This window comes from Oncorhynchus mykiss, chromosome 30 (assembly GCF_057628025.1).
Source record: "Oncorhynchus mykiss isolate SJ-2025 chromosome 30, ASM5762802v1, whole genome shotgun sequence".
In the NCBI taxonomy this organism is placed as follows: domain Eukaryota; kingdom Metazoa; phylum Chordata; class Actinopteri; order Salmoniformes; family Salmonidae; genus Oncorhynchus; species Oncorhynchus mykiss.
In genome coordinates this window covers 35,190,488-35,255,563 of record NC_143051.1, presented here as the reverse complement: position 1 = coordinate 35,255,563, position 65,076 = coordinate 35,190,488, and the positions used below count along the sequence as shown (strand labels likewise).

At 43.0% G+C, this 65,076-nt stretch overlaps 2 protein-coding genes across 10 annotated transcripts in view; both read left to right on the top strand.

Moving 5' to 3' along the window:
- The first annotated feature begins 5,382 nt into the window (after nucleotides 1-5,382).
- On the top strand, nucleotides 5,383-31,439 carry LOC110489271 (splicing factor, proline- and glutamine-rich). Of its 5 annotated transcripts, none has more exons than XR_002468544.3 (12): nucleotides 5,383-7,470; nucleotides 8,105-8,293; nucleotides 8,415-8,716; nucleotides 8,828-8,923; nucleotides 10,767-10,963; nucleotides 11,052-11,136; nucleotides 11,219-11,333; nucleotides 11,421-11,463; nucleotides 11,669-11,763; nucleotides 26,794-26,845; nucleotides 27,776-27,854; nucleotides 27,983-28,092. XR_002468544.3 is itself a non-coding variant. In XM_090228146.1 (10 exons), the coding sequence occupies exons 1-10, from the start codon at nucleotides 6,709-6,711 to the stop codon at nucleotides 30,614-30,616; spliced, it is 1,998 nt and encodes a 665-aa protein (XP_090084272.1). In that variant the 5' UTR covers nucleotides 5,383-6,708; the 3' UTR covers nucleotides 30,617-31,439. The 5 variants fall into 5 exon arrangements, 2 of the variants coding, with proteins under 2 accessions (XP_090084272.1, XP_021417622.2); XR_016493629.1 differs by having other exon boundaries at nucleotides 27,776-27,878; XR_002468545.3 differs by having other exon boundaries at nucleotides 27,776-27,891.
- Nucleotides 31,440-38,970: 7,531 nt separating this feature from the next.
- Nucleotides 38,971-65,076, top strand: part of LOC110489255 (zinc finger MYM-type protein 4) — a 33,367-nt gene continuing 7,261 nt past the window's right edge. The window contains exons 1-21 of one of the 5 annotated variants that reach the window (XM_090228143.1): nucleotides 38,971-39,413; nucleotides 43,677-45,354; nucleotides 45,609-45,755; nucleotides 45,964-46,025; nucleotides 46,274-46,426; nucleotides 46,595-46,646; nucleotides 50,537-50,807; nucleotides 51,073-51,262; nucleotides 51,505-51,708; nucleotides 51,984-52,134; nucleotides 52,239-52,354; nucleotides 52,586-52,762; nucleotides 52,943-53,093; nucleotides 53,208-53,380; nucleotides 56,671-56,821; nucleotides 59,911-60,042; nucleotides 61,336-61,373; nucleotides 62,003-62,138; nucleotides 62,951-63,063; nucleotides 63,294-63,492; nucleotides 63,852-63,911. In XM_090228143.1, coding sequence (XP_090084269.1) covers nucleotides 39,030-39,413; nucleotides 43,677-45,354; nucleotides 45,609-45,755; nucleotides 45,964-46,025; nucleotides 46,274-46,426; nucleotides 46,595-46,646; nucleotides 50,537-50,807; nucleotides 51,073-51,262; nucleotides 51,505-51,708; nucleotides 51,984-52,134; nucleotides 52,239-52,354; nucleotides 52,586-52,762; nucleotides 52,943-53,093; nucleotides 53,208-53,380; nucleotides 56,671-56,821; nucleotides 59,911-60,042; nucleotides 61,336-61,373; nucleotides 62,003-62,138; nucleotides 62,951-63,063; nucleotides 63,294-63,492; nucleotides 63,852-63,911 — 4,738 coding nt within the window. In that variant the 5' untranslated portion in view covers nucleotides 38,971-39,029. Of the gene's footprint in view, nucleotides 39,414-39,719; nucleotides 39,854-42,483; nucleotides 43,353-43,676; nucleotides 45,355-45,608; nucleotides 45,756-45,963; nucleotides 46,026-46,273; nucleotides 46,427-46,594; nucleotides 46,647-50,536; nucleotides 50,808-51,072; nucleotides 51,263-51,504; nucleotides 51,709-51,983; nucleotides 52,135-52,238; nucleotides 52,355-52,585; nucleotides 52,763-52,942; nucleotides 53,094-53,207; nucleotides 53,381-56,670; nucleotides 56,822-59,910; nucleotides 60,043-61,335; nucleotides 61,374-62,002; nucleotides 62,139-62,950; nucleotides 63,064-63,293; nucleotides 63,493-63,851; nucleotides 63,912-65,076 lie in introns of those variants that run through there. The other 4 variants (XM_090228145.1, XM_036971110.2, XM_090228144.1 and 1 more) reach the window with 4 other exon arrangements.

The window sequence follows — 65,076 nt, the reverse complement described above, 5'->3', positions numbered from 1 at the left end:
GGTGAAAGTGTTGTGGTCAGATGACACCAAAATGGAGCTCTTTGGCATCAACTCAACTCGCCGTGTTTGGAGGAGGAGGAATGCTGCCTATGACCCCAAGAACACCATCAAACATGGAGGTGGAAACATTATGCTTTGGGGGTGTTTTTCTGCTAAGGGGACAGGACAACTTCACCGCATCAAAGGGACGATGGACGAGGCCATGTAGCGTCAAATCCTGGGTGAGAACCTCCTTCCCTCAGCCAGGGCATTGAAAATGGGTTGTGGATGGGTATTCCAGCATGACAATGACCCAAAACACACGGTCAATGCAATAAAGGAGTGGCTCAAGAAGAAACACATTAAGGTCCTGGAGTGGCCTAGCCAATCTCCAGACCTTAATCCCATAGAAAATCTGTGGAGGGAGATGAACGTCCGAGTTGCCAAACGTCAGCCTCGAAACCTTAATGACTTGGAGAAGATCTGCAAAGAGGAGTGGGACAAAATCCCTCCTGAGATGTGTGCAAACCTGGTGGCCAACTACAAGAAACGTCTGACCTCTGTGATTGCCAACAAGGGTTTTGCCACCAAGTACTAAGTCATGTTTTGCAGAGGGGTCAAATACTTATTTCCCTCATTAAAATGAAAAATCAATTTATAACATTTTTGACATGCGTTTTTCTGGATTTTTGTTGTTGTTATTCTGTCTCTCACTGTTCAAATAAACCTACCATTAAAATTATAGACTGATCATTTTTTTGTCAGTGGGCAAACGTACAAAATCAGCAGGGGATCAAATACTTTTTTCCCTCACTGTACTTCCAAAGTTGTGGCAAAATGGCTTAAGGACAACAAAGTCAAGGTATTGAAGTGGCCATCACAAAGCCCTGACCTCAATTCCATAGAAAATTTGTGGGCAGAACTGAAAAAGCATGTACGAGCGAGGAGGCCTATAAACTGGACTCAGTTACACCAGCTCAGTCATGTGGGATGGGCCAAAATTCACCCAACTTATCATGGGAAGCTTGTGGAAGGCTACCTGAAACATTTGACCCAAGTGAAACATGCATGATTGAGGCTACTGTAGACCTTCTTTGCAAAATAGTGTGTTTTAATCAGCTATTTGGTGACATGATTATATTTAGTGTAGTTTTATCTAAAAAGGATAACTTTTTTTACGTTTTACAATTTGTATTTTTATGAAATTCACTGAGGAGGATGGTCCTCCCTTCCTCCTCTGAGGAACCTACACGGATTTTACATATTCTTACCTCTTTGTTGATTTAAATCCATTAAATTGTGTAAATTTTCTGTTTTAGAAATAGAAAAGTGAGAAAGAGCCAAACAAACAACAGCCATTTGCACAGCTATGAAACAATATAAATTTAGATCATAAAGGGAGAAACCTTACCTTAAATTGAGATCTTAACATTTTTCAGTTAAGTATCTTCACCTGCTGCAAATTCAAATAAAAAAATGTCAGTGCCAAGAACTCCAGGACCTACCGTACTATTTGTGACGTGAATTGAGTATATCGTATACTTATTGGTCATTCACCAATCCTGGAAGGATATTGACCTCACCCCGTCAGTAGAGGATACTTTGTTGCTCTTTAAAAATGCTTTCCTCGCCATCTTAAATAAGCATGCCCCATTCAAAAAATGTAGAACTTAGAACAGATATAGCCCTTGATTCACCCCAGACTTGACTGTCCTTGACCAACACAAAAACATCCTGTGGCGCGTTCTACATTATGTAATAGCCCCCGCGGTATGCAACTTTTCAAGGAAGTCAGGAACAAATATACTCAGTCAGTTAAGAAAGCTAAGACTAGCTTTTTCAAACAGAAATGTGTTTCCTGTAGCACACTGTAAAGTCCATGGAGAATAAGAGCACCTCCTCCCAGCTGCTCACTGCACTGAGGATAGGAAACATTGTCACCACCGATAAATCTACGATAATCGATTATTCCAATAAGCATTTTTCTATGGCTGCCCATGCTTTCCACCTGGCTACCCCTACCCGGCCAATATCTCAGCACCCCCCCGCAGCAACTTGCCCAAGCCCCCCCTCCCCCGCTTCTCCTTCACCCAAATCCAGACAGCTGATGTTCTGAAAGAGCTGCAAAATCTGGATCCCTACAAATCAGCCTGGCTAGACAATCTGGACCCTCTCTTTCTAAAATTATCCGCCGAAATTGTTGTAACCCATATTACTAGCCTATTCAACCTCTCTTTCGTATCGTCTGAGATCCCCAAAGATTAGAAAACTGCCGCGGTCATCCCCCTCTTCAAGGGGAGAGACACTCTAGACCCAAACTCTTACAGACCTATATCCATCTTGCCCTGCCTTTCTAAAATCTTTGAAATCCAAGTCAACAAAGAGATCACCGACCATTTAGAATCCCACCGTACCTTCTCCACTATGGAATCTGGTTTCCGAGCTGGTCATGGGTGCACCTCAGCCACGCTCATAGGTCCTGAAAGATATCATAACCGCCATCGATAAAAGACAATACTGTGCAGCCGTCTTCATCGACCTGGCAAAGGCTTTCGACTCTGTCAATCACCGCATTCTTATCAGCAGACTCAATAGCCTTGGCTTCTCAAATGACTGCCTCGCCTGGTTCACCAACCACTTCTCAGATAGAGTTCAGTGTGTCAAATCGGAGGGCCTGTTGTCTGGACCTCTGGCAGTCTCTATGGGGGTGCCACAGGGTTAAATTCTCGGGCCGACTCTTTTCTCTGTATATATCAATGATGTCGCTCTTGCTGCTGGTGATTCTCTGATCCACCTCTACGCAGACAACATTATTCTGTATACATATGGCCCTTCTTTGGACACTGTGCTAACAAACCTCCAAACAAGCTTTAACACCATATAACACTCCTTCCATGGCCTCCAACTTCGCTTAAATGCTATTAAAACTAAGTGCATGCTCTTCAACCAATTGCTGCCCGCACCCTCCCGCCCGACTAGCATCACTACTCTGGACGGTTCTGACCTAGAATATGTGGACAACTACAAATACCTAGGTGTCTGGTTAGACTGTAAACTCTCATTCCAGACTCACATCAAGCATCTCCAATCCAAAATGAAATCTAGAATTGGCTTCCTATTTTGCAACAAAGCCTACTTCACTCATGCTGCCAGACATACCCTCGTAAAACTGACTATCCTACCCATCCTTGACTTCGGCGATGTCGTTTACAAAATAGCCTCCAACACTCTACTTAGCAAACTGGATGTAGTCTATCACAGTGCCATCCGTTTTGTCACCAAAGCCATATACCATATACTACCCACCACTGCGACCTGTATGCTCTCGTTGGCTGGCCCTCACTACATATTCGTCGCCAAACCCACTGGCTCAAGGACATCTATAAGTCTTTGCTAGGTAAAGCCACGCCTTATCTTAGCTCACTGGTCACCATAGCAACACCCACCCGTAGCACGCGCTCCAGCAGGTATATTTCACTGGTCATCCCCAAAGCCAACACTTCCTTTGGCCGCATTTCCTTCCAGTTCTCTGCTGCCAATGACTGGAACGAATTGCAAAAATCACTGAACCTGGAGTCTTATATGTCCTTCTCTAACATTAAGCATCAGCTGTCAGAGCAGCTTACTGATCACTGTACCTGTACTCAGCCAATCTGTAAATAGCACCCCCAACTATCTCATCCTGTCACCTTTATATCCTTTGTTTTGTCTTTATTAAGTATGCTCAGGGCGTGAGTTGGGGTGGGCAGTCTATGTTTGTGTTTCTATGTTTTTTCTATTTCTGTGTTTGGCCTGATATGGTTCTCAATCATTGGCAGCTGTTTATTGTTGTCCCTGATTGAGAACCATATTTAGGTAGCCTGGGTTTCACTGTTGGTTTGTGGGTGTTTGTTTCCGTGTGTGTGTTTGTCGCCACACGGTATTGTTTCGGTTTGGTTAATGGTCACATTTATTGTTTTGTGTCTCATAGTGTTCAGTGCTTTTTTAAATAAAATTCGTCATGAACACTTACCACGCTGCATCTTGGTCAGATCCTTACTCCTCTTCAGACGAAGAGGAGGAAATCTGCCGTTACACATTCCCATATTATTACTTACCCTCTTGCTCTTTTGCACCCCAGTATCTCTACTTGCACATCATCATCTGCACATCTATCACTCCAGTGTTAATGTTAAATTGTCATTATTTCGGCTCTATGGCCTATTTATTGCCTACCTCCCTACTCTTCTAAATTTGCACACACTGTACATAGATTTTTATATTGTGTTATTGACTGTACATTTGTTTATGTGTAACTCTGTTGATGTTTTTGTTACACTGCTTTGCTTTATCTTGGCCAGGTTGCAGTTGTAAATGAGAACTTGTTCTCAACTGGCCTACCTGGTTAAATAAAGGTGAAATAAAAAAAATATATATAAAAAATAAAATTGTATGGATATAGTTGCCAAAAGTTCCCAGATGTCATACTAAATTCGCAAAAATATGAAGTATACACGCACCGGACACTATTTCAGTACTTTAGGGCCCATAATGCAATTCTTCAGGAAATGTACGTGGCTTCACATCGTTTCTAGATTTGAAGAAAATGGCGGAAAATATGCAGCCGAAGTACAACGAGAGCGGATACAAACTAATTATGACAAACGTTAAGAAAATGTTGAGCAATGTAAAAAAGTAATGACTTTTCAAATAAGTTATCTTACACGCTATGTTGGAATGGTATAGTCGTTCTGCGTTCTCAATGGACATTTGGGTGCTTTCGTAAATTCGCTCTGGCTATCTACTCCGATTTCATATCACTCTCGTCTGAGTGTGTTGAATATGGCCAGTGTCATTAAACGTCGCAAAAAAGCATCCTTAAATTGTTGCCATCAGCACAGTTACAGTCACCAACGCTCTGGATAACATGAAAACTGCCTAACCAGCTCTGCTAGGGCGAGTAAAATGGTCAGAGTGGTCTCGTTTGTGTCTGGAAGAGGCTAGCCAACGTTACAATGGCAGTCAAGCACCCAAGCTAAGGTCAGAACGCTCAAATCAACCCTACTCCTCGGGGTGAGAGTCCAGAGTGCGCTCTGAATTTACAAACGGACAACGCGCTGAATTTACGAGCTCACTCTGGCACACCAGATTGAATGTCTAAAATAAATGTCATAAAATGTCTTACTAGTCATTTGTTACGCTAACTAGATAGCAAGAGGTTGCATAGCAACAGCATCAACTTCCGGTAGACAGATGAAGAGCTTGTACGCTCAACTGAAAGGATGCTGTTCCTTTACAGTATGCTAAAATGCACTAATAGTATATAGTATGTAGTATATACTCATTAAGTATGTAGTATTGTTAGAGTTGCGTCAATTCGAATCTGGTATCAGGATAAATATGACATTGAGTCACCGATTGTATACTATGTATTTTTTATTAGCTAAGCAATAAGTGGTAAATGCAATTTTCGTATATATGGGCTCTCTGTCCCACCTCGCAGGGCAAAACAGAGAACTGACTTGTTCCTGACAAAGATATTATAAATATACTCTGACAGAGGTAGTTCCTGCTTCCGAGCCGGCCTGTCAGAGTAGAGACTGGGCGTGGTTTAGACTCACCCAGCCTATCGTTGATTGTTGGCGCAGAGGCTGGTCCCAGCCCCCTGAGCGCTTCAGCGGTCAGTCATTGTAGCTGTGTAGAACATACTGTTATCAGGCACCTGGCTACTGTTATCTAACAAAATACCGTTTGTTCTCGCAACACTACGTTCTGAATGTGCCCCCCCAACTCATTGCACAGTCCCTGTCTTCATGTTATTCTGTATTTTTCCATCATGAGAAAGGCCCATGGCCCTGAAACTGTTAACAATGTCTCAAATCAGCTATGTTGCATAACACATACATCCACACAAGCCAACAGCAGATAATATTCAATCACATATATGGTAACGGGCTATATTGCATAACACAGAATCCTCATAGTATACAGTATGTTAGTATGGGTATTCGAACACAGCTCATGTCTTCGCAGTGACCGTACCAAAATAGTTAACGCCATTCAGTTAGACTGGTATAAAATTGCTTTTGGGATATCTGGTGTGTGTGTGACTTAGCCTCCAAGGACAACATTCATTTTCCACATTATTTATAGGCTAATCCCCCTGCACTGAAGTGGTAGCTTCCACTTGAGCCACATACTAGAAATCACCCAGTTTTCAAAGCCACACCAATATTTCAACTTTAATTTTCAAACAAATAAAGGACATTTGATACATGTGAAAAACTATATAGAAATCTAAATTGTACAGTGCAGAAAAATGAGAAATGTAAAAACATTTTCAATTTAAACAGACAATTGAGAACTTGAGAAATTCATACGAATATTATATTATTCCATTTGAACAAGTGTATTAGATTATTAGACTGATAATCGTTACATGGACCGTGAACTTATTATGATTTCCATCAAAAAAAAGTATTTTATATATATAAAGAAACAGGCTTGTTTCCCCCCAAAAAAATATCACATCAGATGGAGACGCCCGGTATGTAGATACATCTGGGCGGAGATACGCAGGCGCATGTGGGATTCCTTTCAAAATCACTACGACGATGTTTTTGAATCGCCATTTTAGAAAAGAAGGAGAGCTGTTCGGAACAAAAGCAGTTAGTTAGCTACATACTTAAACGCTTTGTTTACGCTTAACGATATATTACATATTTTATCCAGTGATCCTACAACGTTGAAATGTCTCGGGACAGATTTAACATTAACGTTAGAGGAAATAACCGTGGAGCTGGATTTCAACGCCGGGGAGCTGGGCCTGGTGGTCCGATGCGAGGTGGAATGGGTAACCTGAATAATTTCAGACAAAACCAACACCCCTTTCAACGAGGGCCTCATCCCGGTAACTTTGGAAAACCACCCAACCAGATACGTCCGATGACCCCTCAGAAGCCTATGCCACCTACTATTTCCCAGCCAGGCGCTCAACCGATTCGGCCACCACCTACTCCTGGCCCTGCGCTAACCATGAAGGGCCCCGTACAGCAACAGCAGGCCGCGGCCGCAGCAGCACCTCCGGCGACCGTAGCAGCACCTCCGGCGCCTACAGCAACAACTCCAGCGACTGCAGCACCTGTAGCCGCACCTCCGGCTGTTGCAACAGCACCTCCGAAAGCCGCAGCAGCACCCCCGAAAGCCGCAGCAGCACCCCCGAAAGCCGCAGCTACACCTCCAGCAGCCGCAGCAGCAGCGCCGATAGGTCAACCAAAAATGCAGTCCCCACCTCCGAAGCCTGTTCCTCCGAAACCCGCAATCTCATCTCCCCCACCAAACCAAATGAAGAAACCAGCACTTTCATCTCCCCCACCAAACCAAATGAATAGGAACCAGCAAAGACCAGGCAACGCCAATGGAAATGGGCATAAATCTGCACCCTTTAACAAAAAACCTGAACCTCAAACTCAGAATACTCAAATGGAGGCCGAGGAAGCCCAGCACCCCAAGGTTAGTAAGGACGTCAGTCAGTCAAACTAACATTCCGTAATTGGTATGTTAATTAACTACTGTATTTTAGCTAATGTTAGCTGTGGAGCTGTGTTATGTTAAATACAAGTGGACCCACTGAGCTAGTAAAGCTTTCCGTTCAAAAACGTTGCGGAGTTAGCCAGCGAACGTTAGCTAATTAAGCTAGGTGGCTAACTGTTACATGGGAGACACGTCGGCCATTTTGTGTGAATCTAGCGACGACGGTGTAAATATTTTTTAAATTGAAAAAAAATTAAACCACGGGTACATTTCGACAATGTTACTGAAAGCTAATTTATATATATGCATCCACACGACGCGGTTAACAAGCGCATGGAATAGGCGACTGAGAAGACGTAAACTAAAAGTTGGGCCTTTATCTTCAACTGGGGGGGGGGGGGTGTAAAACCGGTTGAGTAACATGCATATACCCCAGCTAGCTAGTACTAACTGGATCCTTTGTCCCCATGATAATTTCATACAATCCTAATAGTTAATCTTATCCCAAATACTTTTACATTTTGGTTTAGTTTAATTACGATTAAGGTTAATTTCAAGTAACACTATCATTGACATTTTAGTATTTGAAACTGAACGTTGTCTCTGTCTGTAGGAGTTGAGAGCGACGTTGTCATCGCTGCGCAGACCTGGCGAGAAGACATACACTCAACGATGCCGCCTTTTCATTGGCAACCTTCCCAATGATATCTCAGATGACACGTTCAAGAAGCTGTTTGCGAAGTATGGCGAGCCCAGTGAGATTTTCATCAACAAAAACAAAGGCTTTGGCTTCATACGCCTGGTAAGTGCACCACACTGGTTGCATAACCATTGTCATTTTGGTAGTTGGCTCTACCATAAAGTAATTTTTGGTGTTTAGTGCCCCCTCTAGTTACAGTTTAAAAGCATTTCTACCATTCCAGGAATCCCGTGCATTGGCTGAGATAGCTAAAGCTGAACTGGATGATGTGCCCATGAAAGGCAGACCTCTTCGGGTGCGCTTCGCAACTCACTCTGCTGCACTGTCTGTGAAGAACTTGTCACCTTTCGTTTCCAATGAGCTACTGGAGGAGGCCTTCTCCCAGTTTGGAGTGGTAGAGAGAGCTGTGGTAATTGTAGATGATCGCGGGCGTTCCACTGGCAAGGGCATTGTTGAATTTGCCTCTAAGCCTGCTGCACGAAAGGCCCTGGATCGTTGCAACGATGGCGTCTTCTTGCTCACCACGTAAGTTGTATACATCTATTTGGCAACTTTAAGTAGAACATGAAATGCATATGAAGCTTTCTCCTAATGGCTCATGCTGTTACGCTGTAATTGATACTCTTAATGTCTTAGGTCACCTCGTCCAATTGTCGTTGAGCCTCTTGAACAATATGATGATGAGGATGGTCTACCAGAGAAACTGGCACAGAAGAACCACAACTATCATAAGTAACCCTCACTTCATATAACTAAATGGCTTTAATTCAATAGCATATGGGATTTTGTGCTTGATAGGTGTGCATGTTTTGTTTTCTTATTACCACAACCACAGTATACCTTTGGATGTTATGCTCATTTTGAGTTAAGGTGAGAATTGGAAACATGGCTATTGTGGCCAGGTGCTGCCCGGGCAGATCTTTTCATGCAAACTGCGCTGCTAGCCCTATCATTACAGAGATTCCAGCAATCTGCTTTTCATGTCTCTGCATGTCCATATTTGCCTTAACGATGAAGTGTAATACCATTTTATTTTCAGGACAACAAGGGCTTCAAGTAGAAAAAAACATTTAGACAAACTGTTGCATTCCTGAGTTTTATTGACAAATGTCAATAAAAATAGGCACTGCCAAAGCAAAAACCCGCCACAAATGAATTTGTATGAACCGTAGAGCAAAACATGTAACGTGTTCGTGAGTCTCTGCTTTTAATAGTTTGTATTAAAAATCTGGACCCAGCCTCCTGGGTGTTGCGGGCCTGGCGCAGTGCATGCGGGCCAGGTGTACGGTGTTTCCTCCAACACATTGGCTTCCGGGTTGGATGTGCATTCTCACCAACACAGCTCTAGCTCAGCCCCCGTTAATCACACAGACAATTGGTTGCTATCTATGGGTGCAGAAATAGAAAAATCCAGTGCCACAACCCACAACTCTGTAGCTCAAACACAATGTTTAAGAAGGATTATAAATCCAAAACGGGCATTCGTTAAGGTGGTATTTGTTGATCTAAAGTGCTTACCAGATGTTGGGTTGGTAGATGAGACAGCTGTTAACTTCTTGATGCACCCATCCCGTTAGCGGGATCATTTTCGTCAACCACCGCTGAATTGTAGAGCGCCAAATTAAATTACTACAAATATTTAGTTTTCATGAAATCACAAGTGCATTATAGCAAAACACAGCTTAGCTTGTTAATCCACCTGGCGTGTCAGATTTCAATAAAGCTTTTCTGCGAAAGCATACCAAGCGTTTATGTAAGCACATCTCTCTCAGTAGACAATATTACAAACAGCTAGCAGCCAAGTAGATTGGTCAGAAAAGCAATAAATTAAATCGCTTACCTTTGATCTTCGGATGTTTGCACGCACGAGACTCCCAGTTACACAATAAATGTTCCTTTTGTTCCATAAAGATTCATTTTATATTCAAAATACCTCCATTTTGTTGGTGTGTTATGTTCAGAAATCCACAGGCTCAAGCTGTCACGACATCGCAGATGAAAATTCCAAATAGTATCCGTAATGTTCATAGAAACATTTCAAACGTTTTTATAATCAATCCTCGGGTTGTTTTTACAATATATAATCGATAATATATCAACCGGGAATGTAGCTTCATTAGTAGAGAGAGAAAATGGATGTGATTTTTCAAAATAAAAGCCTGAAACTGTCTAAAGACTGTTCGCACCATGGGGAAGCCATAGGAAAAGGAATCTGGTTGATATCCCTTTAAATGGATTGAAGGCAGGCTATGTAACATGGCGTTTTCAAAATAGAGGCCACTTCCGGGTTTGATTTTCCTCAGTTTTTCACCTGCAATATCAGTTCTGTTATACTCATAGACAATATTTTGACAGTTTTGGAAACTTTTGACAATTATATGCATATTCTGGGCCTGAGAAATAGGCAGTTTAATATGAGTACGTTTTTCATCCAAACATCAAAATACTGCCCCCTACACTCAAGAGATTAAAAATCCATTCCAGTTGATTTTCTGATAAAATTATTACCCATGTTGAGTACCCCTCTATGCACGTCTTGGTTACAACTTTCTATTCTAACAACTTGTGGCTGCAGGGAGCGGGAGGAACCGCCCAGGTTTGCCCGTCCTGGCACATTTGAGTTTGAATACTCTAAGCGCTGGAAGTCCCTGGATGACATGGAGAAGCAGCAGCGGCAGCAGGTGGAGAAGAACATTCGCGAAGCCCGTGAGAAACTGGAGGGAGAGATGGACGATGCGTTCCATGTGCACCAGGCCAACATGATCCGCCAAGGCAAGTTTAGCTTGGGACAAACGACCACTTTTCAAAATAGAAAAGCTTTTAGCATTGTCTTAGATGTATGTTCTTGCACTCTGTTTAGATCTGCTGAGGCGGGAGGAGGAACTACGGCGCATGGAAGAGATGCACAGTGCAGAGATGCAGAAGAGGAAAGAGATGCAGCTCAGGTATTGAAACTGGTTTGAGTTACTGTTTGTTCCACAATTTATTCATTGGAATGTTACTGAAACTTGGCAGTGTGCATAACAGGCAGGAGGAGGAGCGTCGCATACGCGAGGAAGAGATGCTTCGCCAGAGGGAGATTGAGGAGCAAATGCGCCGCAAGCGTGAGGAGGCCTACAGGAGTGGCAACTTCATGGACAATGTAAGTTAACCTGAGCAGAGTATCATACAACCATTCAGACCTTGACATTTGTAACTGAGCTGCGTCTTCTTACTGTCTTGATTTCAGAGGGATATGAGAATGACTCAGGGTGGCACCATGGGCATGGCTGGTGAGTAAATCTTATAACAATTTGTTTTCATGAATTGTAACGAGTTCTTGCAACCCATATCTTGATTTTCAGCTTGACCCAGAAATGTGTTTTGGAACGAGAGTACCTAGTTTGACTGCTTTAAAAAAGCATATGATGACATTGCCCTTAAGCTGCCCTGACTCTCATTTTAATGTATGACGTTTAGTCCTGTTGTCCCTACTAGACAATCAATTTGGCTCACCCAACCAGAAGTTCCCCATGGGACACCAAGGCATGGGGGGACCCAGCACTGGGGGAGCCATGATGCCCAACGAAATGGTAATGTATTCCAAATGGATTCCAAAACTAATAGGGCCCAGTTGAGTGTGGGTTTTTCCACTGGTTGCTGTAGTTGTCATCAGGGAGAGTGAAGTAGATGGGTTTTGCTCCGGTCGGCCAAGTTTGGAAGCGTGTGGAAGAAATGAAGCTTGTTTGCATCTTCTGCGGCATCTCTGCCATGTTGAGATTAAATTTGTGCTCAACGGCTGTTTTCAGCAACAGCATGTTCCCTCAGTTCCTCTACTCTTACAGCCTGTAATTCAGCTGAAAATAATCAACCTGTACTAAACCCGGTGAATTGTGTTCCAGTGCTTTCTCAAAGCTCCTTCGTGTAATGGACCAGTTGCAAGCCCTGTCTTGTGTGAGCCAGACAGGCACTTTTTCTTGGCAAGTGGAAAGATGTCACCCGGCAGCATTTTTTTGTGGCAATTTGTGGATTTAGTACTTTCCCCATACAATCATTGAACTTCATGCTATCACATGAAATGGTACAGATGCTGTTTTGGTGAAACCTGGAAATATTTTTAGGGGCCTCAGTGTGAAGTGAACTTCCTGCAATGTTCTATTGTGGCATGGATTGACTACCTAGTTGTTGTAATGTTTCCCCAGCCACCACCTTGTCGAAGCAATTCAAATGAGGGGTTTTAGTACAGGTTGCATTATGAAGCAAATGTCTCTTGACATACCATTGAGCTAATGGGTAAGCTCCTTAGTGCAACTTGCATAACAGAATATGAAGAACTGAGGATGACAGGCATTGCATTGACTGCTTGGAAACGTGTGCTATTTGTACCCTGTGGGTGAAACCCTCTAAAGCCCAGAATGTGATGAAGGCATCCGCATTAGGCCTATGGCAGGCAGGTGTATTAATGTCCTTTTTTTTTATGCTATAGGCTAAATGCAATTAATAAGTTGACCAGTTAAATATCTGGTAACTTCCTTAAATGTTCTGACGCAAAGCTGTTAAGTCCGTTTTAAGTGATACAGCTTGCGTTTTGTATGAGTTAAGTTTTTATACTGTCAAGGATCTATCAATTAGTGTAATGGCACACGGCCGCTTTGACTCAAGGGTGGCAAAACAATCTGGCAGGAAAAACGGCACAACAGGTCGGCTGCTTTTGCAATAGGTGAGCAGATGTTGCTTTTCGATACTGGATTGTGCAGTTCGACAACATGTCTTACTGATATCTCCACGTGTCAGTTTTTCTGTTCTTTGGTGCAAGCAATGCAAAATGACCCCACCTTTTTATAGTGCAGGGATCGCATGGGGAAGGTAAGATTGCTCTGAAGGGAAGATGGCTAGTAGATATGTTACTGTCTGGTCTTGCCGCTACACACACGGACGCAATGACAAATTGGGATGCCATTTATTGTTGACATTAGAACTACAATTAATTGGCCAAGCATTTATTTGTTTGAAGAAAATGGCTATGGCTAAGCCTTCCTTAACTAAGCCTGCTTTTGTTAGGCATATTGTGTCCAAGTAGAATCAACGATTAATACAGTTTTTACACAGTGCCTACATCAACATACCAATAGGTGTAATTTCATTTTTAGAGTTTAGGCATTTTAAAGTGTGAAACATGGCCTAATTCAAACCAAAGTATTCTGAATATGACTGGGGTAAAAGGTCAACAAATGTTTAGGACACCTTAAAATACATCATTCCTATATCTGAAGTAAATCTCTATCTTTGATGTAAAACTGAAATGTTCTAGAAGGGTCCAGAGGTCAACTGATTAATTGACATGGCCGCTCAATTAGGGCCGATTTTTCAAGTTTTCATAAGAATCGGTAAGCGGTCTTTTTGGATGCCGAATACATTGTAATCCACAAGGAAACTGCGTGGCAGGCTGACCACCTGTTACGTGAGTGCAGCTCCAAAAGGACCTTGTTGCTGCAAGGAGCCAGGTAAGTTGCTAGCTAGCATTAAACTTAACTTGTAAAAAAAAAAAAAAAAGGAATTTTAACATACTCACTAGTTAACTACACACGGTTGATATTACTATTATACTACTATTACTACTATTAGCTTGTCCTGTGTTGCATGTAATCAATGAGGTGCCTGTTAATTTATCATTGAATCGCAGCCTACTTCAACTTCTCCAAATGTGTGATTTAGCAAAAGCGCATTTGCAAAAAAGCACAATCGTTGCACAAATGTACCTAACATGAGCATCAATGCCTTAAGATCAATACACAAGTGTTTTATTTTTAAACCTGCATATTTAGTTAAAATAAATTAATGTTTGCCGGCAATATTAACTAGGGAAATTATCACATCTCTTGCATATACCCTGACTCTGCTTGCACTGAAAGCAACAGTTTGTGCCGCCAGGCTCGTTGCAAACTGAACTAATTTGCCAGAATTCTACATAATTAAGACATAACATTGAAGGCTGTGCAATGTAATAGCAATATTTAGAGTTGGTTGCCACCTGTTCGATAAAATACGGAGCGGTTCCGAGAGAATAGACGTTTTGTTTTCTAAATTATAGTTTCTGGATTTTACCATATTAATGTCCAAAGGCTTTTATTTCTGTGTTGTATTATAACTAAGTCTATAATTTGATAGAGCAGTCTGACTGAGCAGTGGTAGGCAGCAGCAGGCTTGTAAGCATCCATTTAAACAGCACACTACTGCGTTTGCCAGCAGTTCTTAGCCATGCTTGAAGCACAGCGCTGTTTTTATGACTTCAAGCCTATCAACTCCCGAGATTAGGCTGGCAGTACTAAAGTGCCTATAAGAACATCCAATAGTCAAAAATATATTAAATTCAAATGGTATAGAGAAATGGTCGACGAGTCATAACTTAACCGGGAATATTGAACCACCAGCTTTCCTATGTTCTCATGTTCTGAGCATTGCACGTTTATTTCTCCAACACTGTTTTTGCATTATTTAAACCAAACGGAACATATTTCATTATTTGAGGCTAAATAGATTTTTATTTATATATTAAGTAAAAATACGTTTTCTTTGTTCATTCAGTATTGTTCTTGTCATGATTAAAAAAAAATGTTTAAAAATGTAGTCGGCCGATTTTAATCGGTAACGTTTTTGGTCCTTCAATCGGTGTCGGCGTTGAACAATCAGAATCGGTTGACCTCTAGTCCAGACACCCAATGTGATGTGGCTTATTTTGAGAAATTTACCCCAGCCGCGATACGACACAAGGAGCGCTGAGGAATTGTATCAGGGCACGCCAAAGACATGAACAAAAGCACCCAAACACATCCATTTAGTGTAGTTACGTAGGTCTTTAATGTTGTACACAATTTGTTTCCCCTAACTTTCTTCGCAACGTTGTGATCCATTTTGTTTGAGTCGTGCTGTTTACCTCACACAGCTTTGCAGGCTGAGCCTGTCCCTATAGTACATGGACACAGACTGCGCAACACAGCTGGTAGAAGAAATGGCTTGTCAAATAAATGGAACATAACGTTGTGAATAAAGTTCGGAATGTCATGTGTACAACATCTAAAGACCTACGTTACTATACTGACAGTGTGTCTGTTTCTAAAAGGACATGTTTTTTGGTATGCTCTGATGCTGCACAACGAACAATGAGGAAGTGAATCGTGGCTGGGGCGAGTTTCTCAATCAAGCCAAATCACTAAAATGGTTTAAGGACCCTAAAACATTCCATTTGCATAACATTGAGATTTACTTCAAATGGGAAATTTCACCTTTGGAAAAAAATGTTTTATTTTGCCACCGGAATTGTACAGCAGCAGGGTGGCAATTTGTGTGTATGCAAAATGGAACATGGTCTTTTCGTCCAGGAACTTCAGTAGATAATCTGGATTTGCCACAACTGCTGTGAAACTTCAGTTTTGAGTCTTAACCAATATGGACCTATTTTGCGTCAACTACTGGCATATTTCCAAATATGTGATGCTTATTAAATTGTAGAAGGTTTGGTTGGTGAAATGGCACTCTATAAAGCGTAGACCCTGCAAGTAACATGTCAGGATTAGGCTAATGAACATCTACTTTAATTAGTTCTAGCCTATTGGCAATCCTGTAGACTCGCTTAAACTTGTAGTTTGTAATGTGAAATTTACCCCCCCTCGGTCCAGTGTTTTACTAAAGCCATGAAAGCTTCAAGTTTAACAAATGAGTAGGACTTTGTGGGCTCATTGATTAAAATCATATTTTTCCCATTTTTATTTTATTGCCATTTGAAAGGTCAGCAATACTGTAGTCGTGCAGTGATATCCTACTAGTGTGTTTTAAGCAATAGAGGCAGCGCGAGCAACAGATTTACAGCTATATTGTTAAATAGGCCTGATATAGTTCTACACAAAGAATTTGTGGTGGAATTGTAGCGCTGAAGTGCATTTATTGTCTGGCCTACCTGTAGGTTTTTGGCATTAAATATAACCGTTGGGCCATAGCAAACCGGCTGTCTTCCCCAAAATGCTCCACTTGATGCCAGTAGTGAATGATGTAGCCCAGCCTTTGGCATGCACAGCAGACTATGGTAGGACCTAACTAACGAAAACATTACCCTTTCTTCCTTCTCTGTATGTTACCTGTGGCACCTGTGGATCTGCGTATTGGAACTATTTCAACGAACGTTTCCCTTGGACATGTCTCCTGCTGTTTATTTTGTCATGGCTCTCAAACAAAACCAACTCTCTCTACCCCCTCCCCTCAATATGGACTTGAACTGTGTGCACCGCACTGCCCTCCCCACCCCTCCAATCTGGCTCCTTGGTATGGTTGTTAATCCCAATAGCGAAATGAGCGAAACTTCCCTCAGGGAGGCCGGGGGGGACTGGGTCCTAACAACCAAGGGTTTGGCAGGGTCCGTGAGGAGTTTGATGGGCCTGCCAAGAAGCCCCGCTTTTAAATCTGTTCAGTGTCATTCATAGCAGCGTTTTTGTGTAGATTCTCTGAACATCTTCACATTGAGTCATAATTGTTGTATTTAAGTTGAAAGTGTTCTTGCATTTTAGCCTGAAGACTCATTCATTTTTATGGCAAGTTAGGTTTTTTCTTTTTTTGATTTTGTATTTGGAGTAGTGTGAAATTAATACTTTGGTCACCCTCAGTGATCATAGCGCTATCTCACCTATGTATAACTTTCTTTCCAGTTGTATCATGCTCTGTGACTCGTGTCGTAAATGGTGATAAATGTCAACTTTTCTCACCTTTCAATGGCTGTGTTTTGTGCCATTTAAGATTTGAAGTAAAAACATGTAACTTTACAATAAAGACTTCAGTTGGTTCTCTCCAAACCCTCTTAAAGTTTATTTTAGCCCAATTTCGAGTTACCCTAAATAAGCCCAGCAGGAGTTTTCAAGCCTTTTGCTCTAGCCGCCATCTAATAAGTGGGTCAATTATTGACTAATATATTGCCTAGCTTACCCTGGATTTAGTATGTTGGAATGCCTGGGGGTGACTTTTTAATGTTATTAATCACCATGTTCCCATGTGAATGAAATTGAACAAATATGCATACTGAGACAGTATTGCTAAAGCCAAGAAAGTTGACATTTTAGAGCACAGTTGGGCCAAGTAGAAATTGTACTTGTGGGGCCCAATGTTGACAACGGAAATAAGCAGTCCTGGTGTCAAACGTGACTAATGCTTCTAGCAGTATAAAACACTTTCTTTTTTTAATCTGGATTTAGTAATGCCCTTGGAAAGTCTGCTAAAATGACAGTTTCGGTTCAGTTTTTCAACTTTCATTAACAATGTTTTAAACGTATGACTTTGTCTAGCCCTAATTGAAGTGATATGGTCTTTGACAACTGCTGTTTCTTTGGCGTTGATAACAGAGTTATGTTGGACTGTTCCGAAGTTGGCTACATATTGAACCAAGGTCCACCTTGACCATCTCTAATGTTTTTAAAAGCAGCACTTCATTCATAAGTCTCTTGGCATTGCATTATGTAATCTGTTACATTCCAATGAATGTATCATACAACAGAATGTATGAAAAGGATCTACAAATCTTAACCTAAATTCTAGTTCCAGCCACTGTCTAACGTGTGCAAGTCATTAGTCAAATGGTCATGTTATTACGAGAAACTGTGAGGGGGACCGGTAGCGTGTGGTTTTGCCCTCAATGCTAACCTAGAACTTTTCAGCCTCCTTTTTATTTATGGCTCTTTCCCTGGATTTCTTTAGTAGCTCTCCTAGCCTAAGCGCTGTTGATAAACCAAGAGTGGTGTGAACTGATTCATTCCAGCGAGTACCACTGTCACTGAATTTTCACATGCAGATTAGACAAGTCTGAAACCATCATGGAAGCGGTAAAGGGGTAGTTTCGCGATCCAATGCTAGCGTTTGTGCTAGCTTAGCGCAAAGACCAGAAGTCTTGAGGGTGTTGCCTGAACGTCCCATCTTTGTGCTAAGCTATTTAGCATTGTCTTGCTAAACTACCTTTCTTCAATCTGGATGCATAGACCAATGGTAGCCAGAAGTTCACCTGACTCTGGGGAATTAAATAATGGGCTCAAACTTCCCCTAGTATTAGGGCAGATATCTTTCACGCATTTATGAAGATGTGTTATGAAAGTGCCAGCACTTTGCAACTTTTTTTTTTTTAAGTCTTTGATTACACCTCTAAATCTATTTTCCAACTGAGACTTAAGGTGACACACACCAAAGGGTAGATATCTCAGCAATTAAAATAGATTTCTTTTTGGTAAAAAAAATATTTTAACATTTTCTGTGTAGGAACATTTCTTTACTGAAGATAGGAAATTCTCACCCTTTTTAAATATATATATTTTTTTTTACATCGGTATGGAAATAGCACCAGTCACTATGTAGTTGAACTCAATAGGCTCTTACAATTTCGGCAAAATTGAGCTCAAGAATTACAGCAAAAAGATCGATCATGGTTGTGGAGCATGTTAATCAAATGACTAAACATTCAGTTTATCTAACCCGTTGTCTACTCAAATATCTGAGTACCTTGACAAAAGTAATGTAAACCATTAAATGTTTGTTTTCTGTACATTTCTTCTTTGACAGGTTTGGCCACCTTATTAAAGGTTGCCGTGTGTAAGGAGACCTTTCTAAACCAAGAAATCATAGGCCTAACTGAGTAGCACTTAATACAGTTTACTCCTATGACTTGTCTTAAACAGACCAACCAACCTGATGAAGACAGTCTTGCCTTAGTGAAGAGTTGGCAGTTAAGGTTCAAGTCGGTGTTCAGTATTGTAACAGGGTACCAGTTGGTGAAATAGTTTTGATTTTAACGACTGATTGGAACAGACACCCCATCTAATATTCTTACTGGGTGTTATTGCCAATGGATCTAGATGATTTGGGAGACTATGGGATCCAGTTTGCCTGAATGGCTGAATAACAAGACCAATGATTGGATCTGGCACTGCTTGTTAGGGTGTATGTTTCTAGGTGTACTCGGTCAGCTCTTGCTGGACTACTCACCAAGTTGGTCAACTGGCATACTAATGTAGGCCTACAGGCAACTCAGTTGGATATAGGCCCAGTAGTAGCAATATACTGAGAATGATCTGACTTCATTTTAAATGGAATTTAGACTTGATCTGTGGAGATCTGATGTTAACAAAGAATTACCATGGGTTGCTTTATTTTAGCTTCTTGGGCTGTGTTTACAGACAGGCCGATTCTGTTATTTGTCCCACTAATTGTTATTTTGACATCAGATCTTTTCAGAGCTGGTCTGATTCGTCAAAAGAATAATTAGTGAGAAAATAATCAGAATTGGGTTGCCTGCCTAAACACAGCCATAGTATCATACTCTTACATTTGCAGATGGAATCACAGATCAGGGGACAAACTAATGATTAAAATGTTGCTAGCTTTGTTTATATGCACCTGTAGTGGGGATGTAGACCACCCCTTAGTTTTTTATATATATGCTGAACAAAAATATTAACTCAACATGCAACAATTTCAAAGATTTTACAGAATTAGTTCGCATAAGAAAATTGGACAACAGAAATAAATCCATTAGGCCCTAATCTATGGATTTCACATGATTGGGCAGGGGCAAAGCCATGGGAGGGCATAGGCCAACCCATTTGGGAGCCAGGCCAAGCATAGTTAGTTTTTCCCTGCAAAGGGGCTTTATTACAGACATACCCGTCAGTTTCATTAGCTGTCCGGGTGGCTGGTCTCTGATCCCGCGGGTGAAGAAGCCGGATGTGAAGGTCCTGGGCTGGCGTGGTTACACGTGGTTGTGAGGCCGGTGTGACAACCGCATATTTTATTTGCCCTTTATCGTCCCCAGTACAAGGTGCACCTGTGTAATGATCATGCTGTTTAATCAGCTACTTGATATGGTATACCTGGTGGATGGATTGTTTTGGCAATGGAGGAATGCTCATTAACAGGGATGTAACCAAATTGGTGCACAAAATTTGATGTGCCTTTTGTGCGTGTGGATTTTTTATTTTAGCTCATGGGACCAACACTTTACATGTTGCGTTTTTATATTTTTGTTCAGTGTATATATATTTTTAGAATAGTGTTGTCCTGGCTTTGTATGGATTATAGAAGGACTCCACTCTGATAGTTTTGTATCAAAGACCTTGTATAACCAATGGAAGTCTTTGGTAGAACTTCCCCTTATTCCCCGTCACCCTTCAGCAGACTCAGGAGACCTGCGTACCTATAAGGAGCGAGAGGCTTGTCTTATTCAAGTGTCGTGAGTGCATGGGGGTGCAGTAGCTGTGCAATAAAGTCCAACAGCCAGCCTGCCCCATTCCACAGTAGAGGCTCCGGCAGTTGATTACGTTGCGGATCAGTAGTTCTGCAGAAGTCAGTGGACAGTAGAGCCTGGACTTGTGTGCAGCGAGAGGTATGCTTACAGAGCCACTGAAGGTAAGTGTTCCTGTTTTATGATTTGTTTATATGCCAAACTTAACTGCTCTACCTTCCTCTCACGTAATGTGACGATACAGGGGTTCTGGCATCACACTTCTGAAAAATGGAATCACAGTGCAGTACTTGTTCCTCCCTCCTGTATGTGAACTTGTGGCAATGTTTGTTTTTTTAGCCTGTGCAGTATCTGATATTTTCCCTTTCATTTTTTGACCAAAGCTGGTCTCTATGAAACGAGCTGTATATGGATGGCTGTGTCACTGGCTCAACAATGAATAGTGTATGATGGTGAATACCCTCAACTCTACTTTAGGCCAGTGTAGTCAACACAACTCCTTTTGCAGATCCTTCTCTTTCAAGCTGTAATGACCTTTTGAAACCAAGTGCAAAGTTCTCACAAACGTGTGGGGGGGTGGTGTTGGATTTAGCTGGCATTAGGATTTTGACATTGAATTCATGGCTTCCTTGGCACTGTAGAAGGGACTTGTAACCGATTGGTAGTCACAATAAATCGTTGGTGGGCGGCGCTTTGTTGATATCCTATTTATGACATCCTATTTATGACATCCTATTTCATCAAGTAATAGAAGTGATTTGTGAAGCTTGTCTTTTGTCCAGTGTTTCCCTAGTATTACAACAGCATTTACTTTGCCTATATTGCAAACCTTGATACAGTAGCCTACATTTTAGACCTAGGCCAAAATGTTGCAAGTAAGGTGTATCGTAGTACTTGAGCACAGGACTCTGACTCAAGTCGAACTAGTTATTTGCAATAGAGATAGTGTTGTGTAAACAAACAATATTCAGGGCTTGACATTTGTTCTGGGGGGAATGGGGTTTGTCTGGGGAAATGAGACTCATCCTGTTGACCTTTTCTTTTTTACTTGACGTGTGCGCTACATGGACTGGCTTGTTTTGGGAGTCTGCAATGAAACACTGGCTGGCGATATTTTCCCTGTCCATTTCAATATTAAGGCAAAACTCAGAAGAACCTCTAACGAGTCAGTATTATCAGATTTCAGACTGTCTGAATACCCATATTAGCGTACTACATACTTTACTCATAGTCACATACCGTGATGCATGCGGCTCCTGAGTAGGCGGGGCGGGGCCAAGTGTGGGTGATTGTTTTTCCTAATTCAACAGACAGGCATTGAATTAACCAGCCTGATAATGGATAATTTCCAATTCAATATAGTTATCTTAATTGGGGCTGTCCCCGACTTTAAAAAAAATCTTGGTTGACTGAGTCGTCTATTCTTTTGACCTTTAAAAAAATCAATGTTTTTACGTTCTTCCGTATGTAGACAACCAGAAGAAAAAGACCTTAACAATTCTCCTGCTGGCTTTTGCAGATTCTGCCCTTACTCTCCTGAAGTTGCCAGTGATGGGCTACACGGAGTTAGCCACCTTTTTTTTTTTCCTTATGTGGAATGCCTATATATTTCTACCGATCTGTGTGCCAGTTATGGTTTTCATGTGCATATTTTCCTGTAACAGTTTCATTAATAATAATCTCTTCATATTTCCAAATCATTGTCATGGTCTACTCAACATTCTATGTAAATGACACAAACTGAAAGGGAACTTCCATTGCCAACTGTGAAATTAGTCTACGTAAAGCCAACAAAAACATTGCAACTTGCAGGTAGTATATATTTTAAATCATATAAAGCACATTGGCTATGCATGGGCCTGTCTGCAATGAACTTGAAACATTGTATCAACTTAACTTGGGTCAGGCCCAGAGACTTGCACTAGCGAATGTTGCAATATTGTGCAAAATATTCTGGGCCCTCAGTTTCCTGTGCCAGTGAGCTCGGGACAGACACGGCTGAAGGCTATTTGCGCAAGAGATAAGAAGCAGTGCTTCTTTTTGAGTTGAAGGAATTGGTTACTTTGAGTAGCTCCACAGCTCATTGGTGGTGCGTTAAGCCAATTATAAATACTATCAGATCTCCAAATGGACACTTCATATGGGCTGCATTTTGAGAGGCTGGTAACTCTAATGAACTTATCCTCTGCAGCAGAGGTAACTCTGGGTCTTTCCTGTGGCTGTCCTCATGAGAGCCAGTTTTATTATAGAGCTTGATGGTTTTTGCAACTGCACTTAAACTTTCAAAGTTTTTTAAATTTTTCCGTAATGACTGACCTTCATGTCTTAATCTTGGAACTACCCATCCTGGATCTGGGAGAATTGTCATCAACTACACTAATTAGCATAGCGGTCCAAAAATATTACTAGAAAATATTCATGACATCACAAGTGAAATATAGTGAAACACAGTTTAGCCTTTTGTTAATCACCCTGTCATCTCAGATTTTGAAATTATGCTTTACAGCCAAAGCAAGACGAGCATTTGTCAGTTTATCGATAGCATAGCATTATGTCCAGCTAGCAGCAGGAAGCTTGGTCACAAATCAGAAAAGCAATCAAATGAACCGTTTACCTTTGATCTTCGGATGTCTTCACTGACGAGACTCCCAGTTAGACAGCAAATGTTCCTTTTGTTCCATAAAGATTATTTTTACACCCAAAATACCTCCGTTTGTTGGTTGTTGAGAAATCCACCGGAAATAGCGGTCATGACAACGCTGAAAAAAAATGCAATTATATCCATAATATCGACAAACATGGCAAACTTTTTTTAATAATCAATCCTCAAGGTGTTTTTCAACAATCTATTCGATAATATATCAACCGGGACAATTGGCTTTTCAGTAGGAGCGAGAGGAAAAATCACTACCTCTGTCTTTTACGCAAGAATCGCTCAGAGCCCTCAGCTGGCCGTTTACGCTCATTCTTCACCATAAAGGCTTGAAACTACGTCTAAAGGCTCTAGACACCTTAGGGAATACTTAGAAAAAAGGAATCTGGTTGATATCCCTTTCAATGGCCAAAAGGGATGCATAGGAAATCAACCGTTTCAAAATAAGAGGCACTTCCTGATTTGGATTTTCCTCAGGGTTTCGCCTGCAATATCAGTTCTGTTATACTCAGACAATATTTTGACCGTTTTGGAAACTTTAGAGGGTTTTCTATCCCAATCTGACAATTATGTGCATATTCTAGCATCTGGTCCTGAGAAATAGGCTGTTTACTTTGGGAACGTTATTTTTCCAAAAATAAAAATAGTGCCCCCTAGTTTCAAGAGGTTATGGTAATGATGGACTGTCGTTTCTCTTTGCTTATTTGAGCTGTTCTTGCCAAAATATGGATTTGGTCATTTACCAAATAGGGATTTGGTCATTTACCAAATAGGGATATCTTCTGTAGACCACCCCTGCCTTGTCACAACACATGATTTGCTCAAACACATTAAGAATTTAAAGAAATTCAATGCACACCTGTGAATTGAAATGCATTCCAGGTGACTACCTCATGAAACTGGTTGAGAGAATGCCAAATGTGCAAATCTGTCATCAAGGCAAAGGGTGGATACTTTGAACAATCTTATTTTGATTTAACACTTTGGTTACTAAACAATTCCATATGTTTAATAGTTTTGAGGTCTTCACTATTCTACAATGTAGACAATAGTCAAAGGAAACCCCCTGGAATGAGTAGGCGTTAACTTTTTGCTACTGAGCGACTAAATAAAAAAATCTTGGCGTTTCCACAACTCTGTCCTTGGGACCCCAAAGAGGGAGAAAAACAAACGTGCCCCAACACTACACAGCTGAATTAAATTTTTATTTTATTTATTAAATTATCAAAGCTTGATTAGTTGACTATTTCAATCAGCTGTGTAATGCTGGGGCAAAAACCAGACCGTGCACACCTTGGTGTTTGGGAAACTCTGGTGTATGTGTCTAGTGACTGTAGGGTCAGTGCAGATAGTTTGGGTACCATTTGACTATTTAGTGGTCTTATGAAGCTGTCTGAGCCTGTTGGTCCGAGAGCCGATGCTTTGGTACCGTTTGCCGGACAGTAGCAGAGTGAAGTCGGTCTTGGGTGGCAGCAGTCTTTGGCAATTTTTGGGCCACCTTCTGACACCGCTGGTCAGCAACATAATACACTAAAGCACTTCATTGGGAGCGAGATGATGACTGCAACAGCTTGATCATAAATGTTTAAATAATGTTAAACAGGAGGACTGAATTAAAAAATATATATAAATCTACATGACATCAACCCAGACACATCCAGAGTCCCCGGTGCCGACACATTCAGTAATCAAAAGATGGTTTAGTATTTAGTAAGAACAAAACACACTTCCATGAGAACAGATCACCTTTAGGTTTCAAAGATTTAGCCTACGGTGCAACACTATCATTTTAAGTTGAACTTAGCCTACATTTGAACACCGCCGCAGAAGCTTTGCTATTCGACGTCGTCCGAATGAAGGGGGTTAGTTTTGTTTGACTACTTGAAGAGAGCCTATATCTTTCGCAGTCCACCTGTTCCATTGAAGTATGGGAAAGTGCATTGAATTCTACTAAATGAAGAGCCAAAATTAGTCTAACATTCTGGCATATAAACCATACTATTTACAAAAAATTAACATTTTATGACGTTCTATTTTCTCACACTGAGAATGAGTCATGCGAGATTGTATTCTTTCCCACTATTTGATTTTGGTAGCGCATCCCCATATCTAATTGGTCAGCTGAAATGAGTGCCATCAGGGCATTTTAAAGTATACTCTATCAGTATGTTGCATATTATTGATTTTTTTTTTTTGTTGCATACTCAGCCTATTTAGAACGCAAGTATGGGTATTCGGGCATGTCCACAGCATTCTCAATGTAGAAATACTAGAGCAGTGAATTGTACTAATATTTGAGGTCTTTGTCATAGGCAGAAATGCTGTCTTGTCACATACCAGTAGCCCGTTTTTGTTTTGGACATGCATTATCGGCAACCTTCAATTTTCATGGTTTACGGCTCATTACTCATTACTTTCATTTGTTCCCCTAGGTAAATTAGGAAGGTTTTAGTTTAATGTGACTTTTGTTAGACCCAGCTTTAATTTATTTACTGTGAGGTAATAATAATCACCTTGCTGATTTAGGGAACAGCCTAACTTATGTAGAATGTAACTTTGGAGTATTGCTAAGCTCAACTAGAATGTGTTGATCCACTGGGCTGTTCTTGGGCGGGGTGGACAGTCAAGATACTGGGTTTGGGTCTATCTGTGTCATTCACAACCTAGATATGCATAAAGAGCACTTCACTTTAGTGTGGCAGCTGCCATAAAGGCACTTTCTCTTTCTCTCTCCTGTGTTTTGAAATGATCTGTGGCACTGTCAAAAAATGGCAGCCTGTTTCCCCCCTTGTGCATTTCATGCGTCAAAGTATTGTCAATTGTCCTTATTATAGTGACATTCTCAAGCCAGTGGCCAGCCAGCCAATCAATTGTAAAGGGTTTTTCTGTACAGTTCACAAGGACTGTGCCAACCTTGATGTAGCAGCTTGTATGTAAACGGTGTCTCATGCAGCAAACTTAGTGTTGGTAATCTTGGACTAAGCGTCTTGTGTAGAGAACTACCATGAGCAGTGAAATCAGCCCCAGGGCTGTCGTGTGTCTGTCTGCACTGTGATCCATTTACCCTCGGAGGTCTCCTCTTTGAGTGGTCAGTCTGCTTCTCCGTATCCCCTTCAGAGTGTGATGCCAGAACTACCCTCCAGGGCCTTAGGGCTGCTACTGGAAGGGCTATGCCCTTTCCAAACTCGCTCTGCAAGACCGACGTCGCAAATACCCATCATGAGGTATAAGGTGAAAGCGTCTTCATAGGTCCTGACGTTTTGGGGATTTGCTATAACAATACTTTTCCAGTGTCAACCAAGTCAAGCTTACCTTGCTTTGTAACCGTTTCCAGTTCTCACGTATTTGCATGATTGGTGTTATGGCTCTTACGCATTTGCCTGTTACCACAGAAGTTACAAAAAACATTAGCTATAAAGTGACCTAGGATATATATACTTACTACTTGTCAAAATGCACCCGTATTATTGGGTTTGCTCTATTTTTTTATGTATGTCTTTTTGGCACAAGTTCTTTACTTTCACATTTTACAGTATGTCAGTCAATTAAATCTAGTGCATGCCTGTACTATAGTTTTTGTAATTTAAAATTCCCATAAACATCCTCTACATCCATGTAGTTTAGCACTCAATTCCACAGCTATTTGTATAGGAATGTCTTTCCCAAGTTCCTAGCTTCGAACTCATTGTTTCTCTCTCACTGCAGGGGCCTCGGGTGATTGTAGGAGGCTGATGAGCTGCTCCTGGTCTAACATATGGTAAGCTACCTCCCCGAGTGGCTAGGTGGAAGACTGTCATTGCACCAAAGGGCAAATACTAGTCTGAATTGATGTAGTGTTGCAGAGGCATTGTCTACCTTTTTGAAGCATTTGTCTCTTAACCCATAAATCTAAGCCCTTGCTATGCTGGGTAGGGGTGTCTACTAAGTTATATGGAATTTAAGGTCTTAAGGATCATTCAGCTATTTTTAAGACTTGAAGTATGAAGTTATTAGAAAGTATTTTTAGCCATACTGCTATTAGCCCATACACATCTAAGAGATGTTTGTTCTGAAGTCTGTTCTATATCTGAGATATTAAAGTCTCCATATGTACTTTGTTCAACTGGTACCGGGGGAACCAGTTGAGGCCTGTGGGCGTCCTAGGGCAAAAACAAACATGTTCTTGAGTCTCACCTTTTCCACAGCAGTGTCAAATTAGTGTATAGCCCAAACTATTTGCACGCTACAGACAGAAGTTGGTAGATCAGCTGTACCAACTTTACACAAGTCCCAAGACTCTTGTGGGGGTCGTAGAGAAAAACGTAGAACACCATTGTGTTTGTGAGTCATCTTTCCATAGAGGGGTCATAATAGTTTATAGGGTCAAACCGTTTGGACGCGACAGATTTTGTGAATACAGATTTTCAGGATGTCTGTCTGACAAACACCGCTCTAGCTCTCTCAACTTCCACTGCAGATGCGCAAGTGTGACATAAGTGGATGCGGTAGATTGAGACCCAACCAATCTCTAGCTTAAACTGACACATTTTGATTATGATTTTTGTATCATGTTAATTAGATTTCCGAGAGGCATGGACATCAACCTTACGGGGTTACGTGCTTTATACTAAACGAATGGAAATCCTTGTTTTTGGCAATGTTGCTTTGTTATTAGTGGAAGTTGACTTATGTACCTTTTTTTTTGCAGGTTAACTGAAGAGACTGTCTGTACAAACCGGAGCAGGGGCCTTTCTGGTCTCTCCTAAAGCACGGAAATGGTTCTGCGGGTTGGTTGAACTGTTCTTCAACATGTTAGTCTAAATGGTGTGGTTGCGTTGTTATTCCTTGATTCACATTTCCAATGGATGACAGTTTGTAGCGACTGATTCCATTTTTCTTTTCTCACTCCCTTAAGGGAAGAGTTCTGATGCCGCACCAGGCTCCAACCAGCAGAGAAGCTAGAAGTTCAACGGGAGATTATTTAATTTTTTCTACAAGCTATTGTAATAAAAGGTTCAACTTTGAGACTTGTGTTTTTGTTTTTTTAATACATCTGTAATTGTTATAGTGCATCTCTAGAGACGACTACTATCCACAGGGATGTTTTGGCCATTTTAATAGAACTGGTAGCACTTTACACTACTGTTTCCACTGGAATTTACCAGGCAAAATAGTAAGTTAACACAATTGGTACTAAATTGTGCCTAGTGAAGCTTGTCAAATGACCATAATTACAATGCCATTTAAAGTGTAAAATAAAGTACTGCCTCTTTACTTATTCAACAATTGAATAGAACTGATTGAACTTATGTGCATGTTTACATGCGTCACCAAGTATGTTTATAGATCTGCCATGAGTAGATTTTGGTTGACCTATTTATCTTGTTCTGACTGAGGCCTTGTGACTTCCATTCTACCAGTATATCAAAGCGTTTAAACTCGCAACCACACAAAATGCTTATTCTCACCTGTCTGGGAAGCCTCTGATTGTCCAGTTACAATTAAGGGGAAGGTGCTGTGTTTCCCTGTGCTGGATCACTCTTGTATCCTGTGGGTTGGCTGTCAATGCTGGAGATGGTTCAGCTGAAGGTACACCAGGCTGGAACAAGGAATGGAGAATGTGTTTTTTTTTTTTTTTGACTTGGATCCTGGCACTAGTCTAAGGCAATAGTTATTTGGGCAGAAACACTGCCCCCAATGCCCTTGCTTTAGTCACTTAGAGTAGACATTTCATGACTTTTTTAAAAATCCATATATTTTATTGTATTACTGTTCTGATGTAATCATTGGGTTCACACAGGGCAGCCGAAGACTAAGCTGGAAATACTAATGGTAACTTGGTGTATATATGACCATTTTAAAGAACCTGAAAGCAGTGGTTTTGACTTGTTCATATTCAACATGAAGCAGACTTAAGTAGTCCATGCTCTGACTTGAATGCTTCCAAATGTCTCAACTCCAAACATCTGCCCTGCAATATTTGATTACTTCTGAAGTTTGTAAAATAAATAGGTGAATCATGGCCCACAATAGCCACTTGCACCTACCTGTGTAAGTTGACCCCTGGAAGAAGGGTAGAGGGAATAAAGTAGTTGGCATCCACCTGGCCTGCCTCGTCGATGCATCTTTAATGGGCATGAATCATTGATCAGCCTCACCTGGCTGCATGCACCCCCAGGGGTGCCAGTGCACACACCGAGACGGGCCTGTGCAGTCCGCTGGAGACATGAGCACCACCGGAGCCCGTCCTGGCCTTAGCCTGGATGCCGGTGGGCTATGGAACCAGAGAGCCATGCAGAGGAGCAGAGCTCTAGTTCGAACCTACCTCCAGTCCAACTCTGTGCCCCCTCTGCCTCGGCCCAATGGGACCCGGCAAAGTGACACTGTCCGACTGCCTTCCCTAGCTGCCGTTAAAGCCCCGCAAAGGCAGCCCACCATGACTCCGCTCAGGTAAGCTGATACCCGTACTTCTAGGTACCAGACTGGGGCCCATGCAACCACTATAGCCTTGGATGCTGAATGCATTGTTCTTATTGGAGGACTTAATTGCGGACCAGATATAATGGAGGAACTTTTTATACGTGGGTTTTGTGCTGTATTTTCATTGGTGCAACGTTCAAAAGATACATTGTGTAAGAATCCTTCGCAATTGCCTATCCAAACTGTTCTCTTTGTATCTGAAAAATATTGTGATATTGATTCATAATACGTTATCATACATTGAATTGAGTGGATAATGAGGAGAGGAAGGATGGGGATTATTTCCTAATTTGTCTGGAAATTGCGTTTAATTGCCCCAACTTCTGTTGGAAAGAAGCAAAGCAAGTTGTGCAGTTCCCAGCAATTAAGAATCAAATTAGGTACTTTACACACTTCGCTTTGCTTTGACAACAGACGCCTTCCTCCATAAATCTCAGGTGTAAGAGGATATGTCTCTCTTTGGGACACATTGCTGTGTTTGTGTGTCTTGGGGGATAGGAGGTGAAACCTGAGTGAGGCACTTAAATACCTCACGAATGGAAACACTCCCCAGCAGGACACATCCCCTGACACCACATGTTCTGCTGCAGTCAGTTAATGTCCTCATCTCAGGTTTTGAATAACTAATTAACTTAATTCACACAGTCTATCTCAACAAGACTCAATACTGTATTTCCTCAATGAAGACAAATGTACAATATGAATGTTTCACTGGTCAACCGGTTCCTTTGGCAGAGTAGGACTTAAATGCTTGTTTGAATGTAATTGGTTTGTTTCTGTTCAGGCTCCTGAAACACAAATGATTAAAGGATGTTTAAAGTGTGTCAACATTTCACCTTTTATGGCGTCATGTCTAGTTTTACAGTATGTTTTATGTTATTTTCCCGTAGTTGCTGATCAGTGTTTCTCTTTGCCTCTGTCCCATCTTTATCTGTCTGACTTGCTCTTCTCACAGCATCAGCAAGCCCTCCCTCTTCACCCCGGGAGAACGAGCCTTGTTCGAGGGGTTTTCCCGCAACCGCCGTCACCCTCTGCGAAAACGACCTCTGCCTCTCTGCATGTCCTGTGACACAGTAGTAGGAAATAACCTAAGCCAGAGCAGCAGACCAGTGTACACCCACTTCTCCTACCCCATCAGACCCAACCCAAAGCTGGTGAAGCCCAGATCACAAAGCCTGACCCTGGCCACGGAGCAAGGCGAGCTCCGTCCTCTGGTGATACAGTACCGCCAGTCGTCACAAGGGGAGGGTCTAACAGTGAGAGGAACGCCCTGCCTGAGCCTCCCCAGCCAACCGTGGCCTCCCGCCGCTCCTATGCCAGCACGCACACAGCTTCACATATTCTTGCCCACGGAAGGATTTGGAAAGGGGGAGGAGGGGGACAGTGAATCTGTGGATGAAGGGTTTATGGACGAGCTGGATAGTAAGATCACTTCCCTAAAACTCCAGTAGGGGAAGGCCAAGATTCACAAACACCCTGATTAGGCCCCTGGAAAAATAAAGTGACTTCCCACGACCCACTAAGGAAGGGTTCTGGGTTTCATGTTTCGGAACAACAGGTCTTAATTGAGGACTGCTCAGTTATGCAAGCCACTTTGTATGCTGGTCTTTCAGTTGATCCCAGGCATTTAGCCTGAAAAGAGCCTTGGATGGTACTACATTTTCAAAGTGTGTTACAAATCTTCTTACCCGGAAAATACTGTAAGTTGGAAAGGCTCGAAATTAGATCACTAGTTATTTTTTTGGCAAGGTGTATGTGTAGGCTCAGAATAGAGTATGGACTGGCAATTTGTCACAGAATAATAAATAAATCCAACCACTGATGAGCTTTTTAATGTGCAGTACCTGTAAATACAAGTTCCTTCAATTAAACAACTTTATAAGAACGTTAAAGGTTCTAATTTTTTTTTAGAAAAGAAAAAAAAAGTGCATTCGTGAGGTTGGGCACTGATGTTGGGTGACTAGGCCTGGCTCGCAGTCAGGGTTCCAATTCTTCCCAAAGGTGTTCGATGGGGTTGAGGTCAGGGCTTTGTGCAGGCCAGTCAAGTTCTTCCACACCGATCTCAACAAACCATTTATGTATGGACCTCGCTTTGTGCACGGGAGCATTGTCATGCTGAAACAGGAAAGGGCCTTCCCCAGACTGTTGCCACAAAGTTGGAAGCACAGAATCATCTAGAATGTCATTGTATGCTGTAGCATTAGGATTTCCCTTTACTGGAACAAAGGGGCTTATCCTAAACCATGAAAAACAGCCCCAGATCATTATTCCTCCTACACCAAACTTGGCACTATGCAGAGTTGCTCCTAAACATTTCCACTTCACAATAACAGCACTTACAGTTGACTGATCTAGCAGGGCAGGAATTTCACTAACTGACTTGTTGGAAAGGTGGCATCCTATGACGGTGTCACCTTGAAAGTCACAGAGCTCTTCCGTAAGGCCATTCTACAGCCAATGTTTGTCTATGGAGATTGCATGGTGGTGTGCTCGATTTTATACACCCGTCAGCAAAGGGTGTGGCTGAAATAGCTAAATCTACTAACTTGAGGGGGTGTCCAAATACACAAGTTGTAGAACCAGGAGAAATCTAAAAAAAAACTAGATAAAGGTTAAGGTAACCTGTTGGGGAAGTATCAGGCCACTAGGGCTGTCATGAATACAGGACATCCTTCTGTTCTATCTAGAATTTGTATTTCTATCTAATATTATGACATCTAGTGGCCCTTATGGGTACTTTGCTTGAAAATCAGAGACACAGTTTGAATATTGCTATCCACCAATGATTCTCAGCCAAATCAGACCTTCATGGTTGAATTGCTGTGAAGAAACCACTACTAAAGGACACAAATAAGAAGAAGAGACTTGGTTGGGCCAAGAAACACGAGCAATGGACATTAGACCGATGGAAATCTGTCCTTAAGTTTAATGAGTCCAAATTTTAGATTTTTGGTTCCAAACTCTGTCTTTGTGAGACACAGAGTAGGTGAATGGATTATCTCCGCATGTTGTGGTTCCCATGGAGGAGGAGGTGTGATAGTGTGGGGGTGCTTTGCTGGTGACACCGTCTGTGATTTATTTAGAATTCAAGGCACACTTAACCAGCATGGCTACCACAGCATTCTGCAGCGATACACCATCCCATCTGGTTTGCGCTTAGTGGGACTATCATTTATTTTTCAACAGGACAATGACCCAACACACCTCTGGGCTGTGTAAGGGCTATTTGACAAAGAAGGAGAGTGATGGAGTGCTGCATCAGATGACCTGGCTTGCACAATCACCTGACCTCAACCCAATTGAGATGGTTTGGGATGAGTTGGACCGCAGAGTGAAGGAAAAGCAGCCAACAAGGGCTCAGCATATGTGGGAACTCCTTTAAGACTGTTGGAAAAGCATTCCAGGTGAAGCTGGTTGAGAGAATGCCAAGAGTGTGCAAAGCTGTCATCAATGCAAAGGGTAGCTACTTTGAAGTATCTCAAATATAAAAAATATTTTTTTGGTTACTACATGATTCCATATGTGTTATTTCATAGTTTTGATGTTTTCACTATTATTTTACAATGTAGAAAATAGTACAAATAAAGACAAATCCTTGAATGAGTAGGTGTGTCCAAACTTTTGACTGGTGCTATATATATACAGTGGGGCATTTAGTCAGCCACCAATTGTGCAAGTTCTCCCACTTAAAAAGATGAGAGAGGCCTGTAATTTTCATCATAGGTACACTTCAACTATGACAGACAAAATGAGAAAAAAAATCCTGAAAATCCCATTGTAGGATTTTTTATTTATTTATTTGCAAATTATGGTTGAAAATAAGTATTTGGTCAATAACAAAAGTTTATCTCAATACTTTGTTATATACCCTTTCACACACTGTTGCTGGTATTTTGGCCAATTCCTCCATGCAGATCTCCTCTAGAGCAATGATGTTTTGGGGCTGTTGCTGGGCAACACAGACTTTCAACTCCCTCCAAAGATTTTCTATGGGGTTGAGATCTGGAGACTCCGGGACCTTGAAATGCTTCTTACGAAGCCACTCCTTTGTTGCCCGGGCGGTGTGTTTGGGATCATTGTCATGCTGAAAGACCCAGCCACGTTTCATCTTCAATGCCCTTGCTGATGGAAGGAGGTTTTCACTCAAAATCTCACGATACATGGCCCCATTCAATCTTTCCTTTACACGGATCAGTCATCCTGGTCCCTTTGCAGAAAAACATCCCCAAAGCATGATGTTTCCACCCCCATGCTTCACAGTAGGTATGGTGTTCTTTGGATGCAACTCAGCATTCTTTGTCCTCCAAACATGACAAGTTGCGTTTTTACCAAAAAGTTGTATCTTGGTTTCATCTGACCATATGACATTTTCCCAATCTTCTTCTGGATCATCCAAATGCTCTCTAGCAAACTTCAGACGGGCCTGGACATGTACTGGCTTAAGCAGGGGGACACTTCTGGCACTGCAGGATTTGAGTCCCTGGCGGCATAGTGTGTTACTGATGGTAGGCTTTGGTACTTTGGTCCCAAGCTGCTTACCTATTGCAGATACAGTCTTCCCAGCCTGGTGCAGGTCTACAATTTTGTTTCTGGTGTCCTTTGACAGCTCTTTGGTCTTGGCCATAGTGGAGTTTGGAGTGTGACTGTTTGAGGTTGTGGACAGGTGTCTTTTATACTGATAACAAGTTCAAACAGGTGCCATTAATACAGGTAACAAGTGAGGACAGAGGAGCCTCTTAAAGAAGAAGTTACAGGTCTGTGAGAGCCAGAAATCTTGCTTGTTTGTAGGTGACCAAATACTTATTTTCCACCATAATTTGCAAATAAATTCATAAAAAATCTTACAATGTGATTTTCTGGATTTTTTTTCTTCTCATTTTGTCTGTCAAAGTTGAAGTGTACCTATGATGAAAATTACAGGCCTCTCTCATCTTTTTAAGTGGGAGAACTTGCACAATTGGTGGCTGACTAAATACTTTGTATGTGTATGTGTTTTTATTGTTATTTTTGCAGGATTTGGGAAATTCTCCCTCAACCCCATTTTCATATCAGGTGACTCCACATGGGGTCGCGACCCCTAGTTTGGGAACCGCTGAACTAAACCCATTCAATTAACCACATTCATTCACATGTTGAACAACATTTTCCTCATGCTTCTATTCAAATGGACCAGGTTGGTCCAGCCCAACAATCCAGGTCGCTGAGATTGTAAAATTCAACCCATTCAATGCTGCTACAGAGTTTTGATGCTGCTGCTGAGATTGTAAGATTCAAGCATAGCCGGAAGCTCCGCCGCCTGGTGTGATCTGCCCCTGTTAGGACATGTTTGAATAGGCCTACACTATCTTATTTTGTATTCTGTCACTGTCAGCAGAGAGAATGGGCCGATTTAAGGAGGACAATATATTTTAAACGCTGTAGGATCGTTGGACCAGGGAGAATACGTATTGCGAGATACGACCTTACTCCTCTCATCGTACCCAGTCAATCACCAGCAGAGGTAAGGCCAGTAATATGGGTCCGCTCAGGGCGAGTACACCTAACCACAAGGCACATCAGGGTGGAGAAGAGGGGAATGCATACAGGCGTGGATGGATACCTGGCTGGAACAGCCTTCATCATGTCCCAGGCCAGCTGTGGTGATATCCTTCTGCCCACCACAAGACCCCCACCCAGTGGCGGATATAGGTGTATGGGCACCCGCCCAGGGCAGCATCTTGCCGGGGGTGCCTGCACAAAAATATTTGGAACGTTAGCATTTGTGCGATTTTCTATCGCTCATTTGCACGTCATGTCAATGACATCATGTCACTGTGGGTCAATTAACCTTGTCGGAGTGGGCGCTCTGATTCTAGTTTGTGAGCGAGGCAGGCTACTGCCTGGGAAGGTCTCCCACTCAGAAGTACGAGATGGGAAGGGGGCAGGTTGTCCTCAGGCCTCCCCACTGGAAGCCCGAGGTAGGGAGAGTGGGGGAATCTATAAAATAGCGCACCTCTAACTTTGTACAGTACTAATGCAATTAGCCAAATCAGTCACACTATGAAATGTTACCAAATAAACCACAATTAATTCATAATTCTATGAATATATAGTTTCACATTTTTTTTTCTGGTTTGTGCGAAATCATCAAGAATAATATAAAACCACTCTGTACACCACTGAGGTGAATTGGTTTAGTCTTGACTCTTGGTTGACAGTGTTGGGGGATGGGTAATGTATTGATGCTCGAGTGCCAAATCAACACAAAAGAATAAGAAAAAGGTCTAAGGCATCAGGCGCCCAGTTTAGGACAAAGAGGAAAAAAGAAGAGGAGAAATGTGCAAAATATAAAGATACGCAGCTACGTCATCTCTTTATGAGTATAATATTATGCATGTTATGAAATAGGCTAGCGTAACACTTAATGTTTGTTATCCTATGTTGCTTGCTTATGTTGCTTGCTATGCTATTACACAGGGCGACAATATTCTGTTTTCTGTCCAACTAGCTTGGATATAATTTCACACAATTTCACCATGATAATGTGCAGCAAAACGATTACAACCTAACTAGCACATTATTGATTTGGTTAACTTTCATTGAGGTAACATCGTAAAGGTTTTCTGTGATTGTTTTGACTAGGTCCTAAGCTCAGTAAGGAATTTCCAATGCTGTAGGATAACTTAAAACACAATATTTTGTATCTTTTGTGATATATTGAGTCTTTTGGTGTGTTTTATGCCTAGAATTAGCCAAGGAGGTTGTATGGTTAATTTGGTTCCTATTCTGAAGGTTTGATAAATTGTGCATAATGACATGTATATTTAATTGTGCAACACATGTATTTAGGGTGTCAGATTCATATACTGTAATTCAATTCAAATTCAGGGGCACTTCTGAAATATTTTGGAGCACCCTCTGGCACTGGCCAGGATGAGGAGGCATCTACCTCCTCAGCCATACAGGCCTCTTCATAAATGATCTCGGAGCCTCAAGAGGAGGAGCCATCTACCTCCTCAGCCACACAGGCCTCTTCAGAAATGATCTCGGAGCCTCAGGATGAAGAGCCATCCAACTCCTCAAATGTTGTCTGAGTCTGAGGATGAAGACCCATTTGCTTCCACTTCTCCCCAGCAGGATTCTTCAGGTGTGTTTATGCACACTGGTGTGTGTGTGGGTACACGCATGTGTTTATGTGTGTACATCCCTGCATAACATAAACAAAATAAATCATTTCATTTCCGTTTTGCAAAGTTTTAAGTTTCCATATTGTAGGTAACAATGATGATTTAATTATTACTGGGTATGTATGTGGGATGTTCCACCACTATAAATGCTGTGAATAACATGTGTAAAATAATGCCCATGTGCTCTCCATTAGAAATGCCTGTAGCAGCATTCCCACCAAACCCTGCTGCCGAGGATGAACCACTATCTACAGACCCTACTGCTGAGGATGAATCACTGTCTACAGACCCTACTGCTGAGGATGAACCACTGTCTACAGACCCTGCTGCCGAGGATTAAACACTGTCTACAGACCCTGCTGTTGAGGATGAACCACTGTCTACAGACCCTGCTGTTGAGGATGAACCACTGTCTACAGACCCTGCTGCTGAGGATGAACCACTGTCTACAGACCCTGCTGCTGAGGATGAACCACTGTCTACAGACCCTGCTGCTGAGGATGAACCACTGTCTACAGATCCTGTTGCTGAGGATGAACCACTGTCTACAGACCCTACTGCTGAGGATGAACCACTGTCTACAGACCCTGCTGCCGAGGATTAAACACTGTCTACAGACCCTGCTGTTGAGGATGAACCACTGTCTACAGACCCTGCTGTTGAGGATGAACCACTGTCTACAGACCCTGCTGCTGAGGATGAACCACTGTCTACAGACCCTGCTGCTGAGGATGAACCACTGTCTACAGACCCTGCTGCTGAGGATGAACCACTGTCTACAGATCCTGTTGCTGAGGATGAACCACTGTCTACAGACCCTGCTGCTGAGGATGAACCAGTGTCTACAGACCCTGCTGCTGAGGATGAACCAGTGTCTACAGACCCTGCTGCTGAGGATGAACCAGTGTCTACAGACCCTGCTGCTGAGGATGAACCACTGTCTACAGACCCTGCTGCTGAGGATGAACCACTGTCTGATGACCCTACTGACTGGCCTTCAGTTCTGACTGACATAATTCAGACACAACTAGTTTGCAGAGGACCAAGTGAGGTACCAACTGACTTTTTTTCCCCCCAAGGAATGAGAGTGATGGAAGAAGTTGCCACCACCAGTATTTCAGGAAGACCTTGGTGAGTGGTGAAAAAAATCCCTAGAAGTTGGTTGGTGCATTCTGAAAGAAACAACAGCCTCTTCTGCTTATGCTGCAAACTCTTTTCTAAGAAGAAAATGTATTTAGAAAACTCAGGACTGACAGACTGGAAACATGCAAGTTCTTTGCTGACTTCATGCGACAGCAGTCCAGAACACCAAAACTGCATGAAAACATGGAAAAAACAATGAGGTTCAAAAAAGGGGAAACAATTGATAAGCATGAGATGGCCCTTATGGAGGCTGAGAGGATAAGATGGAGAGAGGTGTTGACATGTCTGACTGCTATTGTGCAGTCTCTGGCAATTAGAAATCTGGCACTAAGGGAACACACAGAAACACTGTACTGTGTGTTTTTCTGTTAGCAATAGGTTAATAGTGTAATAATTATCTTTTTTATTTGTATTTATATACTACAGTTTGTTTCTATTTGTCTTTGTTACTTCTTTTTGATATTTATGTGTATTTTTGTATGTGTTTTAATATTTATATAGTTTTAAATGTTAAGATTATTTGTGTTGTTCCAAATGTCTAAATAAAAATCACAGTTAGTGCAGAATGGAGGTGTTATAATACCCATAAAACCTCGCTGTCAAACAGGGAAATGGTTCCAAATGGTTTTCCACCATTCATTTTTCTCATAGGGGATTTTAGAAACACTTCAAATAAGGGCTGTGCTTCGTGTTGGCTTACACTAGCGTGATATTTTGATGACCATGTAAATCTCTAGGGACTTTTATCAATATATTTGGCTCTATTTACTCTCAGATTCGAAAATGCTAATTAGCATTAAAGTAAACATCATGCAAGACTACAAATTCATGCAAGCTCCTGCACGTCATCTCGAGCTGACAACTTTGCTAACAGGTATTGTGTCAATTTAAAAACTTGCACAAAAAAGTTCACAGACTTGACCATTTAAAGAAATGTAGCCAATTTATTAATTACTACATTTACCCGTAATTTCCGAACTATAAGCCGCTACTTTTTCCCCACGCTTTGAACCTCGCGGTTTATACAATGACGCTGCTAATTTATGGATTTTCCCCGCTTTCGCAAGATTCATGCCGCCAAAAAACTGAGCACCGTCACATAATGTGACGTAAATGGAGCGCGCTCAAACTTCCCATCATTCTGATTACGGTAGTCATTTTGTCACCCACATCATGGCAAAGACACGGAGAAATGCATATGATGCAGCTTTCAAGTTGAAGGCGATCGATCTGGCTGTTGGAAAAGGAAATAGAGCTGCTGCACGGGAGCTTGGCCTTAATGAGTCGATGATAAGACGTTGGAAACAGCAGCGTGAGGAACTGACTCCGTGCAAGAAGACAACAAAAGCTTTCAGAGGGAAGAAAAGCAGATGGCCCGAACTAGAAAATGAGCTTGAAGACTGGGTCAACACACAGAGAGCAGACGGCCGAGGTGTTTCAACTGTGCAGATCCGACTGAAAGCCAAAACAATCGCCACCGCAATGAAGTTTGAGGATTTTAGAGGTGGACCATCGTGGTGTCTAAGATTTATGAGACGTAAAGGCCTGTCCATCAGGGTACGGACGAGTCTGGGTCAGCAGCTCTGAAGCTATTCAACTCCCACACCGAAGGAGATGACTTCAGTGGTTTCAGCCTATTTATTTTTGTTTACAAGCCGTGTTTCGTTTAAAAGCTGTGTAAAGTTAATTTGTTTCAATGTACCGGTAGGCACCTGCGGCTTATAGACACGTGCGGCTTATTTATGTACAAAATACATATATATTTTTTTAATTCAGTGGGTGCGGTTTATATTCAGGTGCGCTTAATAGTCCAGAAATTACGGTAGCTAACATTAGATAGTTAATCCAGAAATGTTTACCTTTGTCTCGATTCGGCAGATTAGCAGCTGTTTAGCGTTTCATGTTTTTTGGGGGGGGTGGGCTAAATATAGGGGAATATATTGATAAGTCACCTTGTCCTAGAGAGATTTACATGCTTATCAAAACTTCACACCAAGGTAAGCTTACATGAAACACAGCCCTTATTTTAAGTGTTTATAAAATCCCCTATTGGAAAAACGATTGGAACCCTGTTTGACCACTAGGTTTTATGGGTGTTATGACTCATACTGTGGTACTCTATTTCGATCATCCAATAGCAGGGTTTCCCAAACTCTGTACTTTGTTCAGAAATATACTACATTTTCTTAGATAAAATGCCTATTATTCCCATATAATGTTTGGACAATAAAACATTTTAAATAGGGGGTGGGAGGTCATATAAAAACACACTTACTTCCTTGACAACAGCTTTGCTATGTGAAGCTCAAGAAGTATGAAATCCCTGACTTCTTATCGGATTGACCATTTATAACCTTTAAAAGGCTGTACATGGTCAATCCAATGTCAGCAGTGGCTGTACATAATTTACTGCATAGGGCCTATGCAAAAGTCAGGGCATTTATATTTATTGTGCTTAGCTAAGAAGAAGGAAGTTGTCAAGGAAGTGAGTTTGTGTTTATACTGGACCTCCTGCTTCCACATATCCTCAACCCATAATGTCAATGCAGAGCTATATGGAGCCCTCCACGTTGTTAAAAAAAAAATGGGCAGGGTAGTACAGAGCTCAAATTGGTCTCTACATGCCTCCGGAGGCTCTGCAATTGCGTCACACCATCAGATTAAGCATAAATTGCTTTAAGCCTTATGTTCACCAAATGTATCAAACTCTTTACGTTCTGGTGGAAGTCATTCATTGTCAATGGAGCAGTACGCAACACTAGTTGGGGATGCCGCAGTCACGCCATACACGTGCGTTTTGCTATATGTTGTTTTTCAAGTTACAAGTTTTAATGTCACATGCACAAGTACAGTGAAATGCCTTTCTTGCAAACTCAAATCACAGCAATAATCAATAACTAGAAGAAAAAAAACAAGAAATAAGAAGAAATATGAAGAACATGATAAGTAAGTAAGCATACTATATACAGGGTCAGTTCCAATACCATATTTATAATGGAGGTAGATATGTAGGGGTAAGTGACTAGGCATCAGGATATAAGATAAACAGAGTAGCAGCAGCTTGTATGTGAGTGGGTGTGCGTAGAGTCAATATAAATGTATGCATGTTATGTGTGAGTGAGCAGAGGATGGTGTGTGTGTGTGTGTGTGTGTATAGAGACATAAATAAACATAAAAAGGTAAATGGGGATACAAGGTTAACTCATTTTTTGCCGGATATCTAGTCCGCATTTTCCAAACTTGATGCACATCTGCTTCACAAGGCTGCAGAACAGTTTGCAGCCTGGTTCGACCAAAGTTAATAATTTGACTAGATTCAAGTTATTCTCCTATGACCTACTCGTTTCATAGGCTGCACGCAAGGGCGCATTACAACAATTAATCTAGTTTGTTTATATTCTTCTGTCACATTCATCTCTAGCAACATGTTCCCATTTAGCAGGGTTCAAAACTAGATTCTGCCCGCTGGCCAATTCTTTCTTGAGCAGATGGTTGGGGGCTGGAACGTAATTACAAATAATTTGTAGATTGCAAATTGACCGCAAGAAGCCCAAACACATATGTTTGACTAAAATATAATAATTTCAAACCTTGCTTTGTATACGGTCATGTCTCTAGTATGCGTGGGAATACTTGGGAATGGATTTCTTAAATAAAAATCACTTGGAGCTGATTTCCTGGTGTTGTTTTTTGCTCAAAAAACCTGGAGGGCAAAATCAAATCACCAACGTGCCTCGCGGGCCGACAGCTGGGGAACCCTGCCATATAGAATACTGATTTCAAATCACTAGCTTGCCCTGTATGATGGCATGCTAAATTAGACAGAACAGTTCTGTGCATATTCATTTTGCATGGCATTCTTTTGGTTTACTAGAGTCAAATTTCCAATCCTTCAGCTGGTACCTTCACCTCTCTAACTACATAATAATCATTATAATTTGGCCTCTGTACATTGTGTCACAGTAAAAAGGTGTCCATTCTACTCAGGACCACTTTTAGTTGCTAGAGTGGCCCATCAATTTAAATCCAATCTTTTTTTCATATTGGACATACATATTGCAGCATAAAAAGATGATCTGTACATTGTGTCGCAGTAAAAGGGTGGGTCCATTCTACTCAGGAGCACTTCTACAATAGTTTCCAAATCTACAGAGTTTACACCCAGAGGATCGTAATAGTTTTATGTATGTCCAATATGAAAAAAATACTGGATTTAAGTTTACGTGCCACTTTATAAGGGCTGCCAAATGAGCAGTGACACTCATCTGGGTGTTAACTTTGGATTTGGAAACTACAAGTGCTCATGAGTTCCCCTTTTACTGCGACACAATGTACAGATAATGTTGTATGGCGCATTAAATGATAGAGGAGTACACACACAAAAAAACATTGTTGACCATTTAGGCTTGAAAAAAATAAAATGACAATATCTTATAGAAATACTTTTTAATTATTCTTTGTATGATAATTAGTATAGAATATTGATAATTGTGCCAAAATTAGCAAAGTATACAGGATTGGATTTTTATTCTGAATAATTCCAAAAATCCGTGACCCAGAAGTAGTTACCGTAGTTAATCTTGACCGCTTGGCACATCTGTGAAGCATGCAAGAATAACTAAGTACTTTTGGGTCACCGATTTTGAAATCTTTCAGAATAAAAGTCACGTTCAGACATTGGCTTGACCATGTACAGGTTATAAATTGATAATCCGATAAATACAGCATTTACTGTGATATGGCCTCTGCAGAAGTCAGGTATTTCATACTTCTTGAGCTTCACATAGCGAAGCTGTTGTCAAAAGGAAGTAAGTTTATATGACCTCCCGTCTCCACCTACCATCAACCAATCATGCCAACGCGGAGCTTTACAGGCATGAACAGAGCCCTTTACATTGTTACAACATTTAGGAGGAGCACAGAGATGTGGTGTGGAGCTTGATATTGAAACCTCCCGAGGCTTCGCAATTATGCCACACCCTCCGGAATCGCATTGCCAGATCAATCATAAATTGGCTTTCATTATTCTTGTTGGCGGAACTGAGGTGTTGCAATGTAGATGTGAATCAGGAAATGACATAGCCAGGTCTTCCATGTTTACGCAGATGTATGTTTCGCTAGTTTCTTCGAGGAGCTGTGCAGAGTGAAAATGCAAAGGACTTGACTTCTGTAAAGTTATAACTCACCGGCATTGATATATCCGAAGTTAACGTCATATGCATGGCAAAGCCTAAGAACCTTGTTCGGTAATTCAAATTAAGACTCGTTTTAGCTGGCAACATATCGTTGCTACTAGCTGGCTAACGTTACCTAGCTAGCTTTCCCCACAACAAGGAGGCGGCAGAAGTAGCTAATGCATGTTGGCTAGCAAGCCTCTGATCCGTTTTTAGTATATTTTGGTGGACCTATATTGTGAGTGAGTGACAATAAGAGCTAGTCGTTTTTTGCCGTTGGAAGCAAGTCATGGCTGAATCACAGAAAGCGGACCAGTCAGAGGTAATTAACGTTTTTGAATTAATGTTAGCTAATTAGTTATGTCTTCTGCAAGCGAAGTAGTTAGTTATATCGACCCTCCACTTAATTTCCCGCCCAAGAAAATCAACAAACTTAAACACTGCACTCTCAAACTTGGTTCTATTTGGTTCTCACTACGTTGGTATTTGATTGTAAGCATGAGTTTGACATTACCCCCAGTAGCCATGACACTTGATCTGTCTGTTAACTGTGTTCTTGACTTTGTCCTGGTCAGGTCACGTGGTAATGAAAAACTCAGGGCCCTACTTATAGGACCATTATTAATAGAATATTGTCTTAACTCAGCATACAGGCGAGCCAAACAAGGAGATGAAGCAGCCATCTCAGGCAGGAGCATCAGTGGATCCTGTGGGCCCAGGAGCATCACGCAACAACGCACCAACAGCCTCGGCAGATGGAAACAGTGGGGATGATGCTACCAATGCAGTCAGTGCAAGTACCTCAACCATAGACGGGGCAGGGGATGCTGGTAATTCAGAAACTGTGAAGGAATCCTATGTAGAGAATTCAAAGACAGTGGAAGAAATTATAACAGATGCCTTGCTGACTGTGGGAGAAATGGCCAGTGAAGAGGATTCACAGAGAGAAAGAGAAACAGCCAGTGTAGATGGTTCACAGACGGAAAGAGAACCAGGCAGTGTAGATGCTTCACAGACGGAAAGAGAACCAGGCAGTGTAGATGCTTCACAGACAGAAGGAGAAACGGACCGTGTGGATGCTTCACAGACGGAAGGAGAAACAGACCGTGTGGATGCTTCACAGACGGAAGGAGAAACAGCCAGTGTGGATGCTTCACAGACGGAAGGAGAAACGGCCAGTGTGGATGCTTCACAGGCGGAAGGAGAAACGGCCAGTGTGGATGCTTCACAGGCGGAAGGAGAAACGGCCAGTGTGGATGCTTCACAGGCGGAAGGAGAAACGGCCAGTGTGGATGCTTCACAGGCGGAAGGAGAAACGGCCAGCGTGGATGCTTCACAGGCGGAAGGAGAAACGGCCAGCGTGGATCCTTCACAGGCGGAAGGAGAAACGGCCAGCGTGGATCCTTCCCAGGCGGAAGGAGAAACGGCCAGCGTGGATCCTTCCCAGGCGGAAGGAGAAACGGCCAGCGTGGATGCTTCACAGGCGGAAGGAGAAACGGCTAGCGTGGATGCTTCACAGGCGGAAGGAGAAACGGCTAGCGTGGATGCTTCACAGGCGGAAGGAGAAACGGCCAGCGTGGATGCTTCACAGACGGAAAGAGAAGCGGCCAGCGTGGATGCTTCACAGACGGAAAGAGAAACGGCCAGCGTGGATGCTTCACAGACGGAAAGAGAAACGGCCAGCGTGGATGCTTCACAGACGGAAAGAGAAACGGCCAGCGTGGATGCTTCACAGACTGAAACAGCAACGGCCAGCGTGGATGCTTCACAGACTGAAACAGCAAGTGCAGATGGTTCACAGAAGGAAAGAAAAACAGCCAGCGTAGATGCTTCAGAAACAGACAGTGCAGACGCTTCACAGACGGAAAGAGAAACGGCCAGCGTGGATGCTTCACAGACGGAAAGAGAAACAGCCAGTGCGGATGCTTCGCAGGCAGTCGGAGAAACCGTTGGCTCAGATCCACCCCAGACTGTGGAAGAAACAGGCAATACAAATACTTCACAAACTAATGGTGGAACAGACAGCACATACATACCTCTGGACATGGGAGTGGTGGATGCTGATGATGAGATGGAGGTCAATGATATCAAAGTGGAGGAGGAACAGATGCAGGAGGAACACAACTTGGAGGGGATGCCTGTGATAACTGCTGTGGAAGAGGGAAGCGACATGGACGCTTTTAGCAGCAACTCCCTGGATCATGGGGATGAAGTGGAGAAGATGGACACCGGGACAGATGCACTGACAGAGAAGCAACGAGAGAAGCCCAGTAAGACCGGGCAAGTGGACAACACTGATTCCATGCCTTCTATTGTGGATACAGGTAATAAGACTGCTGCCTGCAGCTTTTTGTTGGCTATACAAGTTTAGGATCGGGATTATCAATTGTTTCCGTAGTTTGCTTCATTCATTTCTTCAGGTTGTGTTTGTTTTTACGGATGAGATGCCACCCTAAACACTTCGCTCTCATGCTTGTCACTCAATTGGTGATGGAATGCCCCAGTGTCAAGTCCTCAGACCTCAAACACGTCACCTTACTCACACTGTCCCATCTCTCAAACATTGTCTCCACGACAGAGGACACCGAGCAACCTGCTGAGCAGACCAGCTTTGTGGAGGCTGGCGGCTCGTCTCCACCTATGGAGGGGGACCATTCTGAAGATGTCAAACCATTTCACCCCAGTCCCACCTCTAGCGAAGCTTTTCTCCCACAGAACAGTAAAGGTGAGAGTCCACAAGAGTCAGTCTTTGGAATATACAGTCTTTGGCTGCATGATGTTCAGACATGACCCGACTACTTGAATGTTTAGTGTGGTCCCTCACAATATTCAGATGCTAATGAGTACACTTCTGTTTCTCAGTAATGGTTTTACTGTTAAAAAATAAATAATCAAATCTCAAGCTGAAAGTCCGGTTGCTTGTTTTTCTGCAGGCTCTGACAGTCCTGCAGGGCTGGAGAATGGAGTGACAGGACAGCCAGTCAAAGTTGTGGATGTGAGTATCCTCTCTCCAGCACAACCGAAAGAATAGAGTGAATTAATTTCCTCCCGAGTGACTACACAAGCTTAAGCTTGGCAGAAATGTGGCCACTGCTTATGTGTATTAAAGATTTCGAGGTGTTGTGAAGGCTTTGTCAGAATACCTGTGTAATGGATGGCGGGTAAACATTCATCATTAACTTGCATGATTCCATCTACAATTCTTACTGAATGTTGCATGCTGCTGTTGAATGTTCTCTGCAGTCTGCCCAGCCGACAGCAGAGCCTGTGTCCACCAGCGTTGACACCCTCTCCATGGTGAATGTGAAGGATGAGCCAGTAGATGAGGAGTATGACCAGGCCCTGGCTCCAGTCGTCCTCACAGAGGGCATCAAGGATGAACCAGACGCAGCGGAGGTACGACATCTCTAAACTCACTGGCCTTGTTCTAACGGGACCATTCAGTTGTCTGAGTTACATGAACGTTGTCTATTGACGTCGATGCATATAGTTCAAGCTGTGTGTGTATTTTATCCCAAATCCTGTGTGCATGTTAAATGTATGTCACCTTTTTGTTATTTACAGGAGTTGAAAATCAGTAACGTCTTCTCTGTGGGCGGCGCCCCTACCCCAATCGGTGAGCAGAGCACTTTGATATTTGTACACATCAGGACACGTTAGTGGTTGCTCAACGGTCAAAGCCCTGAGGCAGTGTTTCTTTATCGTGGTCCTGGGGACCCAAATGGGTGCATATTTTTTGGGTTGTTGCCCTAGCACCACACACCTGATTCCACTAATCAAATCCTCAGCAAACCTGATTAGTGGAATCAGTGTAGTGCTAGGGCAACAACAAAAATGTGTCCCCAGGTTTGAGAAGAACTGCCTTAATGTCGAAGCTTGGCTGCAGGTTTTTTTCTAGATCAGGGGGCAATTTTAACATTTAACAATTTTCGAATTGAACAGAACTTTAACAACCCTTATTTTGGCGGGGTAGAGATAGTGTTCCGTTTTTAAGCCAATTTCCTGCAATTCTAAAATGTTCTAGATAGAGCTGAGATACATTTGTGCAGTTTTAATGCAAGTTTCTTTTGATTATTCATATTCTGCCATGGAGCTGAGAAACGTTTGCAGTTTTAAAGCTAATTTCCTGTTATTCTATGCATTTTGCCTTGCTTATGACGGGTTCTTTTGCTCAAACATACTAACAAAATTAATACTGCTAAATCAATTGTTTTTGGATTTGTCAATTCTCACTGATGTCTAGCTTTTGTTTTGGTAATTGATAGTTCTCAAAGATTGTGTTATTAAAAAAATATACAGTGCCTTTGAAGTATTCAGACCCCTTGCCTTTTTCCACATTTTGTTACGTTACAGCCTTATTCTAAAATATTCGTCATCAATCTACACACAATACCCCCAAATGTAAAAGAAACAGGTTTTTAGACTTTTTCTAATTTATAAAAAATAAAAATGTCACATTTACATAAGTTTTCAGACCCTTTACTCAATACTTTAAAGCACCATTGGCAGCAATTACAGCCTCGGGTCTTCTTGGGTATGACGCTTCAAGCTTGGCACACCTGTATTTGGGGAGTTTCTCCCATTCTACTCTGTAGAGCCTCTCAAGCTCTGTCAAGAGGGATGGGGCGGATTGCTGTACAGCTATTTTCAGGTCTCTCCAGCCAGAGATGTTGGATCGGTTTCTAGTCTGGGCTCTGGCTGTGCCATTCAAGGATGTTCAGAGACTTGTCCCAAAGCCACTCCTGCGTAGTATTGGCTGTGTGCTTAGGGTCGTTGTCCTATTGGAAGGTGAACCTTCATCCCCATCTGAGGTCCTGAGCGCTCTGGAGCAGGTTTTCATCAAGGATCTCTTTGTACTTTGCTCCGTTCATCTTTGCCTCGATTCTGACTAGCCTCAAAGTCCCTGCCGCTGGAAAAACACCCCCACGGCATGATACTGCCACCACCATGCTTCACCGTAGACATAGTGCCAGGTTTCCTCCAGACGTGAAGCTTAGTATACAGTCGTGGTCAAACGTTTTGAGAATGACACAAATATTAATTTTCAAAGTCTGCTGCCTCAATTTGTATGATTGCAATTTGCATATACTCCAGAATGTTATGAAGAGTGATCAGATGAATTGGAATTATTTGCAAAGTCCCTTTTGCCAATCAAATGAACTGAATCCCCCAAAAACATTTCCGGATCATCAAGAACTTCAAGGAGAGCTGTTCAATTGTTGTGAAGAAGGCTTCAGGGCGCCCAAGAAAGTCCAGCAAGCGCCAGGACCGTCTCCTAAAGTTGATTCAGCTGCGGGATCAGGGCACCACCAGTACAGAGCTTACTCAGGAATGGCAGCAGGCAGGTGTGAGGACACCTGCACACACAATGAGGCAAAGACTTTTGGAGGATGGCCTGGTGTCAAGAAGGGCAGCAAAGAAGCCACTTCTCTCCAGGAAAAACATAAGGGACAGACTAATATTCTGCAAAAGGTACAGACTGCTGAGGACTGGGGTAAAGTCATTTTCTCTGATGAATCCCCTTTCCGATTGTTTGGGGAATCCGGAATAAAGCTTGTCCGGAGAAGACCAGTTGAGCGCTACCTTCAGTCCTGTGTCATGCCAACAGTAAAGCATCCTGAGACCATTCATGTCTCACTGGCTCACTCACAATTTTGCCTAAGAACACAGCCATGAATAAAGAATGGTACCAACACATCCGAGAGCAACTTTTCCCAACCATCCAGGAACAGTTTGGTGACGAACAATGCCTTTTCCAGTATGACGGAGCACCTTGCCATAAGGCATACGCAATAACTAAGTGGCTCAGGGAACAAAACATTGATATTTTGGGTCCATGGCCAGGAAACTCCCCAGACTTTAATCCCATTGAGAACTGTGGTCAATCCTCAAGAGACGGGTGAACAAACAAAAACCCACATTCTGACAAACTCCAAGCAACGATTATGCAAGAATGGGCTGCCATCAGTCGGGATGTGGCCCAGAAGTTAATTGACAGTATGTCAGGGCGGATTGCAGAGGTCTTGAAAAAGAAGGGTCAACTCTGCAAATATTGACTCTGCATCAACTTCATGTAATTGTCAAAACCCTTTGACACTTATGAAATGCTTGTGATTATACTTCAGTATTCCATAGTAACTTCTGAAAAAATATCTAAAGACACTGAAGCAACAAACTTTGAAAATGTATATTTGTGTCATTCTCAAAACTTTTGGCCACGACTGTACAGGCCAAATAGTTCAATCTTAGTTTCATCAGATCAGAGAAACTTGTTTTTTTCGTGGTCAGAGTCCTTGAGGTGCCTTTTGGCAAACTCCAAGCAGGCTGCCATGTGCATTTTTACTGAGTGGTTTCCGTCTGGCCACTCTACCATAAAGGCCTGATTGGTGGAGTGCTGCAGAGATGATTGTCCGTCTGGCAGATTTGCCCATCTCCACAGAGGAGCGCTGTCAGAGTGAGCATCGGGTTCTTGGTTACCTCTCTGACCAAGGCCCTTCTCCCCCGATTGCTCAGTTTGGCCGGGCGGCCAGCTCTAGGAAGTGTCTTGGTACTTCCATTTAAGAATGATGGAGGGCACTGTGTTCTTGGGGACCTTCAATGCGGCAGATGTTTTTTGGTACCCTTCCTCAGATCGGTGCCTTTTTGCTCTACCATGCACTGTCAACTGTGGGTCTTATATAGATAGGTGGGCCTTTCCAAATCATGTCCAATCAATTGAATTTACTACAGGTGGACTCCAATCACGTTGTAGAAACATCTCCAGGATGATCAATGGAAACAGGATGGGGGTCTGAATACTTATGTAAATAAAGGATTTTCTGTTTAGTATTGTTAATAAATTTGCAATTTCAAAAAACCTGTTTTCACTTTGTCATTATGGGGTATTGTGTGTAAGTTGCTGAGGATTTTTTGAATGCTCTGAATGCTTTCTGAAGACACTGGTGGTACGTTATCTTTTCTACATATTTTATATCTGGTTTCAGGTGTTAAAGTTTACACGGAAAGCGTTAAAAAAAATGTAAGTCTACTTTTTCTCCCCAATTTCGTAATATCACATTGGTAGTTCGTTTTGTCGCATCGCTGCAACGAAGGTTGAGAGCCATGCGCCCTCCGAAACATGACCCCGCCATGGAGTCGCTAGATCGCAATGGGACAAGGACTTCCCGGCTGGCCAAACCCTCCCCTAACATGGACGACGTTGGGCCAATTGTGCGCTGCCTCATGGGTCTCCTGGTCGCGGCCGCCTGCGACACAGCCCGGGACCAAACGCGGATTTGTAGTGACGCCTCTAGCCGCTAGACCGCTGCGCCACTCGAGAGGCCGGAAATAGTTTTTTTTTAACATCCCAAAAATGTGATTGACATCCCAACCTGAAAAATATATATTTTCATGGCAGAAACATCCCTGGGCTGTGAGTGGATCGTTATAGTCTACCGCAAGCTCTCAAGGAGCAAAATATATTTCTCTCTTCCCTCAATCTCCACCCATCCTCTCTATTATTCACAGCCACATCCATACCAGTGACCTCCCTCTCCAAGACTGTAATGCCTCCCTTGACCCCGGCCGCCTCCTCCATCCCTCCGCTGATGCCCATGGCTATGCGGGTGGCCTGCTCGGCCTGTAACAAGGTGTTACTGAAGGGCCAAACAGCCTACCAGAGGAAGGGCTCCTCGGACCTCTTCTGCTCCACGTCCTGCCTCACCTCCTATAGTCCACCGTCTGTCGTCAAGACGACTGCCCCATGCCCAGCCAAGAAACCCTGCCACTACTGCCTCAAGTGAGTCTTGCTGTTGTCATGCCAATGGAGTAGCTATGTAGATAATTATTTAAGGAAGATAAAGGAATGGACCAAACTCCAAAGGAGACGACCAATAAAAATCATTTGATTTACCTTTTGTACTTAAGCCTTACTCTATGATTCACATTTGACTTCCGTTGTGCTACCTTTTTCCACATGCATTTTAATGTAAGGCACTGTGAGCTACCTGAATGTAAACAAAAATATGTTTGTAGATCAATTATGAACTTATCACCCCCCTCAGGGAGATCGCAAACCCCAAGGACGTGATCACAGCTCCTGTGGACACCATGGGCACGGTGAAGGACTTCTGTAGCCAGACCTGCCTCTCCTCCTTCAACTTCAAGAGGAACTCTGCCGTCTCCACCCTCTCCTCCTCCCTCTCCACCATGACTGGGGCCGTCAAGTGCAGCATGTGCAAAAAGGCCTGCATTGTAAGGGACTTATGGTCTCTGCGCGTGTCAGTGTGGTAGTTGCTAGGAGTAACAAAATTGGCCATATAAAACTGGTAATGTCAGAGTTGACAGGGAAATGAGAATTTTTGGATTGACAGACTTTTTTTATAGTGGGTCTTAGTGTGTTAAAGTATAAAACTGGACTCCTTTTGCCTTAAATATTTATTTCTGCCCCTCTATTGTCTTGTCTCAACATGATCTCCTTGTTCTCTCCCACACAGAGTAAACACGAGGTGATCTTCCAGGGCAGCATGCACAGGCTGTGCAGCGAGGTGTGCTTCACGCGCTTCCGCTCCACCAACAAGCTGTCCATGAACAGCTGTCAGAGCTGCAACAACTACTGCTATGGCAAGGTCACCGTGCTGGTCATGCAGGGGGTCAATAAGACCTTCTGCAGCGCCGGCTGTGTCACCACCTTCAAACAGGTAAGAATCTGATCCCTGAGATGCAGGTCACGCAGTCAGAAGAAGCCGTTGGTCTGTGGACTGTAACTAGGGCTGTTTTCTAAAAACGTTACAATTTGTCAAATCCTTGCTTCCGACCACCCTTGTTTTCTCAATTCCTCTCAAAGCTCTTCGGAGGTGGAGGTCCCAGGGAGGGACCTTGGATCTTCTCCAGTACATAAAAACCATCTACCTGTAAGTTAATGCTAGCAAAAGCACTCACTCTCGCGTCCTCTGTTGTCGGTCTGGTTTTTCAGAAAGCTAAGAAGTCTGTGGCGTGTACTATGTGCCGCAACTTCCGCGCACCGGTGGAGATGGTCGACAGCGCCGACTCTGATGGCAAGCTGGAGATGTTCTGCTCTACTGGCTGTGTTACAGCCCACAAAGTACAGACCGTCAGCTCCTCAGGTATAGCTAGGCTAACCACCTCGGCAACATGTACACCGTGCTCTCGCTCGCTCACCCGTATGCATATACATTCATAACACTCTCCTCCTTTCGTGTCGACCTAGGTGCTCAGGTAGAGTGCAACACCTGTGGTCAGAAGACGGTGCCCTCCTTCCACCTGGCCATGTCGGACGGCTCCATCCGGAACTTCTGCACCATGAACTGTGTCGTCACCTTTCAGGTAACACCTCCTCTGGGTTGATGAATTAGCTCAGTTGAAACGTTAATTAGAGTAGAAACATTTCAAGGACGGCAACTTAATGATCTTCAATGATCTTAATTGAGGCTCTAATAGCGCTTGCTTTTGATATTTTACGCTTTGTTAATAAAACATAGCCATGTACGCTGTACAAAGTACTGTTTGCTGTCCTGCACTGACACTACAGCGTTATAATATTTCTGTGGCCTGTAGGATCAGTTCAATAAGAGCAACTCCCAGAGCCAGATGAACGTGACCCCAGGCACAGGGACCACAGCTCCCCCCGCGGCCCCGGGCCAGACCAGGGACAGGGGATCCCAAGGGACCAGACTGCCCTGCTTCCAGTGCCACCGCCTCTTCTCCTCCAAGCCCGAGCTCATTCAGTTCAAGGTACCTATACTGTATTTAATATCTCTCTCTATCCCCCTCATTTCTCTTTCTCTCTTCTCTTTGCTTTTCCATCTTCCTCCATTTTGTGGAACTCTCTCGCCCTCTCACAAACACACTATGTCGACAGCCTCTGTTAATGCTGCTGTAGAGTTGATTGAATGTATGTCTGCAACCCTACAGGATAAGATGGTATTCCTCTGTTCAGTAAATTGCTCCGAGGAATACAGAAAGATCAACTATGAGATGGCGCGCTGCGAGTACTGCAAGATTGAGAAGCCAGCCAAGGAGGTCAAGAGAATCAACAATAGGGACTACACCTTCTGCAGTGAAGGTGAGGATGGAGATCAGACATGTTTTAATAGGCCTGCTACTTCCAGGAGTTCGCGCCTTGGTGTTTAAAGACACATTTCCCTGTCTCTCGCCCTCTTCTCTCCGCCATATCCAGGCTGTAAGCTGCTATACAAGCACGACCTGACCAAGCGCTGGGGGAAACACTGCAGAACCTGTGCCTACTGCGCCTCTACCGCGCAGGAGGCCGTCACGGGCCAGTACGGAGGCAAGGTGGAGGAGTTCTGCTCGGATGAGTGCAAGTCCCACTACACCCTGCTCTTCTGTCAGGTATAGGAAGGAACCACGCTAAAGAACTGAACAAAACACCTAGGGTTCAATGAGGCTCAATACTGAGGAGCAGTCTTCTGTTGGTGTGTATCCCCTTTTTCTTTCAGTTTGAATGGATCTGAAATGACTCCACTACAGACTTTTGTAGACTTGTCTGAAAACTTGGAGACTTGTTCTCTCATATTTGTGCAGGTGGAAGGAAGAAGTGGGGAATAAGAAACCACATGAGTGAATGAATTGAACTTTCCAAATGGTATATCCAACGTGGCAGTTGGAATCGCTGTTGGCAGGGCAATTAGTGTAAGTGCTTCGGTCTCCCCCGTTTTCTCAGCGGCGGCTGTAAACGGCATCCATGTCAGCAGCAGTCTCGTCGCAGAACTTAAGACTGCCGCCGAAACAAAGACGGTTCTTTGTTCTGCCGAGTTATTCCAGGATGGAAAGAGAGGAAGGCTCCACACCACTCTCTCACTTAAATATCTTACCTAGTTATTTTCAGATCTCATTTTGCTCTTTGGCATCTGTGTGTGTGATTTCTGTACCCATTTGCTCCTCTCGCTGTAGGCTTTACAGACGCTCCCCACCCCTTGGATGCAACCCTTCTAATTTAGTTTACAGTACGCGCACAACTTATGTGGAATTCCTGGTCTCTGGCCTTGTTTGTGTAACGGATGTGAAACGGCTAGCTTAGTTAGCGTGGGCGCTAAATAGCGTTTCAATCAGTGACGTCACTTGCTCTGAGACCTTGAAGTAGTAGTTCCCCTTGCTCTGCAAGGGCTGCGGCTTTTGTGGAGCGATGGGTAACGATGCTTCGAGGGTGACTGTTGATGTGTGCAGAAGGTCCCTAGTTCGCGCCCGGGTATGGGCGAGGGGACGGTCTAAATTTGTACTGTTACATTGATGCTGTTGACCCGGATTACTGGTTGCTGCGGAAAAAGGAGGAAGGTCAAAAGGGGGGTGAGTGTAACAGATGTGAAACGGCTAGCTTAGTTAGCGTGGGCGCTAAATAGCGTTTCAATCAGTGACGTCACTTGCTCTGAGACCTTGAAGTAGTAGTTCCCCTTGCTCTGCAAGGGCCGCGGCTTTTGTGGCGCGATGGGTAACGATGCTTCGAGGGTGACTGTTGATGTGTGCAGAAGGTCCCTAGTTCGCGCCCGGGTATGGGCGAGGGGACGGTCTAAATTTGTACTGTTACATTTGGACCAATGCAGAGTTCATCTCAGCCTATGCTACCCTTAAGTCCTTTGACTTTTTGTCCCTGACGGAGACATGGAACACCCCAGAGAAGACTGCTACTCCAGCTTTCCCCTCACAGCCCGAGAGCATCTGTTCGTTGCGGTGGTGGCACAGGGCTGCTAATGTCTCCTGGGGGGAGATTTTCTCTCTTCTCCCTCACCTTTCCTCCCGGCCGGCACGGGCCTCCATGGCTGAGTGACTCATTGCGATCTTACAGGGCTGCGGGGCAGCTGAGCGAAAATGGAGGAAAACTACACTTGTGGACGGCCTTATCATCCTTTCACTCCCTCCTCTTTACCTTCTCTTCCTCTGTATCCACTGCTAAAGCGACTTTCTGTCACTTTAAATGTCACGTTTCTTTCTCTTACCCATAGGAAACTATTTTCCTTCTCCTCCCTCCTTAATCCTCCACCCCCTCCCTCGTTCCTCTCTGCGGACGACTTTGTCAACATCTTTGAAACGAAAGCTGAAGACATCTGCTCTTCATTCACTCAGCCTATAAGCCCTGCAACTATTGAGGTCCGGCCGCCTGACCTGCCTGCCTGCTCGACCACATACCCTTCTCCAGACCATCTCTGGAGACTTCCCATTGCTCTCTTCCCTTATGAACTCGTTCCTGATCATTGGCTGCGTCCCATCAGAATGGCCCGATTCACTCCCCTCCTCAAAAAGCAAACGCTCGTTGACTCTGACGTCAAGAACTGCAGACCGGTATCCCTCCTTTTCTTTCCAAAACACTTGAGCGTGCTCTCTCTGACCAACTATCTCAGACCCTAACCAGTCACTCAACCGAGACTGCTCTTCCCTGTGTCACGGAGGCTCTCTGCACTGCCAAAGCTGACTCTCTCGCTCCTCTGTTCTCATCCTCCTAGATCTATCCAATGCCTTCAACACCATGAACCATCAGATCCTCCTCTCCACCCTCTCAGGGTTTGGGCATCTCAGGCTCTATCAGATCTTCTCCACTCTCTCAGGGTTTGGGCATCTCAGGCTCTATCAGATCTTCTCCACCCTCTTAGGGCTGGGCGTCTCAGGCTCTATCAGATCTTCTCCACCCTCTCAGGGCTGGGTGTCTCAGGCTCCATCAGATCTTCTCTACCCTCTCAGGGCTGGGCGTCTCAGGCTCTGCACACTCTTGGTTTGCATCCTACCTGGCAGACCGCTCCTGCCAGGTGACATGGAGAGGATCTGTCTGCACCACGTACTCTCACTACTGGTGTGCATTATTACGATTCACATGTAGCTAGCAGATAATTATGAAGTAAAACAGTTGCTTTGTGTTTCTTGTTTAGTTTCTACTGCCATTGTTGTCCTGGCTGAGAGATGGTTCAGTGAATGGGTAAGTCAATAGGGCTAGAATTGGTAGCTACCCACAAAAGGTACATCTACCTTGCATAAAATTAGTTTTAGGTCATTTTTGCCTGTTTGACTAGCTGGTTAGCTTGATTATTACGATTCATATATCTAGCTGATAATTAAGTAAAACGTTTGTTTTGTGTATATCTTGGAAGAAGGTTCACTGAATGGGGAGGTGAAGAGTGAGGTAATACAGTAGGGGGAGTGAGAGTGCTTCTCAAATGTATTGTTTTATGCATTCTCCACACTCTCGTCCTCACAAGAAGGTACTCAAGAGAATTCACTCAGAGCACGAGTGTGGATCACAGCAGTATGCCTATTGAGGAAAAACACCTTGTGTCTTTACCTGCAAACATCAAAGCAGTGACTCGTTCATGCTCTACAACATCCATAGAGTACGACCCTACCTCACACAGGGAGTAGCGCAGGTCCTAGGCCATCTCCCGTCTGGACTACTGCAACTCTCTGTTGGCTGGGCTCCCCTCTTGTGCCATCAAACCCCTAAAACCTCTTCAGATTATTTTAAATAATCCCAAATCCCCCCCCCCCCATCCCCCTAAATTACCAGCTCTGACTTTACTGATACTTTGAGGTAACATTTACATACTGGTATGTGCATGTCCCACCTGGCTAAATCTTAAGAAAGTCTTACTCTGCGGTACTCTCTAACTGCCTTTTCTACATCTTGATTTTTGCCTCAGGTGGCCAAGTGTGACGCGTGCGAGCGCCAGGGGAAGCTGATTGAGACCCTGCCGATGCTGGGCGAGGTGAAGCACTTCTGCAACCTCCAGTGTCTGCTCGACTTCTGCAGCCTGCAGACCCAGACCCAGGGCAAGCCCCAGGGCCAAAAGGGTAGGACTTAGGATACTGTTTCATCATAGGGTACTACATGTCCTTGTGTTGCCTCTCACAGCTCGTGATTTGAAAAGAGAGGTACACACAAAGTCTCGGCGTCCCCCAGTGTAGATGAAAGGGAGGAGATGGGTTGAAGGAGGATGTTTTAAGCATTGCAACAATTGGGACCTTGTGTATGTGTGCCATTCAGAGGGTGAATGTGCAAGACCAAAGATTGGGGTATGGTAGGTGTCAAGAGCTGGGTTTTCGCACTCAACAGTTTCCCGTGTGTATCAAGAATGGTCCACCACCCAAAGGACATCCAGCCAACTTGACACAACTGTGGGAAGCATTGGGAGTCAACATGGGCCAGAATCCCTGTGGAACACTTTCGCTAACTTGACAAGTCCATGCCCTGAGGAATTGAGGTTGTTCTGAGGTCAACATTAGGAAGGTGTTCTGAATGTTCGGTACACTCCTTGCCTATAGAATGTCTACACGTCCTTGAATCTTTTTCACATTTTGTTGCTTTACAAAGTGCGGTTGAAATAGTTCTAATTGTCTTTTTTTTTTTTTTGTCATTGATCTACACAAAATACTCCATAATGTCAAAGTGGATAATAAAATGAGATTATTTTACAAATTAATAAAAATGTAATAACTAAAATTGTCATTGTATAAGTATTCACCCCCTTTGTTATTGCAAGTGTAAAATTAGAAGTAAAGTAAGATTTGGCCAGAAGTAAAAATTTGGCTTAACAACTCACATAAGCTATATGGATTCACTCTGTGTGAAATAATAGGGGTTGACATGATTTTTGAATGTGACTACCACTTCCTCTGTCCCCCATACATACGTAAGGTCCCTCAGTGAACTATTGAATTTCAAGCACAACTACAAAGACCAGGGATTTTTTCGACTGCCTCTTAAAATAGGGCAGTGATTGGTATATGGGTAACAATATCAAATCAGACATTGAATATATCTTTAAGCATGGTCGAGTTAATAATTATGCTGTTTGATGATGTATTAAACCACCTAGACACATCAAAGATGCAGCTGTCCTTCTGAGCTGCTGGACAGGAAATAAAACTCCTAAGAGATGAGGCCATTGGGGATTTTTTTTAAACCGCTACAGAGTTCAATGGCTGTGATGGGAGTGAACTGAGGATGAATCAACAACATTGTAGTGACTCCACAATAATGACCTAAATGACAGTGAAAATGATTAAAATATCCCAAAACATACATACAGTGCATTCGGAAAGTATTCAGACCCCTTGACCTTTTCCACATTTTTTTGTTTCGTTACAGCCTTATTTTAAAATTGATGAGGGAAAAATAATAATTTAATCAATCAACACAATACCCCATAATGTCAAAGCAAAACAGGTTTTTAGAAATGTTAACAATTGTAATGGAAGAAAAATTAAATATCACATTTACGTAAGTATTCAGACTTTACTCAGTATTTTGTTGAAGCACCTTTGGCAGCAATTACAACCTCAAGTCTTCTTGGGTATGACGCTACAAGCTTTGCACACTTGTATTTGGGGAGTGTGTCCCATTCTTCTCTGCAGATCCTCAAGTTCTGTCAGGTTGGATGGGGAGCGTCGCTGCAGAGCTATTTTCTGGTCTCTCCAGAGATGTTCAAATCCGGGCTCTGGCTGGGCCACTCAAGGACATTCATGGACTTGTCCCTAAGTCTTGGATGTGTGCTTAAGGTCGTTGTCCTGTTGGGAAGGTGAACCTTCGCCCCCGTCTGAGGTCTTGAGCGCTCTGGATTAGGTTTTCATCAAGGATCTCTCTCTACTTTTTGCTCCGTTCATCTTTCCCTCGATCCTGACTAGTCTCCCAGTCCCTGCCGCTGAAAAACATCCCCACTGCATGATGCTGCCACAACCATGCTTCACCTTAGGGATGGTTGTCCTTCTGGAAGGTTCTCCCATCTCCACAGAGGAACTCTGGAACTCTGCCAGTGACCATTGGGTTCCTGGTCACCTCCCTGATCAAGGCCCTTCTCCCCCGATTGTTCAGTTTGGCTGGGCAGCCAGCTCTAGGAAGAGTCTTGATGGTTCCAAAATTCTTCCATTTAAGAATGATGGAGACCACTGTGGTCTTGGGGACCTTTTTTTTGATATCCTGCCCCAGATCTGTCCCTCGACACAATCCTGTCTCGGAGCTCTACTGACAATTTCTTCAACCTCATGGCTTGGTTTTTATTCTGACATGCGCTGTCAACTGTGGGAACTTTATATAGATAGGTGTGTGCCTTTCCAAATCATGTCCAATAATTTAGAATTTACCACAGGTGAACTCCAGTCAAGTTGTAGAAACATCTCAAGGATGATCAATGGAACAGGATACACCTCAGCTCAATTTCGAGTCTAAATGCAAAGCATCGTTTGGGGCAAATCCAACACATCACTGAGTAACTGCCTCCTTATTTTCAAGGATGGTGGTGGCTGCATCATGTTATGGGTATGCTTGACAGGATGAAAAGAAACGGGGTGGAGCTAAGCACAGGCAAAATCCTAGAGGATAATCTGCTTTACACCAGACACTGGGAGATGAATTAACCTTCCAGCAGGACAATAACTTACAACACAAAGCCAAATATTTACTGGAGTTGCTTACCAAGAAGACAGTGAATGTTCCTGAGTGGCCAAGTTAAAGTTTTGACTTAAATCTGCTTGAAAATGTATGGAAAGACTAGACAATTGCCGTATAGCCATGATCCCCAAGCTTGATAGAAGCTTGAAGAATTTTGAAAAGAATAATGGTCAAAAATTCCACAATACAAGTGTGCAAGACTCTTATGAGACTTACCCAATAAGAATCACAGCTGTAATTGCTGCCGAAGGTGTTTCTACCATGTATTGACTTGGGGAGGTGAATACCTTTTCTATCAAGGTTTATTAGTGTTACTTTTGTTTTTCATTATTGAAAAATATATATATTTTTCTTCCCATTTTGAAATTAGTATTTTTGTGTAGCTCGTTGACAAAAAAACAGTCCATTTTAATCACGTTCCATAAGCACTGTGTAATAACTGCAACATTTTTTTCTCACGCTCTCATTCTTTCTCTTCCACTCATCCTTCCAGTGGCCATCTCAATCGCTCAATCCCCCTCCAATACTACCACTGCTACGAGCGTGTCTGATCCCGTCATCGCCAACGTAGTCTCACTAGCCAGCTCCCCCATTGGCCAGCCCAACTACACCACTGCTCTGCAAGGTATACCAGATGTCTGTGTCAGGGGAGAAGCTCCAGGTGGCTTCTGATTTTAAGTACCATGGCAACATACTTGATTCCAACCTCTCTTTTAAAAAGCATGTGAAAAAGGTCATTCAGATCACCAAATTCAACCTAGCTAATTTCCGATTTATACGAAATTGTTTGACTACTGCGGTAGCAAAACTGTACTTCAAATCTATGATACTCCCCCACTTAACATACTGCTTGACTAGTTGGGCCCAAGCTTGCTGTACAACATTAAAACCTATTCAGTCTGTCTACAAACAGGCTCTCAAAGTGCTTGATAGGAAGCCCAATAGCCATCATCACTGTTACATCCTCAGAAAGCATGAACTCCTGAGTTGGGAAAATCTTGTGCAATACACCGACGCATGTCTTGTATTCAAGATCCTAAATGGCCTGGCTCCCCCTCCACTCAGTATGTTTGTTAAACAGAAAACCCAAACATATGGCAGCAGATCCACAAGGTCTGCCATGAGAGGTGACTGTATAGTTCCCTTAAGGATAAGCACCTTTAGTAAATCTGCTTTCTCTGTGAGAGCTTCCCATGTCTGGAGCACACTGCCATCAGACACACACAACTGCACCACCTATCACATTTTCACAAAATGTATGAATACATGGCTAAAGAGCAATCAGATTTGTGATCATAATCCCTAGCTGTGTATTTCCGCTTTCCATGTCGTCTGTTGTCTGTAGCTTGTGAGGTGTGGAAACACTTTGTTGCTTTTATGAATTTTGTCTTGCTGCTTTTTGTCCTATATTGCTCTGTCTGTATGCTATGTCTTGCTTGTCCTATGTTGCTCTGCGTGTGCTCACTGCTCAATGATTGTCTATATTGTAATTGTTTTTAATAACCTGCCCAGGGACTGCGGTTGAAAATTAGCCCGGCTGGCTAAAACCGGCACTTTTACTGAAACGTTGATTAACGTGCACTGTCCCTGTAAAAATCAAAATAAACTCAAACATACACACGCAGACTCGGTTAAAGTCGGTTACCAGTTAAATACAATTTACTGTATACACACGGGTATACACACAAGGTGTTGTACACTATTAAGTCTAACTGGAGAGTGTTCAACCAGTGTGTTCATTCATCAGTAAATGTCTTTGAATAGGGTTGGGTTGTTGCTAATAGCAAAGCCTTTTGACACCCATTAAGGTGCAGGTTAATTACAGATGAAATTAGGTTGATAAATGATCTCATTACCAGGCCTGCCTGACTGACTGTGGTGTTTTAAAACTAACTCCTGTTCTGTTGCGTCATTACAGGGACTGTTCCAAGAAGACATGTGAAGTATGTTGGAAATGTGAGTTGTGCATAGGTGTTCTTTTTGCATCAAGAATTGCAACACTGCTGGGGTCTTCACGCTCCACAGTTTCCTGTGTGTATCAATAATTTTTTTTATTCAAATTTGTATTTTACCTTTTATGTAACTAGGTAAGTTCGTTAAGAACAAATTCTTATTTTCAATGACAACCTAGGAATAGTGGGTTAACTGCTTTGTTCAGGGGCAGAACAACATTTTTTTTTTTTACCATGGCAGCTCGGGGATTCGATCTTGCAACTTTTCGGTTACTAGTCCAACGCTCTAACCTCTAGGCTACCTGCCCACCACCCAAAGGACATCCAGAAAACTTGACACACTCTTGGGAAGCATTGGACTCAACATGGGCCAGTATCCCTGTGGAAGGCTTTCGATACCTTGAGTCCATGCCCCGACGAATTGAGGCTGTTCAGAGGGCAAAAGTGGGGTGGGGGGCTGCCACTCAATATTAGGAAGGTGTTCCTAATGTTTGGTATACCCAGTGTATGTTTGTGTTATGCACATGGTGGCAAATTGGAACTCCTGCGTTTATGTCAATTGGAAACTAAGTGAATTTCAAGTGGTATTAGGTTTGTCCCATGGTTACTTACAGTCTCTTCATTGTGTGGCAGGCCAGCACACAGACTCAGGCCCCTCGGGCCCCTCCACCCAAGGTTCAGAAGAACAAGGCACTACTCTGTAAACCTATGGTCCAGAACAAGGGCATCATGTGTAAACCCAACTTCACCACCTCAGGGTGCCAGACAGGTACAACACCACACACACACACAGCATATATACCACATGCACTATTTTTTTTATTTATTTGCACTCAAGAAAATACAAAACAATATGAAGGTTTAAAAGGTATCAAAAATAACATGTGCAGGAGAGGTAAAAAAACAGGCCCCTCCCCCTTTAAAATGAAAACATGGTGAATTAGGGGATAAAACACATAATTCAAGTAAAATGCATAACCAAAACAAAATGGCTATGTGGTCACCCCTTCAAAGGAGCAATTTCAGCCAAACTCATTGCTGACAGGTGTATTACATCGATGTAATCTCCATAGAGAATCATTGGTAGTAAAATGGCCTTACTGAAGAGCTCGGTGACTTTCAACGTGGCACCTTTCCAACAAGTCAGTTCGTAAAATTTCTGCCCTGCTAGAGCTGCGCTGGTCAACTGTAAGTGCTGTTGTGAAGTTGAAACATCTAAGAGCATCAACGGCTCAGCCGCGAAGTGGTAGGCCACAAGCTCACAGAACGGGAGTGCTGAAGCGCGTAAAAATTGTCTGTCCTCGCTTGCAACACTCACAACCGAGTTCCAAACTGCCTCTGGATGCGACGTTAGCACAAGAACTGTTCGTCGGGAGCTTCATGAAATGGGTTTCCATGGCCGAGCAGATGACTGTGCAATGCCGAGTGTCAGCCGGAGTGGTGTAAAGATCTCATGATTTAGGAAGGAGATGTTTGACGAGCAGGTGTCCACATAGCTTTTGGTCATGTAGTGTACATATTCAAAAGGCGCACACATCTAAATTTTGTGTTTCTATTTACCTTGACATTGTTGGTCCACAGATGACAATTTCCCCAAGGTGATCGTAGTGCCTGTCCCAGTACCGGTGTATGTTCCAGTCCCCATGAACCTGTACACCCAGTACGCCCCCCAGCCTGTTGGACTCCCCATACCGGTATGTTAACACCAAACACTACCTAGACTTCACCTCAGTCTGGTACACAGATTTCTCCTCAAATTCTCTCAAACGAGCTGTGTGCTCTGGACTCATTTGAAACCAACTAACATTGAATAGCAGTTGGAGGTTGGCTGATACATGCTCTTGCAGAACAGAAGCGCAACATGAGTAAAGAATTGCAGCCCTCATAGCCTCCACATCTAACCCTTTATCCGCCCCATTTCCAGCTGCCCGTGCCCATGTTCCTGCCGGTGACTCTGGACAACGCTGAGCGCATCGTGGAGACCATCCAGGACATCAAGGAGAAGATCCCCTCTGACCCGTTTGAGGCAGACCTCATCCTCATGGCCGAGATGGTAGCCGAGGAGGGGAGGGAGAAGTCCCCGCAGCGACCCCCTGAAAGGCCAGCCCCAGCAGTACAAGATGGTAACCAGGGGCGGGAGTCAGGGATTGGGATGAGACCTGGGTCATGTTCATTATGCACCAAATGAAAGAAAACGGACTGCGACATGGAAAGATTACATGGACTTGCACAACATTTTCTGTCTGTTGCGTGGCCTAATGAACATGAGCCAGTTGGATCTTGTGAGACCTCTACGGCTTCATAGGCCAAGCTACAGCGGTGAATGTGTGTTATAACTGGGGTTTCTTGGCGCTTCCACCAAGTCTCTCTTTTAAAAGCAATTCACAGTTGAACAAGAGTGTAAAAAGCTATTGGTATGAATTCCGCGTTTTTTTTTTCAGGTAATGTATTGGTTCATTGAGCTTATTTTCCCCCTTTTCAGATATGAGAAGTTTGCCTCGCCTCTCTACTATAGATTCTTCTTTTTTAACCCTTATTGTAGGTAAGTTGACTGAGGATATATTCTCCTTTGCAGCAACCACCTAGGGGAGAGGTGAGGGGATGAATGAGCCAATTGGACAGCTAGGGGTGGTCCAGGCTGGGACTTTAAGGACTGTCTAGAACAACCAAACTCTGAGGGACGTGGGAGATGATAGGGAACGCTTTATTTTACAGCCCAGTTTAAGATCGGACTTACCTTGTGTTTACAGTGCATTCGCAAAGTATTCAGACCCCTTCACTTTTTCCACATTTTGTTATGTTACGGCCTTATTCTAAAATATATTCAATTGCCCCCCTCCCCTCAATCTACACACAATATCCCGTAATGACAAAGCAAAAATGGGTGTTTCGAATTTTTTGCTAATTTTATGAAAAATTAAAACTGAAATATCACTTATAAGTATTCTGACCCTTTACTCAGTACTTTGTTGAAGCACCTTTGGCAGCTATGACAGCCTCTTCTTGGGTATGATGCTACAAGCTTGGCACACCTGTGTTTGGGGAGTTTTCCCCCATTCTTCTCTGAAGAGCCTCTCAAGCTCTTTCAGGTTGGGTGGGGAGTATCACTGCGCAGCTATTTTCAGGTCTCACTCGATTCTGACTAGTTTCCCAGTCCTTGCCGCTGAAAAACATCCCCACAGCCTGATGCTGCCACCACCATGCTTCATCGTAGGGATGGCATTGGCCAGGTTATGAGCAGTGCCTGTTTTCCTCCAGACATGACGCTTGGCTTTCAGGCCAAAGAGTTCAATCTTGGTTTCATCAGACAAGATAATCTAGTTTCTCATGGTCCGAGAGTCCTTTAGGTGGCTTTTGGAAAACTCCAAGTGGACTGTCGTGCCTTTTACTGAGAAGTGGCTGTGCCAGATCTGTACCTTTTTGGCTCTGACATGCACTGTCAACTGTGGGACCTTTATATAGACAGGTGTTTGCAGAATAAGGCTGTAACGTAACAAAATGTGGAAAAAGTGAAGGGGTCTGAATACTTTCCGAATGCACTCTATGCTTTTCGATTTTTTAAAAACAAATTTATTAAATGAAAAGCTGAAATGTCTTGCGTTAGTATGTATTCAACCCCTTTGTTATGGTAAGCCTAAATAAGTTCAGGAGTAAATATCTGCATAACAAGTCACATAATAAATAATAGTGTTTAACATGATTTTTGG

Excerpts from the sequence above, each read along its gene's own strand:
- LOC110489271 (XM_090228146.1), top strand. The coding sequence starts at position 6,709 with ATGTCTCGGGACAGATTTAACATTAACGTTAGAGGAAATAACCGTGGA. Across the intron at positions 8,924-10,766 it reads AAGAACCACAACTATCATAA|GGAGCGGGAGGAACCGCCCA; the intron begins GTAACCCTCACT and ends TTGTGGCTGCAG. Across the intron at positions 11,464-11,668 it reads TGGCACCATGGGCATGGCTG|ACAATCAATTTGGCTCACCC; the intron begins GTGAGTAAATCT and ends TGTCCCTACTAG.